At 41.3% G+C, this 60,948-nt stretch overlaps 1 protein-coding gene and 1 long non-coding RNA gene across 6 annotated transcripts; both read left to right on the forward strand.

Moving 5' to 3' along the window:
• Nucleotides 1-22,067: 22,067 nt before the first annotated feature.
• On the forward strand, nt 22,068-46,046 carry LOC121233626. The gene is made up of 4 exons (XR_005933527.1): nt 22,068-22,285; nt 37,297-37,404; nt 43,512-43,637; nt 45,118-46,046. It is a non-coding gene; the product is annotated as an uncharacterized LOC121233626 (long non-coding RNA).
• A 20-nt stretch (nt 46,047-46,066) lies between these two features.
• GHITM (growth hormone inducible transmembrane protein) lies at nt 46,067-60,162 on the forward strand. Of its 5 annotated transcripts, none has more exons than XM_030030093.2 (9): nt 46,067-46,128; nt 49,968-50,127; nt 51,742-51,841; nt 53,138-53,249; nt 54,592-54,733; nt 55,825-55,933; nt 57,129-57,317; nt 57,891-58,062; nt 58,917-60,162. In XM_030030093.2, exons 2-9 carry the CDS (start codon nt 49,999-50,001, stop codon nt 59,002-59,004), a joined length of 1,041 nt encoding a protein of 346 aa, XP_029885953.1. In that variant the 5' UTR covers nt 46,067-46,128; nt 49,968-49,998; the 3' UTR covers nt 59,005-60,162. The 5 variants fall into 5 exon arrangements, with proteins under 5 accessions (XP_029885953.1, XP_029885950.1, XP_029885951.1 ...); XM_030030090.2 differs by lacking the exon at nt 46,067-46,128 and adding an exon at nt 48,336-48,449; XM_030030091.2 differs by lacking the exon at nt 46,067-46,128 and adding an exon at nt 48,339-48,445.
• The last annotated feature ends 786 nt before the right edge of the window (nt 60,163-60,948 follow it).

Consider the following 60,948-nt stretch of genomic DNA (forward strand, 5'->3'; position numbering starts at 1 on the left):
GAAACCTCGTGTCATGATGTGCATTATGTTTTGGCTGCTAGCTTTTTTTTTTAACACCACCAAATAGAGTTGGGGTGAGGGTGAGCAGAAGAGAAGCTAATGGGTGTTTTAATCAGGCAACGAGTACAAAATTAAGTAACTTATGGAATTGATCATGAGAGAAGGAACCCTGTGTTTTTGGATCACTGGTTCAGCCCCTGCCAAGAGTAGCAGTTACCTTGGGTTATCTACTTGCTCTTTGCTTATTCCTGTGCATCTCACAGGAAGGGAGGAAGAGATTTTTCTATGTGCCTTTTTCCTCTCTCCTGGAGGCAGACTCTGTCAGGAGCCCAGGGATCTGGCTAGGGCTGGCCTTTACTCACTGCTAAGCTAGGTTGTGGATAGGATATGTTGCTCCTACACCAAAGCCTGCATGCCTGAGTCCCTTCACAGCTGGTTTTCCTCAATTCATTTACTTACTTTCTTTTACAGCAATAAAATGAGAGTTACTTTCTGTTGCTAAGACAGGAAGGTGCCTATGTAGTTGCTTAGTATAGCTGGAGGATTTGGGAGTAAGTAAGGGTGCTTCTTGTCAAATGATATTCAGCATGTCCAGAACGTTAGTGCTATCATAACACCTGTTAGAGTATTCAAGATGGAAAGTCTTGCATCAAATGAGATGAGCCTCTTTCAAAAGGCCTCTTTTTGTTTTTTAAAGCTTTCAGAAGACTCCGGAGACACCAGCCCAGAAGTCTGCCTCTTTAATAAATGAGAGGCCAAATTTTGTCTAATATTGTCTGTTTCAGGGAAGGTGCTCCCGGCAGATGCTGTTTATTGAAACAAAAGCTTGATGGGTTTTGCTAATGATGGCGTATCCTAGAAAATATTTATGTTCTGGGAATACTCTGAGTTGTGATCTTTTGGTATGAGTTTTTATTGATGGAGTCTAGTACCCCGTTATGGCAAATTTATTCTTTCTTTTGAGTTATATATATTAAACCTTTTCTCTGTCATTAGTTTTCCTGTCTTCAAAATGAGAATTAGCATTGCAGGATATTATGGTATGGGTGAAAAGATGAATTGTTACTCTTTGGAAAGGTAATTAACCTCCGAAGGCAGCTGCCAGAGAGCTGCCGTTATAACATCAGCTGTACTCTGTTTCAGTTTTAGTCTTCTGCTGTCCTCCTCCAGCTCTCTAAGGTGTGTTGTTTATCAGCACAGTTCAGGGAAAGCAGGAAGATAAATACCTTCAGCACAACACCTGCAAGAAGCAGAGTTTCAAATCTCTGGCTTTCACCAGAGTAACACCCCGTGCTTTTCTCTCTCCCCATCAGGACGCGCAGCAGGGCTGTGACCTTGGCAGTGCACCTTAGCAGGTGTTGGCAACCCCTAGTGATGCTGATTAATTGTGCTTGCTCAGTGTTGGGCAGGGGGGTCATTAATTCAAGCCTGTGTAAAGGAAATGGGAGACCCTTAGGACAGGGTCCTTAGACAGACAAGACCTGCTGGTCTATGTCAGGGAAAGACAGCTTTACAGAAGGCACTTTGAGTTTGTGGGAGAGAGAAGGGAGAAAGAGCATCTCTCTCGCTGGCAGTTCAGGTTTGAATCCTGATATGAGTGTACTGTAGCATTGATAGAGAAATATTTAGCCTGTCTACAGGCAGTTGTTTGCTAGTAAACAAGAAACATTGTTCCAAACAGAGGTGATTAATGGTGACAGAAAAATTTAGGAACTGGGTAGAAAGCTTTATTCTGCCTTGATCACAACTACCCATTATGTCAGTAGGTTCCGACTTTTCAGACTAATGGTAGGTGTACACTCATACAAGCATGCAACTGTGCACTGATCTCGCCCTCAAGGGACTGTGGATTTATCTCTAATGCTGTCAGATTTATTTACAAAAGATAGAGTACATTTACAAATGCTCCATTGTGCTTTGTTGTTTGGAACAGAGTGAAACCTGGTCCCAATGGATATGGCAAAATGGGAAGGAGGTTTTTAAGGGTTTGCCCTCCCAAATCAAGAGGCTGTTAACTGAAACCATTATTGAGTTTCTACTGGCATACATGGAAAAAGAAAAACACAGTGAGGATTTCATACACAATGCCCTGTAAAGAACGTACTTTTTGTTGCTATGCTGGCAGAGTGCTCAACTTTGTGTGATAATGATAGCAATAATAATTATTGTGGTCTTTTGCTATTGTAGTTGTTGTAATGCATGTTTGCCTATTATGATAGTTTGGGCTTCTGTCACCCTTCAGTGACCAAACTGTAGTTTAGCTAGTTTAGCTTTTCCACCAAAAAAGCTAGAAAGATGGTGTGAGATGATCGAGAGATGTCTCAAATAAGAAAGACCCTGCCATGCCTCCTGCATGTCTAACTGGCAATTAGTAAATGCTTCTGATTTTTTCCTAGATACTCCTGTATCCTAGATACTTCTTTGTGTCATTGCCTAGCTAGGCTTGTACATGCAATCTCTAACTCTGGAGAGAATGCTCTTGCTAGTTCGGGGCAGATTCTAGAAAGTTTGAGGGCTTTCCTCCCTCCTCTTATGTGTCTGTTGCAGCATGTGTATCCAGATGTGGTGCCACAGCTGTACATCCCTTTGCCTTCCTCTTCCATAATGTGGTTGGATCTTTGTGTACATGGGCATGTGAATCTCTGCAGAAAAAGCAAGACTTCTTTTACAAAAAAATTCTGCTTATATAAGAGGCACATTGTCCTCAGCAGATAGTGAACTCTCTTGAAAACTGGGTGCTTCAGTAAGATATCCAAATGCCACACTGAGGGAATTAAATTACCATTAGTATACAAACACTAGGTATGCACCCAAACAGCACTTGAAGCTTTCGGGTATGGGTAATTGCTGTTGCATGAAAGCGATTGTTTCTAAAAGTAGAATTAACTTACTCTGTTAGTGCTTTTTATTTTACTGTTTATATTGCAGTAAAACATTAAATGATGCATCTCTTGAAGTGCGACGTTCATTTGGATCCATGGGTTACAGCCTCCCACAGTCAATGGGAGTCTCTGCACTGATCTTGGCAGGCTCTGGACAGGTGTATGCAGAGACGACTGGCTTTGTCTCCAGAGCGCTGAGCAAGCTGCACCCCTCTTCTGGTATTGAGAGCTAAACTCACGCAGTCGTTCTCCTCAGGTTCTTGTTCCGCTCCAGGTAGGAAGCAGATTTCAGATGTACATCCTTACATCCCTATGCAATCCTTGCTTGGTAGTAATGCTTTGTAAACAACCTTCCTTTGCCAGAACAGTGGTTTCCTAGAGCTTTGAGAGCTTTTGCAGGGGAAGCGTTTCCTCCCAACAAACAGTATTGTATGTCCTGACAAATGACCCTAGTAAAAGAATTGTGAATTTGTGTGGGTTTGTTTCTCTTTGCTACCTCTGCTGCTTGAACTATTCTCGGGAAGGTCAACTGACCTTTATCGAGCCCTGGCTGTTGGAAAGATGGTATCCATAATGAATGTACGTCAAGCAGCCAGCGCTCTAGCATGAGTGTTTTAACATCTGACCCCATCAGTACAAATAGTGTAAGACAGAGAAGATACTTTTTTCCTAGAGGAGAGCAGCTTCCAAGTGGTGAACCAGATAGTGTGTAAAATATCACATACATGTGATCTAGCTAGGTAAACACCAGAAGAATAATGGATCCAATCCTTCATTTAGTTGAACAGAACAAGTCTTGCTGCCTGTTTTGTTTTTTCACTGTACATATGACCTGTATTGCTGTCTGGGCAGATGCAAAGGTTACTAATCTCCTGGTATTGTCTAGGCTTGTTATGATCTCACTTGCCCTAGCCTCTAAAGGAGAAGTACCTCAATTAAATCATAAATGTATGGAATAGTAAAATGAAGGCTAATATCAGGCTTCAGGCATGTAACGCATACTTTTTACTTCTTGTGAAACTGGACACACCATCATGTGCTCCATGTTGACCAGAGTTTTTAATAGCACTCGGCTTGTGATTCTTCCATATCATGATGGAAGTGTTTTCCCAGTTAAGTGCTGATGAAATATCTAAAGTAGTGTATACTTAATACATACACTCTGTGATGAGAACTGACTGAAAGGTGGCAACATGCTAGTCTGGGCCTTGAGTGAATACAGTGAGGCCTGGGGTAAATGAAGTGCTTCATCAATATGCTTGCCCTTTTTAATCCGTTACTTCTTTTTCTCAAGCCAAAGAAAATGGCCTTTATTAAGCCAAGTATAATACAAACATGCACATTGCTGCAGTAACCCTTTGTCCACCTTAGGGATTTTGCCACGTGAGCTGTCACACCAGCTAAGCACGCAGTGTGCCACAGGCAAACATCGAAGGGAAATCCCAGTTCTTTACTGTATTTGAGAGAACAAAAATGGCGACAGCCCCTCCTTGGGGCAGGGAGGAAGGCTCACGCATCAGCCCAGTGCCTTGTAATTTTTAAGTTTGTACAATATATTAAGTATGGCATTTCACTCTCTTAGTAATAGCATGGCTTTCTGCTCATTCTGAGGGGTGTTTACTGCACTCTCCTTGAGTTTTTTATGTTTGTCTCCTTGGGGAGAAACACTTGAAGTTTTGAGATGGACTAGGTTTCTGGTTTAGTACCGTCTAACATCTTTTAAAAGAATTACCTCTTTCTCTCTGAACATTGAAACTTGGATCTTATGATGTATCATTTATACAGGGAGAGAACAGGCATACCTACTTAAGTATGTCTACTTTCCCTTTTGTATAGTACATCCAAACGTACTTCTGTTTCATGCTATATTCATAACTGACCTAAAATGAACTTCAGCTTTTGCTGTTGCACATTGTTACTGAGTTTAATGGCAGAAGCAGTCATCTGCATTGATTGTTTGGGGTTAAAGCTCTTCAACTCCCCTTTCCCGCTCGCTGGTTCAGCCAGTGCTTTGCGTCTGTCCTGTGACACTGGGTGTCACATGAGTTCGCAGTTCTCAGAGATCTGGAGGGGCAAATTCAAATCACTCTGTGGAATTTTCACTTTCTTTGAAAACTAAAACATTTGCCTCCTCTGTGCAGAAGGTGGTGTTCAGTAATTTTTTTTTTTTTTTTTTTTTTTTTGAGGAAGATTAGGTCTGGAACTACAGTCTTAGGTTTTGCTCATACCCTGTTGTTACGCAGGTGTAACACTGCTAAGTGCTCCGCGCAGAAGGTAGGGATCAAGTCAGCCCATAAGCAGATGTGGTCCCTGGGAAAAGGGAAGAGGGAAACAGCAGTGCACCTGAACTGGAGACTCTGAAGAAGTGAGTTTCTTCTCATTTCCTTACCCAGGGTACTCCTCAAGAGTTTACTGAAGCCTTTGTCCTGCAAATAAAGCAAGGCTAAATGCTTTAGGCAAGAGATGGAAATAAATCACTGAGGTTTAAAACTTACTAGAGACCAGCACTTCTTTGGCTAGAGGCTGATTTTCAAATAAAGATGTTACCAGCATCACAAATATGTTACTTTTTATATGTTTTCTGCAGGGCAGCCATTTTATCAAACACAGGAGGGATGATAAAGCCAGACAAATTGTGCAGTAACAGCTGTACCTAATCAAAGAAATGGGGAATGTAGAATTCAGTGACGAAAAAAATCACAGTCAATGTGTCTGGAAAGGACCTATGGTAGTCAACTGGTGGTGTCCCTGCCCTGATGATTACATGTATATGTTATCTAGCTTACTCAGTTGCTAAAGGAGACTTCCATTTCAAAATCCTGCTCAAAATCTGTGTACTTTAGGATGGTTTGGATCCAAACCAAAGGTACCAAGTGTTATTTATGTTTTGATAGGCCAAGTTAAGGTCTAAAACTCAAACACTGCAGATTTCAAAGGCATGTTCATATCTGGGCCATTTGTTTCTTGTCTGCTTTAAGTTATTTCATTTCTGTTTGATGTGAGCAGGCTTGACCCATGCTCTGAGCCAGTTGGCAGCCGTGCTGTTGTATTAGCAGAACACCAAATTTAAGATGATATATCCAACTGAGTCTCTGCACAGCTTCTAGTGAGTTGGAAGAGCTTGCATGTGTTCACCTGAAAAGGACTAGCTGAACATACTCTGATCTCCTTTTGAACGAGTCATCTTTGCGGTATCAGAGATCTCTGTCTCTATTAAAGCACAAGCTATTGCCTGTCCTGCTGTGCAGCATCCTGGGGGCAGAGTTTTCAGGTCTAGGGAACTTAATCCTCTAGTAGATTTTCTTCTGCCTCTCAGCAGCATTGTTGGGTTTTGGTATGTTATGGCATGGTGGGGGTGAATTTATTCTGGGAGGCCTGTTAATTTTTCTTTTTGTATAGGAGTCAGACAGCTCCTCGTGTGATGGCACAATAACCCTTCTGGTAGTGATCTTATACTGACATTTGATCATTATGTGCAGGTGGACTTATTATTCTGTATAATTTTAAGGACAGCTAGGCTTCCAGATACTCCCTTTGATGAACAGAGGATACACAAGAAAAGTAACAGTGATGTGATCATTTGAAATGCTTTCTTATACTCAGAAAATTATGAGCATTTGATTCCTTGGTTCCTAATTCAGTGCTCATCCTGACTTAGAGGTTTGAACTATACTTGTAAAGGTATTACCAATTGCTAAATTATAGAAGCCTACTTTTTCTTCTGTACCTCAGATCTAGATAAATGCAAAATCAGAAGTTACTTGAACTCATTTGAGATTAAATAAAAGAAAGATGAGAGAGAAACTTGAGGAGATGGAAGTATTTCAGGGTGTTATCACATATTGCCTGAGCACTTAGATTCCAAGGTGATACATACCTAAAAATGCCAAAGACAGATGTATCTGACATTATCTCACCCTCTAAATGCTTGGTAAAATTACAAGAAAGCTGAAACAATAGAGAAAAGGGTTTTTTCTTCTTTTTATACCTCCACCTGTGACAGTTACCCTTAAGATAGCCTGTCACATCTTTTGATAAAAGGTCCATCTTCAGTTTTAAATGGGAGCTATCTATGCTGAAGCATACATTCAAAAGCACTTTCTATAAACAGTCTCTCAGGAGCCTTTAGCTCCCTGCTAATATAACAACAACAAAAATCAGCTCCTGAGTCAAGCCGTCCTTGTTGAAGGAGGCAGGTAGGAAGGCTGGCAGAGGCTGCGTTTCAGCATGCGTGGCTCTGAGCCCGGCTCCACGCTGCTTTGGCCCCTGGCAAGTCGCTTCCATTTATCCTGTGTGGGTGCAAAGGTAGATTGTTTCATTTACACACACGGGGGAGTTCATAGCCGTTCTGCACAGGCAAAAAAATACTCAAGCCAGTGAGGAGCTGGGCATGGATTCCTCTCCTTGAAAATCCGGGGCAACTCTGTGGAAGTAAATGAAGCTGCACTCCGCTCTCACAAGCAATTTTAGGGATATGTCAAATAAATTTATGTGGCTCAGAAGAAAAAGAAGCAAGAGCTTAGGCCAGCTGCTCACTGGTGTAGCATGGTGCAATGCCTTTTACTCCCAGGGAACTGTGTCCGTTTACTCCACGTGAGGATCTGTCCCCAAGTCTGCTGGGAGCAGACGGGCATCTGCTTCCTGACCTTCTGCAGCAGCAGCTACAGGACTCCGGGTGAGAGAGAAGTCTGTAATGAGCCCAAGACTGTCTTCCCCCTGCCGCCCCACCCCCTATAGAGTATAGCATAGAGTGTTGTCAAGAATACTTGTCTGCAGAAAATGCATTTTGTTCAGTGGTGAAAACCTCCTGAATTCTGCTAAAGGACGCTGCTTTTCTCTACCACACATGCACTGTGTCCAATAGAGATTGATTTTTTAAAAAAAAAAATAAATAAAAAAAAAAAATTTAAGTGACATCTTGGGTGAATTGATTAAATCATTCAACCAGGAGGGAATGAAAAAGTCTGCATCATGCTGGTTGCTTTTCTGCACTGAAGGATCTCCCCGGGTCTGCAGCACAGCAGACAGGCAATGATGGACAGAGGCATGTATGTGAGCGTGGGGGAACGAGGATCTCTGTGTGTGTGCAGGCTGCACGATATAAGGAGAAACAGTGAGTAGCAAGAACCCTCTCCTTTGGGACAGAAAGACTGTAAAACATTTTTCTGAAAGGGGACGCCTAGTGTAGACTTGGGAGGGGGGGGGGAACACCACAAAAAAAACCCAAACCCTTACAATAAAGCCTGCTGCAATGGTGAACTCAATACTGCCACCCAGAGTACCTTTTTGCATAATATATGATGCTCTGTGTGGATCTGGAGACTAGGAAGATTAAAGCAGATGATCTTTCTGCATGTAAAGCAGCCAGAGACAGCATGATGGATCATTACTGAAGAGATTTCTGGCCATGCATAATTGTGTTCTGATCTTCCTTGTTGAAGTACTATCACCGTCTCTCTGCCAGACTATACTACTTAACTCATAAGAGTCAAAAATATTCTTTACTTCTCTGTATTTTGTCCATAGCTATTTCTGGGGTCACTTGCATTGGAAGCGTGCTACTGCCAGCTATGGTAAAATGTTTAAATGGCATCAAAACATCCTACAGCAGACCAGCAAGGTGAATCAGATAATTGGCTGCATGTAGGGTCTGGAAAATAAGCGTCTGTTCAGATGTTTGAGAGGCATGTGGCTTGTTTCTCTTTAACCCTTTGTGGTTATTTCTGCATTGTCTGATGCAATGGTGAATGCTAGTGCAAAACAGTGAGGGGGGATTCTTGTGTCACGTAGTTTCCCGTCATTTCTATTTAGCACTTTATCAGACAAATATCAAAAGTATATTGTGCAGTGTATTTATGGCATAAGGGTTAAATAATCCTTAACACATAGGGTATGGCTATGTAATACAAAGGTTTTGTGAATTATACAGAAGAAGGAAAAAAATCTTGCTTACAAGTGAAAAGCAAAATCAAAATCAAAGGGGCTGTGTGATCTGGTGCAATGACAACAGCACTGGGAGTTTCAGCAGTCCTAAGATACAACTGCTGAGGCACAGGCAGGTGATCTTGGTCTGCACAGCTGAGCTGCAGATCTCCTGAGGACAGGCTTTTTGGTGGCACGGTTTGTACTGCTGGCCCCTGCATTGGTTAGAAGAGATTTGGTGCGCACTTGTCAGTGTGGATCATTACCTGCCTTTACATCTGCCAGGTGTCAGCTGCTTCGTATAGTCCATAATTTATCCCGTGCATTAAACAAGCCTTTATTGCACGTGGTACCTGTGAACACCTAGGTGCCTTTCACTTCTTAATAAATACAAGTAAGAAATGCAGAAACTTCCAGAAAATGTCCCTTTTTCCTTCTCTTCCCTCTCCCAGCTCAGTAAAGAAAAACTGGAAATTTGAGGAAAGATTTAAATCAAACTTTTATGTTCCGATATCTTTTTTTCTCAGAAATAAATAGTGAAAGAGATTTTGAAGCAACATTTAAAATGGTGGTATTACTGCTTCACTTAAGTCCTAGAAGCATTTCAACAGTCTTTATTTCAACAGTTATCATATTGGCAATTATTCTTGATATATAAAAGTACAGATACACCTGCAAACATAGTCTTCAATTTATATTCAGCATTACTGTTGGTCCTTAATATTGTGCTGTGCTAATTTAGTAGTAATGAACAAACATACACGTCATATTTGCTTTCCAAGCTTTTTCCTCTAGAAGTGTGACGGTTTATCTACATTATGACATTAATTCTCTATTTACATACTGTTACTGAGCCGTTTGGATATAACCTTCAAGAATATTGATGCTTTTTATTTTCAACATTTTAATTTCTATCCTTAAAAAGAGATGTCAACAGGCAAAAAGTGCACTTTAATGCCTTATTATGCAGCTCAGCTCCATCTCTAATACTAAGAATATTTGTCATTTATTCAAAACTAAAGAAGTCATGCCATAAATATACCTCATGGTATTTTTTTATGCGATAAATGATACAAACAATAAATTTTTCACTCTCGAAGATGTAAATATAGTTTAGTTTGGATCAGCACATAGCTAGTATAGGTATATAATTTTTTTCAATGCTTCCACTTTCTTCTTCAAGATGTCTGGAACTGTCTTGTTCCAATTTGCACAGGACTCAATACAAAATGACATGTTAATAGAAAGCAACTGGTTGCCTCTAGGCAGCAAAACATCAGCTTTTCCTGACATCAAAATATTTGCTTGTCATATGAGTCGCAGAGAAAGGAACCATTTGGCTTGGCTCTTGTTTCAGCTCCCATTTCTCTGAGCTGTTCAGCAAGGCACACAGAGTTCCTCTCTGTCCCCCAGTCGCACTGCCTTATGTTCCGAGTTGCTACAAATATCGTGGCATAGATCACTGCCGCACTGAGCGGTGGCCTAGCTGTGTGGCTTTGGCTTTGTTCATCTTGAAAGTGGGGCCCTGAAGAATAACCGTAGGCAGTTTTCACAGGACAGGTTTTCTACAGTTGCTCTGCAGATTTTACCTGTGCCAGTGCCAGACCATTGTGTGTCAGGAGGGGCCACCCTCGGGTCCTGCGCTGCAGCTGCGTGTTTCTGACGAACAGTAAGTCAGTACCTCCTTGCTGGGGAGAGCCAGCCAAGTAAGGCCAAGTAGTCAAAAGGAAATCTGCCAGCGCGACAGGGTTAGTTCTATCTGTGAAATCAAGCACTTGTGACGGTGGTTCCTTTTGAACCCAATTCTCATCCTTAAAAGGATTCTGAGATGCAGTTGCTTGTTGACTGGTCCTGTGTTCCCACTTGCAGCGCAAACCGCAAGGGCTAGCACCAGAAACGGCTCCATGGTCCATAGCCTAAAGCCCACCTGTATCCGAGTCCTGTTAAAAATACATGAATGCATGCAACTTCTCTGTAGTTGCAATCGTTTTCCTGCCTCTGGGTGACTAGTAGTGAAGAGCAGCTTCTCTTTCAGGAGTTGTGTGGTCTGCTGCTGCAGCTGAAGAAGGCTGGGGAGGGGTGGCAGCAAATCATATCAGAGCTCACAGCAGGCCCCCAAAGACATGGGGAGGCCCTGAAGTACACCAGGAGATCAGAAAGCCTAGAGAGGCATTAAGAGGCACAACAGCAATGTCTGTGTTGAGAGGGCAGGAGAAGCATGAGGAGAGAGTGTGCGTTTCCATCCCAGAGGGTTCAGGAAAGATGGGTGACTTTGTGGTTCTTTTCCCATCTCTTTCCATCCCCTGCTACGTGCATGTCCCCCCCACATTACACTAGAACAGCACGAACCTCAGTTGGAAGCAGGAACTTCAGACCTGGCGAAAAAATGGAAATGCAAACTTGTGCCATTTAGAAACATCTGCATTTCCTTCAGCCACGTAGTCTGTCTCCTTTTTCTGATGGCAGCATCCCACTGACACCTCCCTGGGCTGTTTAACTTTCTAAAAGCAGTCCTGAATGTGTATCCTGGTGGATTGCATGTGGAGAGTATCCTAAAAAGTCACAACTTACAGGTCTGTCGATGCAATATAGTGCTTAGGCAGGTTGTTGTTCCATTTCCTAGAGGTGCAGGCGGTGTCTAGTGCTAGCAACTGAAAGCTGCTCTTTGAAGGTTTAAATTTCAAAGGTCAACACAATAGCTGAGAATTGCACAGGACATCTGTGAGAGCCTGCAGACTACTGTCCAGAGCTCTTCACATACGAATGGAGGAAAAAATGTGGAGGACTCTAAACCAAGCTCAAAGCAGTGATGAAACCCTCTGCACCCCTCAGTTTGAAGTCAGAGGTTTGATCTCAGAGCGTTCTCTCTGCTAGCATGTGTTCTCTGAAGTTTTCCACTGGCAACATCTATAGCTAAATTGAGATTTCTGTCTGTTTTTTACACTGGAGGGATTTCTGGGAAAATTACTGGTTTAATGCCAGAGAATGACAATAGAGCTACATTAGAGTTTTTAGCTAAGGGTTATGGATTACCCAAATTGCTATTTCCCTCGGAAGTGATGGTGTCTACAAGAGACAGCAGTCTGCCACAGCTTTTAGATGACTGACTTCCGTGTTTAATGGAAGCCAACAATAAGACTCATCTTGTTGCAGAAGTGTTCACCTGTAATTATTATAGATAAGTCATAAGAAAGTATTTCCGGCAGCACATAAATCTTAGTCAGATGGGAATAAATTGTAGTTACCTGAAAGCCAGACTCAATTTCCAGTTTCAGTGAAACTGGAAAATTTTCAACTAAACTTCTCAGCTGAGAGATTTTCATGCCCCTAAAATGTTTCCCTTTGGGGTTTGTGGGTTTTTCTTTTTCCTCTTTTCTGTCAGCTACCTCTTAGGCATAGTCCGTTATTCTTCTAGAGATTTTTTTTTTCTAAGACAATGCGCTGAGGAATTAGTTCATGCAAGTCATCCCTTAGTAAAACCAAAAACCTTGAAAGTGATGAAATGGGTTTGTGTCATCTGTGAATGCATTGATATTTATCCCTATTATCCTTCACATTTTCAATTCAAGCAGCACATAATTTATCAGCTCTGTTGTCAAATGCTGCATGTAACTGTGTTTAGTAGAAAGCTTGGTGGGAGGGAGGGGAGAAGAATGGAAGGGGAGATAACCATTCACTTCTTCCCAGGAGAAGTGCAGAGCAGCACTTGCTTTGACTTTGGTGGCTGTCTACTCTTTTCGAGTAGTCCCACGGCACCACGTTGTAAAAGTGGAGCAGCATATCAAATCTAACAATGTAGTTCAGCAGGGGCAACGCAGGTAAATGTCTTATTGGAACAATGCAGATCATGAGACTGGAAACACGTTGAGGGATTGCCAAGCTGAACAGTTGCATGGCAACCCCACTGCTCATTGCCATCACTCTGAAAGTGAAGTCACTTGGATATAGGATGTCAGTGCACTGCAGTGGTCTCCTTCCAGTATCAATATTACTCTACTTTTGAAATGGTTTAGTCCTTTTAGCCTTCTTCAAGAGATCATGGATGTGACATGGTTAACAGATGGCATCACCTAGACAGGGGACGTCAGCTGCAAATAATGCTGGAAAAAAGCTACTGATGTGCTTTAACTCTTCTAGGAGAACACGGATTTGTCTATGTTCCCTGGCTGTACTGCATTCAACAGCCATGGAGTCACAGCAGATGACCTGACAATCAGATCCCTTAATGTGTACTTCACACAGTTGCTAATTAAGTCACACAGTTACTACGTGTCCAGGGAACACACCTATAAAGCATGGCTATGAAGGTAAGAAAATGCAAAGGGGGCAACCTGTGGCAGGATGAGGGGCTCCATTTTATTCCCCAAGTTCAAGTTATTGCGGTCTGTGTGATAGCTTGTTCTTCTGTGGCTTCTCCCTTTCTCCTTTTCTCATCATGACCTGTGGTGTGTTGACTTCTACTGACAGAACAGTCCTTTGGAAAGTTTTCTTGCCTATGTCTTTGTCAAGACACCGGGGTGGACTCTCACTCTCAGCTACTTTGCATCTCTTAGGCCTGAAAAATGGCATTGAAAACATCTAGATCTTCCTGCTAGCTGTTATCTTGCATTCTGGAGGAGCCGTAATGCAGGGACTGTGTTGTGAAGTGACAGACACCTAGGTGGGTTTCACTGCATCTGGTAAACCTGGTTAGGGGATGGCACTTCTGTAACTCTTTTTGGCCTGTTTAATTGGAACAGCACTGAAGAAGTACACTGCTGTTGGAAGGAACAAGCTCAGTGCCTGCAGTGTGGGGCAGTCTAAGTGTAATAGGGAAAGAAATCCTTTTTCTTTCCCTTTCTGTTCTTGTGATCAGGAATGGAGACCTGTGAACTGCAATAAAACTGTGTGTGTTCTCCCAAGGTGCTTAGCTCACGGGGAAAAATGAACGTTGTGACCTGGAACCTCGGCACCTTATGAACTTTCATGTTAAGCCTAGTCTTTCAGCGTGATGTGTTTAAAGGGAGGAGTTTTCTTTAGTTTGGTGTGGTCTCCCCATGGAAAGAATGCTGGTCCTTCTATACAGAGAAGTGCTGTGGTATCACTCCATTGGCAGAAACTTGTAGAGCTTTGCCGTTTTCCCCGCTGAATGTTGAGTCTGTGCTGTGAAGCTTTGTTGGCATTGCCTACTTAAATAGGATGAAACAAGGCAACTACCGAGTTGGTCATAGGTAGAGGAAGGCTGGACAAGAGAGCCCTGTCAAGGTAAATCTAGCAATAAGCACCAACTCCTACCAACAACGTAGCTCTTCCATGCCCTCTCTCACCCAGCCTGGTAGGGAAAAGCTTGTCCTGCTGTGATGAAACCATGCCCCATGCACTGACTGACTGCAAAGGAAAAGTCTTGTGCTGTAGCTCCATACTCGAGAAAGAAAAAAGGGAGATAGGACATGCTCTGCTCTGGTGTGTCAGCCGTTTGAGAGTGGTAACAGTGAGGAGTGCCTGTCTTAGGAAGAACAGGGGATGTGAGGGATTTGAGCAAAAAGGGTTGCCAGACTGGTAGTTTGATGTGAGCCCTCACTGTGCCAGAATAGCAGCTTGTCCCCTGATGATAGATTAGCAGAAATTTCTATGCCTCTCTAGCATATTAACAGCAGTTTGCCTCTGCTTTGTTACATAAATAGATTAAGCTTTAGCCGTGCTCCTATCAGACAGATTTCCTTTGTTGTCTTTTTTTTTTTTTAAATAATCATCAGACATTCTCATCAGTTTTGTCCTACAAGCAAGGCTTTGGAAAAAAAAAAAAAAAATGAAGAGCTGACTGAACAGTTGCTGTTCTTTCAGCATCTGTAGCTGTTTAATATTTTGCTTGTCTGTCTCTTCAGGTGCACAGGGGAGACAGAGTTGCTCTCTCCAGTCTGTATCAAGACAAGCAGAACTTGAGCAACTGGGGAGAGAGGACGAACTGCCGCAGTAATGCCAACATTTCTGGCTCACGTTCTTAAGCTCTGCTGTTCGTGTGTCAAAAATTGAAAGTGTAACTGGGTGAATAAACCTCAGGCCATAAAATTCATAACTGTTTGGGTTTCAGCCAGCTCTTCACTGGGGATTTTGTGGGTCCAGTTTTAATTCTTCCTTCCATTTGACATGGGAATCATGTAATTCACGCAGTCCTGGAAGCATGGAACCAGGCAGCTTGTTTTATTATTGCTATTTTATTTATTAATTTATTTAAGTGCTGTACTGACCTGTTACCCTCCTTACAGGATCAGAATTTTACAAATACTTAAAACAAACTGACATGTGAAGGAGCTTGCTATATATTGCTGGAGGCTTCATACTTACTATCTAAAAGCTAAATGGACTTACCATTTGTTAAAACAAAAAATCTTGATACTATCTGTTGCAATACGAACACCTGCTGTGGTGAGGTCAAACACAGATGACCTCACTGACAGAGCTTTCTTTAAGCAACTTTGTAAACAGTGACTGTTTCATGGACAAATTGCTTTTTCTGTTAAGTTTCTGCCTCATCTAAAGTCAGACTGCTACACTGCCACTACAGTACTTGCCTCACAAGCTGAATCCTATGTTGGATTTAGCATCTGCTATTACTTTTAGCCTAATACTTACCTCTTGGCAAACTCTTCAGGCATAGCCACTAATGGATTCAAGAGATATTTCATGCCTGAGCCAGGAACTTATTTATCTCACTTCAATGGATCCATAGACTGGAAAGATGGGGAAGGAAGCTGTAGTACAGGGTACTGACAGCAAGTCTTGCCGGTATGCACTGAGAATTATATTAAAACCATACACCTAACTATTTGTACATCTGAATCCTGTGTGAGAACTTACTCTTTAATTTGCTCAAAATATGGCTGTCCTTCTGTGGTGAAACTCTATATTAGGATGAAAATGAATCTTCCTTGTTCAGTGGTGAAATGAGTTACCTCAGCTTGGAATTTTTTATTTATTTTTTTTTGACACAGACTTGCATACCTGAATTGAGGTCATGGTGCTGCCATAGGCTTTTTTTGCGTGATGTTGCAGAAATATCTTAATATTCATGACCTACCAGTAGCATGTCATTAATGTAAGTTTTGCTCTCCCACATTCTGCTTACAGTGTGAACACATAGAAAACTGTCATTAATTGTTCAGGGCCAGCATCCTGGATTTAGCCTTGCAGAAGTTGCTGTGATACATGGTGATAAAGCATGAGAATGAGATCTGGCTGTGGTCTTCTTAAGTACAAAAGCGTTACCAGCTCTTGAAGTCTGAGCTACAAGTTATTTCCCTACGAGGTGGAAAATGCTGCCTACTTTTATTTCTCTTTGTATAGAAAGGAGTAATAAGAACAAAGGATTGAGGGTAGCAGGTGAAGTTTCTTGGAAATTTTTTTCATGTTAATCAGATGACTTCTCTGCAGCAATCAGATGTTGCTCAGTTGCTTTTTTTTATTATAGAAGTGTAGTGGTTTTTTTTTTTTTTTTAATTACAGCTGTCAGCCCCACTTCCGCTCCCCCTTCTCCCAGTAGTGGGTCGGAATTTACTGTAGTGCATCCTGATAGCCTTAGTGCCTTTTCCCTTAAGTAAGTTCTGTGGATAAACAGAGACTTTGAAAAAGATGGCAGACTCCAAAAAGGATGAAAAATCAGCCCAGTTTTCCCTAGGGAAGTATCTCTAATATTCTTGATATAGCGGCTGCGTTACTTAGTTTTACTCCTCTATTATTTTTGTGCTCTCTTACTTTCCCCTTCTCAAAAAGACACGAGGATCTCACCAGGCACAATATCAGCACATGAACCACAAAGGACCCTAAAATGCATGCCCCTACGTGTCAGGACAGCAGAGTAAAATATTGCAGCATTCTGTGAGAGTCTGGTTTGTACCACTGGATTACAAGAAAGTGTCACATATAAAATTTACTCCTATTTTCTGACCTAGAAAGGCAGATAAATAATGTAAGATTGCCATGAAAAAGAAAACTAGCTCAAGATTTATTCTTTAAAAGAAATAAATGCTATTAATTCCTTCCTCTCTTTCTAGTTTCTTCTTCTTGCCCAGCTCCCTAGCAATCACTTCTAAATTTTAAATTTGCATTTCTGCCAACTTGGCACACCATATAGAAACAAAGCTTTTCAATAATTTATGTGCTGTGCCTGCTCTGAAAGCATATTTTGGCAAGGGCTTTTCTAACTCAAACTGGTATCCACTTTCAGAGATTACTTTTTTATTACTATTTAATTTCAACACAGCCTGAGAGAAGCTGCTGTCCAAGGTCCTGGAGAGCAGCGTTACGTGGGCAACTGCTTCCTGCAAGAATTTAGAGCCCATCAAGGAGCCAAAGCAGCAGTCAAATCCTGCCTGCGAAGGGCAAAGCTTCTGTCTTTACTGTACTCCCAGTGAGGTTCAGTGCTGTTGCTCCTCAGGGACTTCTCCTGGGGATTCATGAACTTGTTACATCCCAGACCTAGCTCAGTGCTTATTGTCTCTACTGATGCAGGTTATCACTAAAGGCAGGTTTTGACACTGAGGGCTGTTAGGAGCTAGACTGAGAACATTTCATTCCGTGTGGAGGTTTTTTTAAGAGACAACAGGTTCCTACTGACTTCTGCCAAGCCAAAAACAGAGTGTGGGCCAAAACTGTTGGTAGCTGACAATTCTGTAACTACAGCATCCTTGTTTCACTTTTACAAGGGGCATATTTACAGATATAAGTCCTCGGGGGGTTCTTAATATTTTTTCTGATCTATTGAAATACAGAAGATGGACATGATACAGTTTTCTTGGGTTTAAGTAATCTGAAATTATTATGCACTTACTAGTTCTAACTGGAACGAATACAAAATGTCCCTGAATTTAGTCCACCCTTAAAAGCTTACCATACACAACATGCTTTAGGATATTCAATTACTAGATCATATATGCTAACAACAATACACTGCAACCTTCTTGGTCATGCCAAAGCAGCACTTTTAGTATTGGTCATGGGTATAAAGCTGTATGAACAAATTTTAGAAATTTATTTTAGAACATGTTTGTGTCACAAACATAAAATTAAGCTCCTCTGTGTATTGATATTTGTGCCCATGTAATTCTGTGAGTAATTTTATAGAAAGCCATGTGACAGGGTGATTACTTTTAAGGAATTTGATACTAAGAGACACAACAGACTACATTTTTTAAAGTAAAACAGAAATGAAAGTCTGTTCTTCCTTCATTTCTCATGGTTTTGTTTAAGAAAGCCAACCAAAGTTAAGAATTGCTGATGCGTGAAAAGCTGGCAGTTTAAATGCATATTTTTCATCTATTTTGGAGAAATACAAGTGAAAGAGAAACTACAAAAAGGTGGGGTTTCTTTTAGTAAAACTTACTTTAGAATTCTTTCTTATTTTGAGGGGGGTTTTTTTCAATTTTATGGATTGCTTTTTCTAGTTCGTGACACTGTGTACTAACACAAACTGATGATATGTCAAATGACGCATTTTTATTTATGAAGCATTATGGATAGATGCTAGTAAAACACTTCCCATTTTCCAAATAAATTGTTTTCTTTGTACGCTGGCAAAGCCGCTTGATATTTCATAAGATAGATTTTTCAATTTTTCAGTATTTTTATATAAAGTGATACAAGCTGCATCACAAAATCACTTCCCATAGAAAATGTAGAAAAAGTGGTGGAAAGCAGTGCAATGTTTCAACTTCAGATTAAAAGCCAGCATTTTTATCATTAGGAAAACAACAGTAAAAATGTATGACCACCACCAGTTCTTGGTATCAGGAATGACTGTGGGTCAGTTTTTTGATAGTATGTTTCTTGATGTCCTTTATCAAATTGTCCCATTTGAATATTTAGCTCTGCTCCTTTGATTTCCTTCCTCTGTTCAGCTCACATGCCTGTCAGCCCTTCCTAACATTGACACATAATGAGGAATTCTTTATAGATAACAAGATCTCTAAGTTTTGTAGCCACTGTAAGCCTGTTACATTGCATACATTTGTCGATAAACTACAACAATGTGATTTATTTCAATGCACCTAAAGCCATCTTCACAAATGGAATTTACTTACAAAACTATGTTGGTCTGTTTTGCAGAATTGTTCCTGTTGGGCACTGTTCTCATTTTCATAAGTTTGAAGAACAAAAACAAAGCTAACAAAGTAGTTGTAGCAGTCCCTCCATGTGCGACTATCCTTGGAAAATATCAGTGGTTCATTTTCTCACTGCTGTGTTCTAGCTCCTCCACGGATGTTTTGTCTTGTTGTATACCTGCCTCAAAACTCCTTTGTTTCTCCATTTTCTCACCAAATTTTTGGATGGTATTCACAATATGCTTAGTGCATTTTAAGCTGCAAGAGTGTGTCTGTAATCTGTGGGCAATAAAATGGGATAAGCTCACTGCACATTTGAAAGGTGCCTTGTGGAGCAACTCAGTATGGCTGGAACACATACAAAGTGCACATGGAAGAATGTGACAAGCGTACAGGAAACCAAATGCACCAAAAATTAATTTTGATATCTTGCTTATTTTTCCTAAGCACGCTGACGTCTATCTTTACGATAATGTTGGCCCCACTTACAATGGATTCTGTAGTTAACTGTACCATCACACAGTGAGTCTCCTGCTTATCACAGCTGTCGCATTACTGAAGTTTTTTGGCATATGAAGCCGTAACCTTGCTGTATGGAGCCAGTCACATGTCAAGCAGCTGCCGCCCCATATTCATAACCTATCTTGTATCAATCTGAAGGCCACTTGCCTAAAGGGACACTCAGAAACTACTTAAGTAGCCAGCTCTTCTTATCTAGCAAGGAGTTTTTGTTGCTTATAGCTAGCACCTTGGTACGTGTGTTTTAGGGCCTTTTTTTAAGAGGCAAAGGTCTTCCTTTCTTTTCTAACATATCTCAAGTTTGCAGCAAAATGTGTATTTCACCAGGTGTGCATACGCAGCGCACATCCAATCTTTGTATGTCTGTGTGGATGCTGTTAACGTTATACATTACCAGACATGGGCTGGAAGCAACGAGATAAAAGTTGTATTTTATGAGTGCTCCCAGAAGCACTACCCTCAGCTGCATAAGAACCTGTGGCATCTGCTGGGAGATGCGTGTTATGAAACGGTGTGAGCTATTAACTTGCGTACACCCATTACTCTGTTTTCCTTCTTTTGTCAGCTGACCACGGCATGCTAGACAGTCTCTTCCTCATCTAGAGGAGGGTGTCAAAACCCTGCCTTCTTCTGAATCAGGGCATCAAGTAAGTAGTATCTGTTGTGAAAGGACAGGAAACAGACGGAGGGGTCCCAGGGGTTACAACTGCGCGTGTGTACGCGTGCATGAGGATGCATATGCATAAGAGAGCCTGTACAGCAACACCTGGTATGTGTCCGTATGTGTGACAGAGAGGGAGAAATAGGTTGATTGTACGCTGCAGGCCTCCTGTTGGCTTCCTGCAGTATTAGGAAGAATTGTACCTATTCAATCAAGCATATAACTCTAATTAATATTGAGGAAGGGCATCCTGCCTAATTAGGGTTTCCCTGCTGACCCTGCAGGATGTTACTTATGCTCCTCATCAAATCTGCATTCGTTTACTCTACAAAATATCACTCATGAAAAACCTTTTTTTTTCTTTTCCTGATGCTTCAGCTGCCTTCCCTTCTTTTCCCAATACCGCTTTTTCTTGCCTCTTACCATAAGTGCAGTGCCAGCCAACATCTATTCCTTCCGATCTTCTAAAGAAACCATTAGTCCAAACTGGACACACTTAGTATGTACATCCTCATTTTTACAGCAGACACGAACAAGATTCAGATTAGAGAGGAGGAAATGCTTTCTGACAGTGAGGACGCTGAGAGAGACTTCTCTCACCGGGTCTGAAGGGCATTAAGAACAGTTTGGATTAATTTTCACCAAAACGCTATAGGGTGTAGTTGAGCCTGTTTTGGGGCAGGAATGTAACCTAGTGATCTTTCAAGATCCTTTGCATCATCATTATTCTTCAGTTCTAGCACTGTAAATACTGCAGGTTCAACTCACTGCCCACCACTGTCTCCAGTTAGGACTTTTGGGGGAGGTGGGGGGAGTAAATATAAAAGGAATTAATATAGCTGGTGAATTTTGTAGTGACACCTGTTGGTACCTCCAGGCAGCAGATAAGGAGCAGCTACACCTCAGCTTGAGAACCTACCTCTGCTTCTCTGAGAGCCCTTCAGTGATGAGGGTCCTCCATGTCTGAGCTTTTCATGACTCCTATTAAGGAGCTGTTTCACTAGTGGCTTTGCAGTGGGAGTGCCAGGGAGCAGACTGAGGGCACACAGCTCTCGTACCATCTCATCTGCTCTTCAGGTAAAGGTTTGAGGCCCCTAGTGTTCCTCCCATGCCCCTCAAATAATTAAGGATTTCAAGTGTGCTAAGTTGTGTTAATTACAAACCAGTCTTCCTGCTGCAGGAATCTCTTCAGGACAGGTAGTAATTTCAGGCTCTAGCCCTTTAGACTGCTTGCTGTATATGCTGTGTGCAGAACTCCACTCAGAGCAGCTGAATGTTATCATACAATAAGAAAGTGTGATACATTCCCCATGTCAAATTGCAACTCAGATAATTAAATTCTTTCCACCCACATACCCCTTCCCCTTTCAACTGAGAGGGGTATCCTGCAATTACTTTTCTAAAGATTTATGTAGAGTTAAAGGGGAACTATTAAATGTTTCTTGCAGTCCATTCCTCAGCTGGTTACAGCTAAGCAGTGCGAGCCATCTGTATCACTTCATTTGAATGGCAAAGTGCTTTGAGATCTTTTGGAGATGAAAAGCATTTCATACCAAATCACACCCTCAAAGCGTTTCATTAACTTCTTCTAAAATAATGTCTGCTCTTAATCTTAGTGAAAGAACTTGGAGATCTCTATTATATGCTATATGCAGGTAATAAAAGGTAAGCCTGGGCCATCAAGGCCAGCAACTGATCAAAACTTGTACAATGCCTGTGTCTCTCCAGGTTCACATTTTTGCTTTTGTTTGTTTCTGGATAACTTTTAATTGAATTAGGAGGTTTTTCCTGAGTTTCTTCCAACCCATTTCAAAAGCCACTGCTGTTACGAATGAGCAGAAAACCCTTTTGGCACTTACTTTTCTCTCTGTTTCACCTTTTTCTTTTTTTTTTTATTTAAATGGGCCCAAGTATTTACAAAGGGAGTAGCAGTCAAAATTAAACCTCACATCCAAAGGAATTACAAGAGAGGGATTACAAGCATGTAGTTAAGGGAAGTATATAAGCAGATTTGATTTAGTGGAGAGCAGTCAGCTGGGATGCCAGCAGCTTTGCCCCTGCAGACTGCATCAGTTGGCACCGCAGGGGACAGTGGTGATGGCAGGGACAGGCTGCTGACCTGCCTGTGCCTGCAGTCCCTCTGTGCCACTGGCTGCTCTGTGCTTTGATGTCTGCTTAAAACTCTGCTCAACGCTTCAGTGTTTCCTCGGCTGGTGAGTCTCAGGGTAAGTGCCGGAGAGTTTCTAGAGTTGAATCGATAGTTGCTATTGCTGCTTTCTGCCAAGGCTTTAACCTTTTTTTAAGCAGTTTTGCACAAACGTTAATGGGTCTCTGCAAATTGATGTCTGTATTAAATTGGCACTGGAATTTGTGCCCTGGAGTTTGTTCAGACACTAAATGCAGCTGAAGGGAAACTGAGTTTTATTCTAAAATGTTAAGTATCCAGAGTTTCCTCTCTTCTTCAGCAGGTGTCACAGCAAGTCATACCTCCTAAATGACACTGTTAGTTTGAGTTAGAGGCGTTTAGTGTTATGACTCAGCCATTACAAGCTGTATCTTGATAATTCCTATCTCATCTTCCCTTCCATTCTGAGGCCAGCTGATGGATGCAGCGATGGGGCAGAATGAAATGCTGAAAGCAGCTCTCAGCATGCCGTGAGCTCTACAGGAACTAGCCTTTTATCTGCCAGGATTGCAAGCTAAACTAATAGGTCAGTTACATGTTCACTGTAGTGTACACACACTTCACATATATAAACTTGTTATGTTCGGTATCCCAGTCTTTATGGTATTTGTGAGAATAGGCTCAAGTTACTGAACAAGGTGGCTAATATGATGCTTTCCTTTGAGCATTCTTCATACAAAAGGTTTGTTGTTTAATAAGCACTTACACCTTAAGTCTTGAATAGCATTTCAAGCCTTTCTTGCCATGTCATCTGATTATAGCTCTGTTTCCTTCACAGCCAGAATATGCAAATACCCATGACATGTCTTTACAATGAAATGAGAAATTACTAGAATTTTATTGCTGGTTTTCTCCTCTGCTCCCTCCCAGACAAAATCCACCCTCAAATCATTTCTCTCATCTGGTTGGTATCAGCTGGGCTGACAAAGTGAAACCATCGAGATCAGAAATAATTATGAAAGCTTAAGGGAAATCTGAAATGTGCGTGTTCTCTGGAAGAAAGACAAAGCACATTTTCCAGATCACTGACACAATTGAGCATATTCCATATAGGTTTTGTTAAAAGATATATTTAAGAAAAAGAACCCTTCATCTTGTCAATTTGATGGGAGGAATCGGAAGGATTCAAGTCTGAAAGTGGGGCACAAGACAGGGGTGTGGATTATTAAAATGCAGAACAATTTAAAAGACTTTGCAGGATGGAAAAAAAAAATGTGACAGGCTTGATCCTCTGTTGCCCTCTGGCTTCTGAAGGTACTCGTGGTCGTGTGGGCAGTGTCACAACAGAGTACTGAGAGAACAGTCTCTGCTGGGCAAAGTGGACTGGGGTAAATGTTTCCGAGGGTGGAGCACAGGGAGACGTGGGTCTTCTAGCCTCAGGGTGGAGGTGGAAGGACCTGCTTCTGCTTCCATGGACCTCTGAGACTTGTTCAGTACTGCCTCCTTGCACACTGGGGTCTTTCTGGTGGGAAGCTGCCAGCTCACGGCTTCTCCCACCTTCCCTAGCAAGACAAAGGGGGAGGCACAGGATAATACTGCGAGTAGAGCTGCTGGGAAAGTAGGGACTCCATTGCCCCGCATTGTGCCAGCAGGGAGTGGAGTTGCTGAAGATGGAGCCAGCATGTTGGCCATCACCCTTGGGACTTCTTGGGCTACAGGTTCGGGACCCATCTTGCAGATAGCTTTCCTCAGTAATTGGCACACACCTTCTCTACAAGGTGTGCTGTATCACGCTGGGAGAGGGGGCTGGAGAGCCAGGGTGACTTTCAGATGCCTGATTTCTGACTGCTGAGGGGACCCCCTGAATGAGCCAGAGGTGTGGGGTCAGCTCAGACTTCTCCTGTTTGCCAGGCTGGGCCTGAGCTGAGTAGCACCTCTGTCCCATGTCTTTTGTGAATGTCTGCATGTGTACCTGCATGGAGAGGGCACTAGTCTTGCAGCAGAACACTAACAGGTTTGAGTGTTTGCTGAGTGTGTCCACGTCACTGGCTGGGTGATGAGCAAGTGTTGCTTTCATCTCTTCCAAGGACACAGGAGACTTTTGAGTTTGTGAAAACACAGGATCATAAAACCATCAGTGTAAAACAGGACAGTTTAATTTTCTGAAACGCAACTAGATAGGTGGAGAAATTAAATTATGGTCCATTTATTCTCTCACCACCTAAGTCCCAGTATTTTAAAATATCTCTAGGTGACATAAAAGTGGGTCTAGACTTTCAGTAAAATATTGATACAATTTTTCACTTAGTGCTGTTTAAAGATTTCCACATCAACAGGTTGGGTTGGTTTTTTTGTAGTGTATGCAGACTAAAACTAGAGCTTGGATTTGTTATCTAAGACTTATTCCAACTGAAGAGGATTTGGCAGTAGTATGTGTTTGAACTTACTTGGGTTTCAAATATTTTTTTTTTTTTACTTTGCACTTCTCTGAGGTTAAGCTGCCAAATGGCATAGTCTGGGCTCTTTCATTGGTTCTGGAAAGACAGTAAAAAGTTTCCCCTGAACACGGTTAGAGGTTTGATCTCTTCCCCCAGATTTTCATTTGCTGAATTCCACTTGTACAGAAGGCAGGAGCTTTACCACACTTGGCAGACAACAGTATTTCCATTAACAGCTCAAAATAAGCAGTTATCTGATAACACTGATAAATGACTGCCTTCTGAGAAGGGAGTGTGTATTATTTAAGAGGCACTACCTGAACTGAATTATAAGGTGGGTAAGAACACCCCTCCTTTCGTGTGAGCGGAACAGAAAGGCACGCTGCATCTCAAGCTTGCTGTATGGGATTTACGCTGCAAAGGACTCACCTTCACTATAGTGTGTTACAATAATCACAAGAATATTTCCATGCTTCTCGCAAACTGTTGTAAGCGGTATGCATGGGAAGGGGAAAAGGATGCACATTAGTAATCTTTCTATCACGTGTTTATTATTTTGTATATTTAGAATTATGATTTTTTTAGAAGCTCATTAAGGAAGGCTGTTGCAAGAGAAACTGCAAGCAGAACCGCATTTTGGTAATTTCTCAAAGCAATCACCGTACCAATCCCAGGCTAAGTTTAGCTTTGGTGGGATGTTGGCACAGAGTCACATCTGAGTCCAAATACAGGTTTGGAACTTCCCCAAAGTTCAGAGACAGTTATATCTGAAATTTGCTTTTCATCACTCCTCACTATTTACATTGGAGCTATACTGCCAAGAGACCATGGCTAGTAGAGAGGCAGGATGGACCATTGGTCTGACTCCATGTGGCAGTTGCTAGATCTGAGCATAAAGAGCACTAACATTTAAGATTAACTCTGAAATTTGTCCTCTCCTGCTGATAGCAGACGTTGACTAAACCCCAAATTCTAGAGTCTGGTGAAATTCAGATCTACACCTCAATTGTGTGATGAGACAGGCTATGCAATCAGGTTTAGACTGCTTTTACATTTATGGCACATTCTAGATAAGTATTTTTTACAGAATCACAACTTGGCAACCAGTGCTATCTGACAGTCTGTATAAGAATGGGATTCAAAGCTTTTTCATTATTTATATGTTTACAAGAGCAGTTATTCTTCTTTACTAAGATAAAAGGTTCTATATTGCTTCTGGCTTCACTTCTACAGACATTGTGACCCAGCAGGTTAGTAAAACACTCGGGGGGAAGGTGGGGTCATTTAATTTCATGGTGGCACATTACATAGTTTTCTGTCTCTGAGGTCACTGGGGACGATGTATAAAAATGGCATCTGTCAGAACATCAGGCACTCTTTCTCCCACTCTAATGCCTCACTTGTATTGTGGGGTTTTTTTCTGGCTTTGCTAAGAATTAGTCATCCAGTTGAGAAAGTTCATTTAAAAGCTCAGACCTTTCCAGCAGAGTATTCAGCCTCTCAGATGCACAAAATCCTGCTTCTCTTCTGTCATTAAATATCTTGTAGTATTATCAGCCAGAGTAGGATGATGGTCCTTGTGGTCTGGACAAAACCCAGATCAGACATCCAAAACTCCTCAAGGAATTCAAACAGTTAATGGGCTTTCTTTTTTGTATTTCGCCCTACAGAGAGTTTTGTTATCAGCAGAGACAAGCATAATTCTTGTGCAGTACTCGTCCCCGATTCTGAGAGGGCTTACGCATGTGATTAGATTTCAGTGGAGCAGCTTGTGTATAAATTTAAGCAAGAATTTTTTACAGGACTGGAACTATTGTGAATAAGATGCACAGTACCCCTGGGATCTTTCGATGAAAGGTGTTGTTATCTGTATCACTCATATCAGATACATTGCTTTTACATGAATGCTGTGGTTGTAGTCAATTCATTTTCTAATGTTTGAGAAAAAAAGATGCAAACCCTGGATGGCCTGAAAACAGGATCAGCGTATCACAGGCACTGCATGTAGATTCTTCCCTAGCACAGCTGGCTGACAGGTATTTCATGGAGTTAAAGGTTATACGTTTTTTGCGTGTCAGGCTACAGTTTGCACGTAGATCAGATATCTTTGACGTTTGTATTCACACACACCACTTAAAAGTTCTTCCCGCTGACTGTTACAGAGCTCAGAATTAGCTGGCTAGGTAAAATCACACGACCTGATTTTTTCTTTTGTGCTGCCCACCACTGCTGGCTATTATTAGATTCCGACAGAATTGTCCAAATGTTGATAAGCAGTGACTGATTTCTCACCAAAGCAGGAACACTGTGAAGTGGATAGTCTTGAACAATGTAGTCTAAATAAAAAAGCATCTACTGCTTTCCTTGGGAGGTAGTACAAAAATAACGATTTGTTTTCTCTCTGTGCGTTACAGAGATGGAAGGGGAAGCTGTTTGCAGCTCTTTTCTCACCGGAACATTCAAACTCATCATCCTTCTGAGAGCTGAAGACTGAGTCCAGTCCTGGGATAGCTCATCTGCCTCAACGCGTGATCCCTGTTATATTCTGAATCAAGCTCATCAAGGTGGGCTTAAGCTTCTTAACATTCCTTGAAAAGCATCACAGAGTTTTTTCCTTTATGGTAGTTGTATTAGAAATGTGCCATTTCTTCAGACAAAGGCTGAAGTCCTGAGTCTGCTCAGGATTGCATGGTTTGCATTTGATTTCAGTTGAATCAAGATTTCACTCAAATTGGTCTACATGTGTGGTCTCTTTGTACACCATTTTCCCTGCAAATTAACTGAAGTACCCACTACCTGGATGATGTAAAGTGTGTCATCTTTCTGGAGCATGTGTTGCATTTTGTATAGATTTGTCTGGTTTCCTCCTCATTTGTACTCAGATACCACCTAGCCGCCTTCATACTCAGTAGTTTTATATAGGTCTAAAGAGAAGCTGCATTTAGCATGAGCTAGAAAGAGCAGTGGCTGGGTGCCACCGATTTCTAGGTGATGAGGAACTCGGCTAGAGGCTGAGGGCTGTATGCATCTCTCAAGAGCTAGTGGTCTATGCTCTCGCATAGTCAAGGGGTAAAAGTAGCTATTTCTACAGTGTAAACCATCTGTGCTTGTTCAATTTCTACCTTAGGAGGAGATAAATCTAGAAACGTTTATTTCCCTCCTTGACTGAAAAGGGAGCCTAGCCAGAGTTCAGATGCAGGTGTTTGTTTTGTAGACCTGTAATTTGGATAGACAAATCCCAACTCGTGTGCTGGGCAGGAATAAAGCCCCTTCTATCAATCAGTGTCAGCTTTGAAAATGCTCTTCAATTTTTCCCCTCTTGCATTCATGCTAGTGTATCATGATGTCTCAATATTGGGCTGTAGTGGCAAATAGGATAAGCAGCGCAAAATCTCATAACCCTACAAACTTGAACAATTTTATGGACAGAACATCTGTATAATTGTATTAAAAATAGTTACTACTATACATGTTAATGACCTAGTTTTTCTTAATTTACCCTCTAGTGTAACTGTATATATAACTGAAACAGTAAACACTAGGAATTTTATCTGTAGTTTTAGTACAGGATATGTCAGAGTTTGGTGCTATGAACTCAGAGCACTTATCATACAGCTCAATAAAAGCCAGTAAAATATCTTTCGGATCTAAGTTACAAAAAAAAACCAAAACAACTGTATCTTTGTAGTGCAATGAGCTCTGCCTGTAAAAGTGTGTTGGGATAGTTTTGATTGCAACAATGAGATTAAAAAAAAACATTCTGAAGTAAAAATCAACTTCCTACTCCGACACACTGTATTTTAAGGGTCAAAAGTGAACTGCGAGAGCAACAGAAGTCTGCCTTTGTGCTGCACTGCAATCAGTACATGTCCTCATTAGAAGGAAAAGTGATCCACCTGAAGTAGGATGTCAACTTAACAACTTTTCTCTTTCCTACATGCTCTTCTTTGAACAGAGAAGAGTAGGGGTTTTTTTTTATTGTCAAAGTCCCTCGGGATCATAGTTTATGAGAAACTTCATGCAAGTTTAAAACCTATTTGAGTCTTTTCTTGCTGCTGATACTTACACAAGGCAGGTTTCTTCAATTATTTAATCTCTACTTTCTAGCAGAAATGACTGGCTTCATTTTTTCTTCAGCTGTTTGGTTTTGTTGCCCCACTAAAACCCTGGTATTGCAGGGCTTTGGTTTTTTTTTTCCTGAGGGTCACACTAAGGATAGCTCAGCAATTTGAAAAAACAACATACTTAACAGCTCACCTTCCCCCTCAGACACTGAATGAATAAAAGCATGAATATAAAGACACTTAATTCATGCCAGACACACACTACATACCTCATAAAGCTAACAGCCATGATAGGGTGAAGGGGAAGGGTCTCAAGAAATGAAGGTTCTTTTAATATTCTTGTTGCAGAACATCACAAAATAATAATAGGGACCAGTAAAGAAACTGTCTCATTTTTATCAGGAAAATGAAAACTGAGTTCATTGTACAGTCACATGACTCCCATTGAGGGCTTAATAAAGACTCCCTTTACTGTTGGATCTTGGAATAAATAAGCAGATGGTGGTGATTTGGGGACCAAATTGTTGGTTTTTACATGCAAAATGTCTTTGGATAGCAGGAGGAAAGGTTGAACAGCTTTAAATTAAACAATAAAAGCATGCTGTATTTAAAAAAGAAAAAAAAAAGACGGAGGCAAGAGCAACAACACTATCAGTATGAAAAGCCTCGAATCTTGAAGCTCTGGCAATGTTTTAAAACCAAGTAAGATAACACATAGTTAAGATTACTCAAACACAGTAAATTGGAAAATTGGTGGAGTCTTCCTGATTTATAGCAATAGAGTTTTGCTCCTATGATTTTATTTTCAATTTAAGACTTCAAATACATGAATCTTTAAAAAAATATATTAAGGTCTAGCCATAAGCCTAGTTTTATACTTTTAATATTTACTTTTAGCCTACTTTTCAATCAAGCTGATGAAGCCTACCTTGATTTACACCTGCCCTGGTTTCAGCTGGGATAGAGTTAATTTTCTTTCTAGTAGCTGTTATAGTGTTACGTTTTGGATTCAGTATAAGAATGTTGGTAACAACTGAAAACATCAGTGTGTTGCTAAGTAGCGTTTATACTAAGTCAAGGATTTCTCAGCTTCTCATGCCCAGCCAGCAAGAAGGCTGGAAGGGCACAAGAAGTTGGGAGGGGACACAGCCAGGGCAGCTGACCCAAACTGGCCAAAGGGGTATTCCAGACCATGTGATGTCATGCCCAATATATAAACTGGGGGGAGTTGGGCTGGGGGGGGGGGCGGATCGCTGCTCGGGAACTAACAGGGCATCGGTCGGTGAGTGGTGAGCAATTGCGTTGTTCATCACTTGGTTTGTATATTCCATTTTTTTATTATTATGTCATTTTTTTAATTATTATTATTATAATTATGATTCTCTTCCTTTCTGTCCTATTAAACTGTCTTTATCTAAACTTATGAGTTTTACTCCCCCCCCCCCCGCCCCGATTCTCTCCCCCATCCCACTGCGGGGAGGGGGCGGGAGTGAGTGAGTGGGTGGCTGCGTGGTGCTTAGTTACTGGCTGGAGTTAAACCATGACAACACCCTCAGAAGGATTTGTGCCATAAGATCACTAGTGCTTTGTGTTGTAATACGATCCCTTTTTAACCCCCTCTCCCTTATAACACCTAAAAGCATGCACGTACAATTGGAAAAGCTCATGACAGTGATGCTCACCTGATTGACTTCAGTCCTGAGCAGCAGTGACTGCACAAGAAGGGCTTCGTGCCAATGAAAAATCATGTTAGATTTAAGCCTTTTGCTTCTCTGGATTAATAGTATCTAGTGTAGATGCCTCCTAGATGTTTTTACTTCCAGATACTGCGTTTTCTAGAAGCATTCAATATGCAGTATTTGAGAGAAGCGTAGGCAATAGCACATGGAGCATTTGCCCTGGAGCTCTAGCTAGTCTCCTTGTCACAAGTGTAAACCCAACAGCTGTGCCATGACCCCCTGTCAGTGCCTCTGTCAAACCATTTCAAGAAGGAGTTGGACTTTCCCCTCTCTGTGTGATGCCAAAAGCAGACTTGTTCTCCTGGTTCCAGGAGGCTCCGATCCGGAGCCTTTCCAGGGCAACTGCCAGGCTTTCTTACAGGCTCTGCAGTCAACAAAACTATTATATATAAATGGTCCTGGTGGGAACCGCCCACAGCAATGCACATCGGTGTCTGGCCCCTGCTGCTCTGGGGTCACTCAGCCCAGCCTACCTGTTATATCCTAATAGCAGCTACTCATCTCAGCGCTGCTCTTGTATCTTCTCAGACTCATAATACTAAACTTCAATGTGTTGAGTTTAGGTACAATTAAGACCATCAAGAAGGTCACTTTGTAAACTAAATCCAGAAATGTGCCCATGTTAGCTTCATTTCTAGCCTCACGTACAGCCTGTTTGAATTTGTCTGTTGGAGTATACCTCTGTGTGTATTACGTGAATACTGAAGGCTGAGCAGGACTGAGCTCATGGCCCCGTTCAGTTGCCCTGGCAGGACAAACTGACCCTCCAAGAGGGACGAGATAGGGGGAAGACAGCTGCCTGGACTGCCTGACATCCGTCTGCAGTCTGTGGCTAAATACCACATGTTGTAGAGGAAGGCTGCTTGTAGCAGCTTATGTTCTCGGACAGAGGATAAAACTACTTTGCCTGACAAAAAAGTCCTCCCAAGCGTGAGCCTTGTGACCTCTTGAGAAGGGACGGTGTTCCCCACAGCTGCTGTTTTCATTTGGGTAGTTAAAATTCCAAATGAAAGTAAACTACCGGAGGGGAGCAGAAAAGCTGGAGTTTGTCCAGGTAAATATTGGCATGTAATAATTGCAAGTGAGCTTGTGTTTCCGTCTCTGGGAACGGTTCACGAATTTCATGTGCAGGCTTTGCCTTACCCACAGCTTAAATGCAGCTGTCTCCAGGGAAATATGGAGGTTATTTAATAGTGCCCAGCAATGACACAAAACAACTTAGGGCAGGAAGAGAAGAGCACCATATTAAATTAAAACTGCACAAAGCAAAATTTAGGGAGACAGAATGTAATTACCTAACTTGGATTGTGGCCAAGGCACTTTATTATTTAAAAAAAAAAAAAAAAAAAAGGAAAAAATGCCGTAAGAGCCATCAAAATCACAAAGAGATGAGACCTTGCTTTCAGCCTCTCTTCTGAAAGATGGCACCTCAAGTAGCACAGTGCCCATTAGCACTATGCCAGGGTATTGATTCAGTACCTACTAAGAAGGAAGAAGGCCACCTACTGAAGAATATGCATAATTAAAGCTAAAAAATGAGCTGCTTTCATTGTGAAATATAGAGTTCTCATAGCAGTCTTTCCCCAGGAATACACCATTGAAAAAATATAGTTTGCACTTCACCTCCAAGGAATTTTGCAAAGGTCAACTACTAGAGCCAGTTGAATCCATTATTTAGTGAATTGACCATTTTGTAGCTGAATATTTCATTGGGTTTGTTTTTACAATCAACTATTTCTGTTCATGCTAAAAGGAAGTATCACTAAATCCCCATTTTTACTGTGGTAGACAGTGAGACAGAGGCAGCCAAAGGAAGCAGATATAACCAGCTGTCCTTGATTTTTAGCAGCTTCTAATTCCTTTGGGTTCCTTTGGTAACTCCCACCCTTGGGTGAGTTTCCAAGTGTTACTCTATAAGACTGTAATAGAAATCAAGACCCTTGTTGCTGCCCCCCAAAAATTTCAGCAGCTTTCTGCAGAATTACTCTATATTACACCATGAGGTCCTGAAGATACAGCATCAAGTACTTAGAAGGTTCCTTGGGCAAACGGGAATAGGGAAAGAGAGTCGAAGGCAGAGGTGCTCTGGTGGGAGCATGGTTTTTGCATCCCCTGTGCAAACTAGAGACATGCAGACTGGAAATGACCCATATGTTTTTCATCATTATGATTTTAGCCACAGAACCAGATTCAACCTGCATGTAGTCTTCTGCCCTTTACAGAATGGGTGTCTTCCTAAAGGAAAATCCTGAGATTTCACCTTGATCACAAGTTCCATAGTTGATGCAGAAATCATTTGAGACCTTAGGGCCTGTGCTGTGCACAAGTTCTTTCCAGGCTAAAATTCAGTAAACCTGTGTAAGATGGTTACCCAAATATGCTTTTGACCTTTGCCAGTTGTCGAGGTTTAAGCCCAGCCGGTAACAAAGCACCACGAAGCCACTCGCTCACTCCTCCCACCGGCCACGGTGGGATGAGGAGAAAATATAAAGGTAGGCTCATGGGTCAAGACAAGGACAGGGAGGAATCACTCCCCGCTTATGGTCACGGGCAAAAGACGGACTCAACTTGGGGGAAAAAACAAAATCAATTTAATTTACTACCAATCAAATCAAAACAAGGATACTGAGAAGTAAAACCAAACCTTAAAACACCTTCCCCCCACCCCTCCCTCCTTCCTGGCTCAACTCCGTTCCCGATTCCTCTACCTCCTCGCCCCCAGCAGTGCAGCGGGACGGGGAATGGGCGTTGGGGTCAGCGCATCACGCGTTGTCTCTGCCGCTCCTTCCTCCTCAGGGGGAGAACTCCTCGCTCGTCCCCTGCTCTGGCGTGGGGTCCCTCCCACGGGAGACAGTCCTTCACAAACTTCTCCAGCGTGGGTCCCTCCCACAGGCTGCAGTCCTTCAGTCACAGACTGCTCCAGCGCGGGCTTTCCCATGGAGTCCCGGCCATCTTGGGGGGGCATCCCCCTGCTCCGGCGGGGGCTCCTCCCCGGGCTGCAGGTGTCAACTGCTCCCCCCCGTGGGCTGGGGGGGACAGCCTGCCGTCTGGTGTCACCACGGGCTGCAGGGGCATCCCCTCCTGCCCTGCTCCTCCTCCCCTCCTTCTGCGCTGACCTCGCTATCTGCACAGGGGTTCCTCTCACGTTCCAATCCCACTGCTCGCTGCAGGCTCCCTTCTTAAATACGTTATCCCGGAGGTGATACCACCGTCACCGATGGGCTCGGCCTTGGCCAGCGGCGGGTCTGACTTGGAGCCGGGGAAGCTTCTAGCAGCTTCTCACAGGAGCCACCCCTGCAGCCTCTCCCCCGCTACCAAAACCCCACCACACAAACCCGTAACACCAGTCTATTGTGGTGTTTTGCTGAAAGGATAGATCAAGGTTTTAGGAAAACAGATTTGTTTTATAGAACAGATGCAGAAGGTATAGATAGCTTATGTAGAAGTTGCGTGTTGGCATTTAGTTCATGTTCAAAAACACGGGCACTGTATCTCAATTTTTTGTGTGTTTATTTTTTACTAGGATATCTCAACTATCCTGGGTGCATACTGAATGATTTGTAAGATCTAAATTGCAGAGCAGAGTTTGCCTTTTACAAATAAATAGTATTAAGCACTTGTAAAATTATCTAGTTACGTTACATCTTCGTGGGCAGCAGCTTCTACTGCTTTTCTATATAATATGTCCTTCAGACACTGTGCATTCACCAATATGATTTTACGGGTATCTCTAGTAAGTTGGAACATTTTAGATTAATAAATTACATAGCAGCATTATTATGTGGAGTTTTCGTTTGCTCCACAGTTACGGCTGAGACTTACTTTCCATCATAAACCCAATAAATATAGCCCCCTCTATATAATCAAAAAAGCTCTTTCTGCTTCAAGTTATGTGTAAGTGGTCTCTGACCAGTTAAAACTTTTTTGCCATATTGTAATGATTTCTGGCAAAGTGGTTTTCAACAGGTAGGACTCAAAAATCATTTATGTTTTCAAATGCTCTTCCAATGTTTTTTTCCTTGTATCTTAATCTAAAACGGAGTTCTAAAAACTTCTGTGGGGCTAACTTAGAGGTTTATTTTGGAACAACTCTGAAAGAAGATAAGGCCATCAAATGACTCTGAGAACTCTGCACTGTTGTTGCTGAAGGAAGGCTGGCATTCCAGCCTGTCCTTTGAGGAGTGCTAAGAAAGATGTAAATAATGACTACAGCTGAAAATACACAGAAGACATTTTCCAGACTCCTGTTTCTGAGGGTGTGCATCTGCCAGGCTGTGCTATTAAACACTGTCTCTTCCTTATCACTCCTCACCACCAAGGCAAAATTTTTACACCCAGTAGACTTGAAGAAGGGTAAAAAGTCATAGGACTTGGGACAGGAGAATAAGGGTCTCTGTCTCCCCTGGGCCTTATTTTATATGCAGAAGTCTGCAGTGAGTTGAAAGAACTTCAGAATATAACAAATACAGCCAGCATATACCTACAATGTCTGAGGAGAAAATTCTGCAATTAAAAGTGGTTTTTTTCACACACAGATTTGCATGGGTCCTGCATAAGCAGACACCATTAAGAACTCTTCTTTGAACAACCAGTGCAACTTTTCAATATTTATGATTTATCATGGATTAAAGGTTTTTCTCTCTGCAAGACAATGATTTCTTGACTTTTAGTAGCTCTCATTTTGATCAGTGCTGAGTACTTTTTGGAGTCCTTACCTATGGTCTCTCTATGAAAAGAAACATAAACTTTTAATCGATCTTGCTCAACATACACATAGTCTTCCTTTATTAATGAGTAAAAAACACTAAAATGCCTTTCTCTTAATCATATAGTAATTTCACTAATTCCAGCCTTCTTAGTGATCGTACTACAAACCACAAGATGTACTTTCAATTTCTTATTAGACAAACAGCATACTGCATGTAGTCTTCATTAAGATCCCATATGCCACCAATTATGCAAGCATCATTAAAAAATGAGTGAATACATCTACATTTGTAACTCTCCTTGGCCAATATCACGCAATTACAGCATGTGTATAGAAAGAAAAATAACGATCTGATGCTGTAGCATCACCATCAGTACTGGAGACATGCATATGCTAAGTGAGTCAAGATCTATTTTGCATGTTGTCATTGCTCCATTTGGAGCTTGGATGTGCAGGGAGGGGTGTTCTGACAACCAAAGACAAAAAGGAAGCATTGGTTCATGGCTCTGAGTTGGGATAACTTAGCTGGCTTGTCATCCACAGTGGGGACCCATCCCAGTCCTCCAGGGTGCCTCTACTATGGAGCTATTCTGCCATGCCTTAAGAGGATGTGGTAAGCTCCACAGCTATCAGCCTTTTTCATCCTGCATTAGCACATGAAAGGTTGCTAGCCCCAAATGATCCTTGTCATTGTTTCAGCACAAAGCTGTTGTACAGCAGGTTCTATCAAAGACATCCAGAAGGGACCAAGCTTTGAACCATTGCTATCCATTCATGCTGGTATGCAGGGTGGCTGCAACATGGCCCCTGAACTACTGAAGCAATACTTTTATAAAGCTCCTATATGAAAAGGTGGTGACAAAAAATGATCTAAAATTGGTATATTGGGATTGCTGTAGAGGATTTTTCACATTTAAGTTTTTTTTTTTTAATCAAGTTCTTTCACAAAAGTACTTAATGCAAAAATACCACATTTTATCAAACAGCTACATCATGGAAAAGAAGAGAAATGAGGGTACAGCTATTTTCTTACTTATTAATGATTGGGTTGGTTTTAAATGTAACTTTAGCAATTAATTTTGTGATTCATCTCAAAACTAAAAGATTTTTTCCAATATATCTAACTATGCCACAGAAATACTTTGAAATTTTTAACTTTTAAATTAGAGATCATCTAGCCTCAATATCCTTTTTTCTTAGTATGTTTGGGTCTGAAATATCTTTGAACAAAAGTGAAAAACCCAGGTTGAAGCACGAGAATGAAGGCAAGAAGTGTTTTCTATTGACCACCTTTCAGAAGAGATCAGACAGATCACCTCCCAGCTTCTTGATGAAACATGCCAAAGCCTAACCCTTGGGGAACACCCTTCCATCAGAAAGGGTGTTACAGTACCATCTCTTCACTATTTACTTATCCTTACCATTCTCATCACTACCCCAGGATTACCAAGGTTACTCCCTACCCAAAAAATAACCCTGATTCATCTAAAATCCTCACTCCCATAAAGAGGAAAACACTAGCTGTTATCTGAGGCTTGGGATTTTGCTATTACTATTGATTTAATACATCACATTTTCAGATACTGTGGTGACAAGAAAAAAACAACAAAGCAGCTAGATACTAGGTAGTATCCAGACCAGTATTTTATCTGTTTTTTTTCAGTCTGTTGCGAGAGTGATACAGCAAGATAACAGTACTGACTTCAGCTCAACCTGCTGTAATGGGGTGGAGGATTAGAGCCGGTAGCCTTCTCAAGAAAGTCCTATCAGCTGTAGTAAGTACTCCAATATTCACCACGAGAAGAAATCCCTCCTAATCTACTTTCTGATATTTTGTTTCTTTTTATAATCAGCAAAAATGTAAAGGGCTTCAGTCGTCTTATTTTCCCAAAATGAATGATTCTAAAGAAAACATCCATTTACTGCTTACTCTTTAACTGGATGCTATTCCCAAGTGCTGTGTAATCATTAAGTGAGCTTTAATTTAACAAGTGTGCTGCTCTTAGCACATTTTTACTTATGTAGTAGTAAATTAACTATAACAGATTATAACTGTTCTCCATCATTTAGCAATAAGTGACACTTCCCATAAATATCTTTAAAACTAAACCAAAGTGTTTTTATGGCACTTGCTCACCACTCATTCTCATTTATGATCACAGGTGAAACAGTATCCATTTCAAAGAAAAGAAGATTATTTTTCATGCTGAGATTCAAAATTGCAGTTCATTTGCTTTCTGGCTACTGGGAAGGAAACTGCACCACCTGAGGTATGTCTCACCTGGCCACCTCTGGTATATGAGCAATGCTTTGATAACGGGGATAGGAACACTTCAGTGGCCTAAGTGAATTTGCTGGATCAATGAAGCATCGCTGCATTTTCAAAGTGATTTCTTACAGTGTTTCATAGTTTCACGCATTTATATCACAGATTTTGCTTTGGTAGTAATCAGCAGCTGGCTTCTGAATGACTACAATGCGAAGGGCTAAATCCCAGAAATACAGTAACCAAACCTGGTATTTAGAGGAGCTCTCACCCTTTTTATCTGCAGCCTGATGAGTTCTTATGTTAACCCAGGCCTCTATGCTTGCGTCTAAAGGAGAGAAACTCCTTCTGAAAGACTGTCCTTACGTGACACTTCTTTTCTCCATCTGCTGTCTATATAGATAGGGAATGACCATGATTAATTAGAATAGCTGCTAAAGTAATTTCTCAAGAACAATGATGATATTTAACTTGAATATTGTTTTCTCCAGGGCTTTACCGTGATCCTTTAAGATTGTGCACTTCAAAGGAAAAAAAATGGATCTGGCACTTACATTTATGCTAGGCTGACATTGTTGGTTTGCTGCCAAAGAGGCAGATCACAGAGGCAACAGCTGAGGGATCTCAGCCATTGAACCTTGGTGCTAGCCTTACAAGAAATCACTTCAATGGTGACATGGAATATCTCTGTCCATTTTGTCCTTAAAATTGGAGAAATGCCATTCCAAGTTAAGTTAAATCAGAGCTTTCTCATATAAGCCTATGACTCTTCAGAATCAAATTGATGCCATCAGCTTGTTTCAGCCATCAGCCTGAAGCAGTCTTACAGAATGAAAATTGTTGTTATAAAAAGCCTGATCTGGCCTCACCCTCTTATTGCCCACAGCATATCACAGACCTCTTCATATAGCCTATCCTTCCTCTGAAGTTTTCTATAGTGTTGGTTTGGGCTTTTTTTTTAACGGCAAAAATAAACGTGACATGAAAAATAACTGTTATTCTCCTGTACTCAGCAAAAAGAACTTGTGCTTGCGTTTTCATAGTTAAATTTGCATTTGAAAACTGTTTAACCATAATGGCCCCTTGTCAGTATTCTCACTCAGAAATGTTCTTCTGATTTCTTGGCATCTCCTTCCCTCCCAGTTCATGGGGATTTTGGTCTCTAGCAGAAACCAGCAGAGAACAAACTCGCTAAAAGAGGCTAGTGGAATTTGAGTTGCATAGGGGTGTTAAATTAATTATGTGTAAAGTGTCCACTCCTTTTTTTCTAATAAGTCCATATGTTCTCTTAAATATACAGAATGATGGCATTAGATAGGTAATAATCCTTGATTTCTCTCAGTAGTCTTAACTGAACTGTGAGGTAGAATTCTCCTCTGGAAGCAAACTGCCTATTTTAGCTTGGCGAAAGGAAATACATTCATCCAGTCAGGCAACTGCAGGAGCAGGACAGAACAGGAATTTGACCAGAATTTTCAGCTACTGTTTTCTAACATGTAGAAACTTCTCCTTTATACACATCATCAAAACAATGTCTCTAGTTTGGAATTTGGGAATTTTTTTGAGGGAGTTTTGGAAGTGGCCCACTGTCACTAGAAAATACAATAACTATTGCTGTATTTCTGTCTGGGTGATTTGTATGTACAACAGTTCTACTGTGTCCACTCTTCTTCTTGAGGATTTATTTTTGTCAATCTATGTTATTTAGATTTTTATTATTTCAGTTCTTATCCTACTCTGAAAACTGAAATATTTGTAGTGCGTCTTATTTTTTCAAATTTAAACACTTTTGATCTGTAAACAGTGCTCCTTAGAGTCTGTAGAGAAAGGCATATGTGAGCGAGTCTAATACAAGTTATTTATTCCTGCATATCCATAATCTAATCTTGTTCTCAGTTCAGGTGATGTCCCTGTTTATTGTCTTGCCCCAATGTATTAAGCTATGATGAGACTTTCAGTGTGGAGACCTCAAGGAAAGGGGTATTGGTCAACAGAGGCTTGATCTATGTGTATTATGTTATGTGACTGTGCTTAAAGTTAAAAAAGGGCAAGTTCTTTAAGACAGCATAATGCCCATGTTATGGGCAAACTTCCCTCGCTAGTGGTGCTTGTTTTACAATATTTTGAGAACTTGTGTTTCCTTCTCAGTCTTTTCATTGATAGCCAGATGTCAGGGGAGTGCTGGAAGCAGATAGCCAAGAGTAGTTACAGGTATCCTGGTGATAGCCTGTGTTATGACTCTGATTGTAAAAATATTTGAAATTTTCATCAGATATGTAACATTAAAAGCCGGATAAATTATGAAAAGAAAAATGGAAAGTGGCTGACTTGTTTAACACCTTAACTAAAAGGACAAAAAAGTAAGTGCCTCAAAAAAGCCTAAAAAGCAAATCTGTTTGTTGTTTTTTCATCAAATATTAACTAGATCCTGAGGGGTTTTCATTCTCCAGATGAAAATATTGGGCTTGCTTATCAGACTGCAGAGGCTTACATTGAAGTGATAGTCTTGTATGCAATCATCATGGAATGGTATACATCAGAGACACTGAAACTGGTGAACTGATTGAAGCCTTACATCTGGCTGTGATCCTAGAAGCCCTGGTAGCATGTGTTCAACCCTTCACACTGTGTTTCCGCAGCACTTCATTGAGAACAGGGCCTTTAACTGTAAACTCACTTTGCCAGGGTCTTTGATTCCTTGTCTGCACCATGTGGCTGCTATCAGTTTACAAATAAAGAAAAATTAAAAGTGGTTTATGAACTGTTATTATTATAACCGAGTTCTGCTATTAGCTAGGTCTAAATGTTTTCATATATTCCACACCCCTGTTGCCCTCTGAGATTTTTAACTGTTGTTTTCTTGTACATTAATAATTTCCTTGTGTAATTGTTCCCAAGAGAATGAGCTGAAAGAATTATGAATTAATTTGCATCTTTTAATGTACTAATAAACTTCCCAAGAAGAAAATTTCACTCCATCCAGGTGGAAACCAATCACTTTAAATCAAAGCTTACTGAATTTCAAAGAGGGTTGGTTTTTTTTCCAAGACATTGCAGAAAAACAGTGCCCAGCATGTTAAGAGTAATTAGAGGGCATAAACAGCAATTTTAGAAAAAGCCCCAGGTCATTTTTTGCTGCAGTAGAGTTCACAGGCATTTAGGAAAATGAGTATTTGTTGTATTTAAACAAAATGAATAGCAATTTCTTGGAGGTTGAGAGGTCTCATGCTGTAAATGTAGATTTCACCCTTTAATCGAAAAATACTTCTAAACTCTTCTAGCTTTTTTTTTATCATCTGATGTAAATAAGTAATTCAAGCTATAGACCCTAAAACATTGATCAGGAAAAAGAAATACCCTTTTATGTACAATTTATTCAAACAGAATCTTCAGTGAACAAAATGTTCTACCTTATGTATTCATTTATAACCGCACAATGTCAGGTCCTTGTTCACCAAAGAACTCATCTTCATGTATCTCTGAGCAGTTGAGTAACAAAAGCACTACTCCTGAGTAACTAACGCAACGGTTCTGAGCATGTGCGTTCAGTTAAATACGTTAGGGCGCTGTTCCAAGTAGTATCATCGTTACTTACAAGCTTAAGCGATTTACTGAGCTGGGGATTTGACATCCGAATTTATATACCTTCATGTATTTTAACCTTGGTTAAATTTAAGACTAGAAATGAATGCTTTAGCCCTCATTTTCCAAATGACATGTAAAATACATGATTAACAGAAAATATAAGACTTGATATCAAACTTCTGATTTTTGAAGTTTATTTTAGTAGTTGATAAAGTTTAGCATTAACATTTGGCAGGGCAAAAAGGTTTGTTTAAATGGCTACAGCCTGTCTAGGCCAGAATGAATCCCACAATATGTTTTGAAAGAAAATGCTCTTTAGTATCAAAATCCCTGTTTAATGTCTGAAAAAAATAAGCGGACTTTTTGTTAAGAAAATAAAGGGAGGGATTGCAACTGCCCTTAACCAAGAGTTGATTACATTGCGCAGCTGGTATGGGAGAGGGAACAGAAGGGGGAAGGGACTGATGAAGGTCAGGGAGAAAGCAAGGATAAAACATAGCAGGCTTGGAAGCAGACCGAGAAGTGTTAGAATTGTGACCAAGGGGGAAGCCTGGGTGAATGTCAGGAGCAGCGAGAAAAGGCCTGGGCACTTGCAGTGACCAGGGAAAGACCCAGAGTAAGAAAGAGGAAACAGCTGTGCTAGGTCAAACAAGGGGGTACTGCTAAGAATGCTGTAGTGAAGGTAGCTGTGCCTCTTCCCTAAGCAAACAGATGCAGATTAGAGACAGGAGTTCATCAGGATTATTGGTACGGCCATAGGGAATCCAACCTACAAAAAAAGTTGAATACATTCTGGGTGACGTTTCCTCTCAGAAAATATAAAATATAAAAGTAATTTCTACAAAATAGGGCCTAAACTGAATGATCAAAAAAATGGATGCAGGAATTTCTCAGTAGAAGATCTGGCCATTTAGAGGGTTTTTTTCCCCCTTTAGGGCTTTGAAAAGCAAAAGCTTCTTTATCTCTACAGCTTGATACAACACTCCTTTCTTCAGTATGCCCAAGAAGGAAAACACTGTATTGACTGAAAAAAAACCCAACAAGAACCTGTTCCCCCCATAAAACTACTCTATGACATGCATGTTTCCATAAATTTTACCAGGACTTTTTTCTTAGCAAGTCTGAAGTTTGCAGAGTACTCGCAGAGCAAACTTGTATGTGTACTCACAGCATTGTTTTTCACAAAAAGTACTGACAACAGGCAGAGCACCTCTAGGAGTATGAAAATACACGTTTAAAACAAAGCTGCTATTTTTGTTCTTTGAGATGTATTATTTTGTTTTCCAGGCTGTTTCAGAGGTTGCAAACAAATATATTGTTTGTTTTCTATTCTTAAATTATTTTTTTACACAATGTATATATAAATTCATTTTAAAAATGTCTACAGTAACTATAGAAGGCTGACTATTTTTGCTGTTCTCAAAACACCATTTTTTACACACACAAAAATCCAGCCATCTCTTAAACAACCCAGAAGACATTACTTTACACCAGAAGTGCCTGCCACAATGCATTCATTTTATTTTAGCAATATAGATAAAACGTGAAATTCCTTATAGATGATGCTTGTTATGACAGTGCGTAGGGAATTTCCTCACAAACACACACAAGCTTTTTCTCCAATTCCAGATACAGTATTACTACATTGAAGTTACTTTTGCTTAATGTAAATATACATGCAAGTCCTGAAAATACACAAGCTGCAGTCCACATTTCAGTACAATGCTTTTTAAAACTAACGAGGTGCAAACTTTGTCACAGGAATGAGTGAAGACACTAACCTCAGTGTCAGCACAGTTCAGTACCACTGTAATGACGCAACTGTCTGTTTGAAATGTTTTGACATCTGGCTGAATAAATCAAGACCCCAAAAATTCTCACACCTGTAGAAAATATTGACACTGCTTCACTTTTGGCACATCCCAACCTGCTCTCGCCGCTCAGATTCCTGCATGGAAGGAGCTATATCCAAATACTTTATTCATCCATGGTAAAGTAATATGCTGTTTAATGGCATTTTTTTTTTGCCAGGCTTTGAGAAAGACATCAGTACTGTCTCCCCAAATCCCTCCACACTGCACTGTTTTATGATATCTAATCTAAAATAAGAACATGATGCTTAATGAGTATGCGTTCATCACATGAATAGCAGGAACAGTCCAAAAGTCCCCTGTAATCTGCTGGGAGAGATGTCTGGAGTGCTAGAGAGTCAGCACAGCCAGAAAACCTTCAAAATATTTTTCTTCAGCTCTAATTTGAAAAACTTCAATAGCAAAGTTTACCCTAAGGAGAAATTGTGCTAACCACAGATTTATTTATTTTCTGCCGATGAACACAGCCATGTGAACAACTGACAGAGATGTCTTTTTCTGTAGGAGGATGCCAGTGCTGCAGAGTTAAAAGCTTAAGCTTCAAAATTGACACTCACCCTATTTATTAACACAATAATGGGCTTGTTGCGGCTCATGCGGCTTTCCAGGATTGCACTGGGCTAAACATAAAGAGTTTTTTACTGTCCCATTTCAGGTGGCTGGCAAGGCAGAACGCATGGCTGAAAATATGTCACATGGTATCTCCTGGAAAATGACTGCATTGCTCGTGATCCTCGCTGTCATGGCAAGACAACAAAATCCCTTAAGAAACCATTTATCTGTAAGAACAGACTGACTTTATTGTTTGAAATTACATGACGTTTCTCATATGAGACTTGAGGGGAGCTTGGGGTAGTCTCTCTGGGAGTCAGGCAGTCAGATCAGCTTTCCCCCTTGGGCACAGCAGCCAGAGACCACCATCCCTTATGCCCTGGCAGCAGCCATTTATGGGAATTTTCACTCCTGGGAACTAGCAAGGCTGGGAACCTGGCAAAGGGCTGCTCCCTCACTGGGCTCCTGCCTGGCAGAGAGGCAGGGCTTGGAGCCTGCCCCACTGTCTTCCATGCCAACTTCACATATCCCTTCGGGATACTCACGTTGCTTCACAGTGGTGTTTTCTCATATTGCAAAATTTCTAATTAGACATTAACCCTTTAATATTAAACTGTACTTGATCCTGCCTAGAGAACTGTAAGACTTCCAGCAAATGCAAAACATGTTATAGGTGAAAACATGGCCTATTGAAATTAAAATTGTAGGAAATTTTGATGTCAGTACAAGTTTTCCTGTTTACAGTTTTGATTTCTGAGGGATTGTTCACCTATTTTCAAAAAACAGTATCTTTGTGTTTCTTCTTTTTTAGTATTTTTGTTTCTTTGGAAATACCATCTTTTTTTACATACCGCCTGGATAAAATGTTTACTGTTTTCCAAACACCTCTTATTGGTGCGTATCAGTCCTGAAAAACCAAAAGTGCTTCAGATCCTTCAGGAATCATTATGTTAGTACTTCACAGACTCATAGAATAGCTGAGGTTGGCAGGGACCTCTGGAGATCATCTAGGCCAATCCCCCTTCGTAAGCAGGTGGCTCAGGACTGTGTCCAGTCAGCTTTTGAAAATCTCCACAGATGGAGACTCCACAATGCTCAGAGCAACCTGTTCCACTGTTCTTATGTTTAAACAAAATGTCTCGTACTTCAATTTGTGTCCATTGCCTCTTGTCCTTTCACTGGAAATCACTGAGCAGAGTCCGGTCTGGTTCCTTCTCCTTTACTCCCCATCATCAGGTATTCATACACATTGATAAGATCCCCTAAGCCCTCTCTTCTCCAAATTGAACAGTCCCACCTCTGTCTCAGCCTGTCCTCATGTGAAAGATGCTCCAGTCTCTTAACCACCTCTGTGGCCCTTTGCTGGACTCTCTCCAGTATGCCTGTATCATTCTTGTACTGGAGAGTACTGGACACAGTACTCCAGGTGTGGCCTCACCAGCGCCGAGCAGAGGGAAAGGATCACCTCCCTTGACTCAGTAGCAATGCTGTGCCTAACGCAACCTGTGATACTGCTGGCCGCAAGGGCACATTGGAGGTTCACGTTCAACTTGTGTTCACCAGGATGCGCAGGGCCTTTTCTGCCAATCTACTTTCCAGCTGGGTGGCCCCAGCCTGTGCTGGTGGATGGGGCTGTTCCTCCCCAGGTGCAGGGCTTTGCACTCCCTTTTGTTGAATTGCATGACATTCCTGTTTGCTCAATTCTCCAGCCAATCGATGTCCCTCTGTGTGGCAGCACAACCATCTGGTGTATCACCCACCCCCTCCCAGTTTTGCAAACCTGAGGGCGCTCTCTGTCCCATCATCCAGGTCATTAACGAAGATGCTAAACAGCACTGGACCCAGATCCAGGTGTTGGACGCACAGTGCATTTGAACACAATCCCACGAAGGAAGAGCGCATCAGAGTTAAAAAGCAAATTTTTATGTGTGCATTTGGCTGCCATCTCACCAATGAGCCTCGCTGCCATGCTGTTGTCCATGCTTTTGTCAGCATGAGCTTGAACTACTGCAAAAGCACAGCCAGCTGCTTTGAAGCTCTGCAGTAATACCAGGTGGCACAGTGACTGAAGCTATCGCCTTCCTGTCTGAGAGAAACGGTCATGTCACAGCAGCGCCAACAGAGAGGATCCAACCTGTTGGTTTTAACTCAAAAACTCTTAGATGCTTTGGGACTTGCTTACATAAGAGCCCACTGTTTTCCCACTCATGCACCAATTTCACTAGTTAGAGCATTTACATGTGTTGACCATCTAGTAGAAAAGGAGTATCTGCTAGCAGGCAAGTTTCTGTGAAAAAGCCTCAACAGCTGAATTTGCTTTCAGTGTGGGCGCTGTGTGGATTTGGGTTGCTTCTGGCAAAACTATCTATTTAAGAAACAATTTGGGACAGAGCTGGATTGAGGATCTTACTTGAAAGTCCCAGGAGATTTTTTAACATGATTACATGCTGTAGTAAAAAGAGATAAGTTTGATTCCTTGCATAAATTATGACTATTAATAACTGAATTATAAATTTAAATATTATTATAATGAATCCTTTAGTACCTAACAATTATAGAGTGTTACAAACTCTGAAATAAACACTAGAAGTCTCTAAATAAACAACATATTTGTGGCCTGAAACTGGCATTTTTTTCTTCCGTTGTAGGAGACCTCAGGGCAATAGACTTCAAAGCTCTGGATTTCCATTTACTCCAAAGGAAAGCAAACAAGCGCCAGAATAAGTAAGAATCAGACCTTGAATCCCATTAGATTTGGCCCCCTCTGATGGAATTTCCACCCTTCTGTCATGCATTCTTCTGCTTCATTCTTCTAATTCAAATTCTTCAAGATCCTATGTGCTGGCGCACTTTTAGACCTCCCCCCACATCTGATCTTTCTTATCTGACTTTCATTTTGTGAACTAGCAGTTCACTATATTTCCTTTCTTATAGTTGAAACAAGGAGGCTCCAAGATATAGAAAGGCTAATCTCACAGTCCTCAAAAGTATATCTGTAACTCTCATTCTATTTCTGTACGTAATTCTATATTCAACACCTTTTTTTCTTTTTTTTTTTTTTGTTATATTTGTCTTTGATCCTGCTCAAGGCTCTCAGTCTGTTTTAGTTGGCTGTGAAGAGCCATGCCCATATGTAGCGTTAAGGCTGAAAGAAACTACAGAGCTGTAGCTAGAGTGGGGCTGGAAAGGGGCTGCCAAAGCAAACATAGGGCTGCCAAAAGAGTTCTCCTCTGAAGAATACTGTGTTTCTCAGCAGTGCCTGGCTCACAGCTCGAACCTAGGGTTAGGATTAGCACTAGCACTGAGAGAACAAGAAAGCCTGATGTGCAGCTGGGATGAGGCTGGCAAAGGGCTGGCAAAGAAGAAATAGGCCACCAAAAGAATTCTTCTCCCAGTAATATTAAGGCTCTGGACTAAGCCATGTAACGAGCCTTTGGCTCAGCCTAGACTTAGGGTTAGGGCTGGTGGAAAGGAAAAGCCCGAGTTCCAGTTGGAGTTGAGCTGCCAAAGGAAACAAAAGGGCTGCAAAAAGGATGTCCCCCTGAGGAATTGACAGTCCCGGGAAGTGCTGCTGTGTCTTTCCTAGGGCTCAGTTTAGGGTTAGGGTTAAACTTGGAAAAAAGCTCAGAGCTCCACTTGGAGTGAGGCTGGAAAGAAGCTGCCAATAGAGAATTAGTTTAGCCAAAAGGGGAATGTTTAGCCCCTGGAAGGGCTGGAGTGCCTTCTCAGGGCAAGGCTAGGATTAGGGTTGGAAGCATCCATTCCTGTCACTTATGTACACAATACTGTATTTTGTGCTTATCTGGCACATCAGTACCCGCCTTAAAGGAGGTAATATCCACATGGAAGAGAGGTATAACTCCAAGGAGAAGTTAACAAAGGTGGAAATTCACCTCGCAGTTCAGACTAGACTGCTCTGCCACAAAGGGAATGAAAGGGAAAGGTCTTGAACTTTCTGACACCCTGAGAAGGACAAGGCTTAAATTCACGTGCAGTAAATGGCAAGGGTGACAAAAAGGCCACAAGCAGGGCCAAGGCACGGAGACGCAGGCCACGGACCCTGTCAGCAGTCTGGCACGCCTTCGACCACCACAGTCGAGCCACTGTCGCTGCAGCCCCCGCAGCCCGCTTGGGCGCAGGCTGCCAAACCTGTCCTCCCTGCCATTTTAAACCCTGCGTCAGCAAGCAGAGCGACTGACAAAATGGAGGGGGAGAGCGCAGAGAAGAAGATGGATTGTTATACTCCATGGAGGTGAAGTTAACTTCGGGAGGCCGCGCTCGGGCATTTTCACACAGCTCGTGCCACCTGCTGGCAAGCGGGAGCAGCCGCCTCGCAGGCCGGGAGGCACGCAGGGCCCGCGGCCCGGGCCGGCCGCGCCGCCTCCGGGCAGGCGAGGCAGCGCTCCCTGACCGGCAGGGGCGGTCCGGGAGCCGGGCACCTCGCTCCCTACGTGAGTGCACCGCGGGCGCCGCGGTTAAAATCGCCAGGGGAGCTGCGACTCGGAGACGGCCATCCGCAGAGGCCGGGCCGGCCGGCTGCAGCTCGCCCGGCGGGGGGCGGCCGCTCCCCCCGCCCCGCCGCGGGTCGTGCGACCCGGCCGGCCCCCGAAATGGCGCTGCCAGGGGCTGCGCGGCGGCGGGTGAAATGGCTGCTGGGCGGCGCCGTCCGCCCTGCGGCGAGGAGGGCGGCTCACCTCCGCCTCCCGGCGGGAGCGGCAGCTGCACCGCCGGCAGCGCCTGAGCTACGGTCTGCGACGCGCAGACCCGCGTAAGGTAGAGCCCGGCTCGAGCGGGCTTCCAGAAGCTTCCCTGCCCTTATTAAAGATGGCTCCCGCGCCCATCGCGGAGAGCGCGGAGCGTCGCTTCACCCGGCCTCCTCGAGCCAATGGCGCTTGCGTGCCCCGGAGTCACGTGGGGTGAGCGAGCCAGTCACCGGGAGCGCCCGGAGCAGCCTGACGTCACTTCTGCTCCTGCGGCGTCGTTCCGTAGCTGCGCGTGCGGTGCTGGAGCGGGGCCGGGCGGGCAGGAGGAGGCCAGGCAGGTGCCCGGGGGCGGCCGGGGGGCGGCGGGCGCCGTGCTGGGGCGGGGGGGGGGGCCCCGACCGGCAACAGGGCCCGGGCCGAAAGCGAGTCAGGGCCCGCGGCCCGGCCCGGCCCAGGCCAGAGCTGGGCGCCTCCCTGCCCTGCCCTGCCCTGCCCTGGCCCGGCCCGGCCCGGCCCAGGCCAGAGCTGGGCGCTTCCCTGCCCCCTCAGGGGCCCTTGTCGCCCTGCCCGGGCTGGAATGGGTTTTCTCATGCTTCGGTGCAGCAGGAACTTCGCACTGTTTCCATGCTGCTGGGTTTGCCAGTTAATATGCTGGAATGTTGATGGTGGCTTGTTTTCTTTTTAACGCTCTGCTGCCGTTCATCCTTCTTCTTAGTCTAACGCTTGAAGTTGTCTTGCTTCAAATACCAGTTTGGGGAAAAAAAAAAAAAATTAAAGTCGCTGTAAATTCCTGCAAACTGCATTATCCCAGTGGAAGAGTGGGGTTTAGTGGCGGAAACAGGATGTGTCTCTGAAAGTACTTCCACTTAAAAAAAGCGAGATTTAATAACTGAGCTTCACAGCAAAGTGATTTTTTTTCTAGCAGCAGGGTTATTTTCTCACTTTCACCTCCTTGTGGTTAATGCTAGCTGTCCGATGCTCTGGGTGCTCGTTTCTCATGCATGTTTAAAGTTACCTTTATTTAAAATGCTCTTAAATTATATTGGACACTGTGCATGTAAGCTATGAACAGTTGTTTGAAAAAACGTATTGATAGTTGGGGTGTCTTGTGATATCAGAGGCTGTATATAGTCATAATTAAAGTATGTGTAACTACAAGGACTTGGGGGTTTTTATGTGTAACACGTGCACTATTTGTGGAAGTAAGCTAGCGGTTTTAATACTACCTATAGAATACACAGGCTCGTGCCTGCTTATGCTGTCGATTTGCCCATGAGTGACATCATTGTTCTCTAGTCAAAGCTGCACAAGATGACCTGAACTTGTGTTCTGGGCTGTGACCTTGACTGAATGCCGTGTCTATAAAGCTAATTAATTCTTCAAAGGATAGCTTAAAATGTCTCTAAAACTTTTTCCACCATGTATGTTATGTTATTTACTCATTTGGCTTTATACTTAGCTGACACTTATGGAAATTTGGAGCATCTTTTTGAACACCTATTTGGAGGGTAGAGTACTCCTGCAGTGTTATGTCTCAAAATGAAAGTTAGTTGCCAGAGCAGCTCAAACCTGAGTACATGAAGGGTCTTGATGTAATTTATATGTATGAAAAGTGGTTTGTCCTGTTTTCCGGTAAGTTGGGAGAGGGAAGTCTCTGATGGAGGTGGGAGACAAATATAGATAGAACAGAGTTAAACTGTGTATTCAAGACGGTTCTGGCTCTTACTACAGTACTCTAGTGATAACACCATTTCTATTACAGGTTGTAGTATAATTGAGAATAAGTAGTAAGGGTACCTTGTTGTCTGAAAACCACCTAACAAAATAGTAAAACATATTTTCTCGTGCACTTGCAGGAACACAGTGTATTAAATTATCTAAGCAACCATGCTGGCTGCAAGGCTAGTATGCCTGCGGGCATTATCATGCCAGGCTATCCGCCCCACCATTACTCAGGCTTCTCCAGCTGTGAGGAACTCCAATATAAAAGCATACAGGCTGTGGCAGCCTAATCAGGTAAGATAATTCTCTTTCTAATGGTTCTGACTGCTGATATTTTTAAGGGTTGAGTGTTTTGCCAAAAGAATCACTTTGCATGGAGTATCTGTTTTGAATTATCGCGAGCCTTCTGCTTGTTTGAGGTACCTGCTCTTAATTTTCTGAAGGAAGAGTGTTACTCAATCAAAAAACAGGGTTTTTTAAGAGCAATTGAAATAATATCTTCTGTTCCAATGACTATTTCCTCATTGAAATTACTGGAAAAAAGAACTTAAAGGAGGGAGCTGGTGATGGATAAGCCTTACTGTGTAAGGTGGGAGGAGCAGAAATTCTTGTCTGACCTCCTCCTAGCTCCCTGTTTCCGAGTACGAGTCTTAAATATAATATTAAGCTAAAAATTTTCTTTTCAAAGGCTTTAGTCCCAATATGTGTTTAGAGCTGTAGCCCAGGTTATCATGGGTCTTACTATCAAGTGTAAAAACTGGACTGTCTTTATTCTAAGACACTGTTTATTCTTCATTGAGAGAAGATGTTTCATTTTTGCTTTCTGCGCAGGTAACACAACTGTTAGGAGGCATTGCTCTTTTGTCATCATCTTGGTGAAAGTGCCAATGGCAAATTCTTCACCTCCTTTGTGTTTTCCTCTTAAGCATAGAAAACTGTTTTAAGCATCCTAACTTTGTAGGTGTGTTGGGGTTTTTTCGTGTGTGTGTGTTTTCTTGTTTTGTGTGGTTTGTTGGGGGTTTTTTTGTGGTGGTTTTATATCTGTGAGGAGAGCTGCATAATTACAGTGTTGGGCCTAGATTTTGTTAGATGCAAAACACAACAAAACTGAAGCACTATGGTAAACTTCCTGAATTTTATTGCTCTAATGGCTGATGATAGCAATGCTTGTAGATTTCAGCTTTTAGTGTTAAACAAACAGCTTTGAGTGAGCCCTTGGTTGCTCAGGTGCCTGTATAATAATTTAGAAATTCCTTGAAAAAAATGGTAAGGAAACTTGAGAAGTTGTTTCTGAACTTATATACAAGTTTATTCTGTGTTGCTCTTGCAGCTTACTAAGACTTTGAGCAGCATGATATATTTATTTGGAGCTTGACAGCCTTAAAAATCTTAAGTTTATAGGCCTTCATTCAAGGTTTGTTCTCTAAATCAAGGCTAGAGTTGAAAGCAAAGAACTTGTGCTGCTTTTCCAAATTTAGTGTCTGTAAAGTATAAGTATTGTGCAAGAATATTTTTTTACATAGAAGTGTTTACATAAAGAGTATTTTTACATAGAAAGCAAAATAATTTTTTTACAAAATAAAGAGTGTGTTTGTACATTTAAAAACAAAAAGTCTTACGGCCTTGTTTAGTACAGTGGGACTAGAGTAGAAGTGCAAACTGAAAACTTCAGCTTCTGAAATTCACTGAATTGGTTCTGTACTTCTAGAACATGTGGATGTTGCTCACAAAGCTTTCTAAACTTTAATGTTCAGTTGTTTTCCTTAAGCACAGCTGCTTCATGTGTTTGGGAGGTGAGCACAGATAAATAAGAGACTATGTAGCAATTTTACGTGTAGCAAGTAAATTGTTGAGAAATGTCTTCTATTTTATTTCATTGAATCTTTACGTTATTTCTGAATCTAACAGTGTTATGCCACCAGAGTAAGAACGGGTGTAAGGCGTGGAAAAATTGGCCAGGAAATTAAAGAAGCCGCATTTGAGCCATCTGCAGAAACGGCACTTAAAGGTAGAGTAGCTCTGCTTTAAATAGTGAGAATCTTTGAAGCTTAACTTAAGACTTCCTTGAATGAATTGGTTTCCTTCAAACCATTAAAGAGACTGAGAATGTTGTTTCATGTGTAAGTTTGCTTAGTGATGTCCCTCAAACAACTGGAGACAGTTTCTGTGCTTGTCTTTCCTTGTAAAGTTTAAAGCTGCAAATATGTTACAGTATAGCGAAATCTCCTGTTGTGTCTACTTCAAGCTGCTGTTGAGAACTGTGGAGTCAAAAATGGTTGTCTCTTAATGGAGACTTGGTTGTAGATATTAAAAAATATACTAACACTTGCATTGCTATATCTACTTTGCTTACTGTTTAAAGGAAGGATTTTTCTACAGCATGTACAGTTTGCAAAAATAAGTTTCTGGTGCTACGGTTAGGTAAGGCATTCGCTTACTGTGCCTGCTAGTACATCCAGTGTGGCTTGTAATTTCAGTGGATTACAAAGGGATTTTTTAGATAGCAGTGTTCAGTAGAACAGGCTTGTAAATGTGCTATAATAGCATTGAATTGACAGATGGAATACATGTAGATTAGCTAGATAGTGTCTTGGCTATAACACATTAGGAAAAAGTATAGCCTTAAAGAGACTTATACAACTGAAGGTATTTGATCTCACCTGCTCTTACTTTAGTTATAACAATATCTTATGATTGATATTTATATTTGTAGCAGTAATCTGATATGTAGCACACAGGCAGTATGTCTAAAAATCAGACAGTAGAAACATAGTAAATCGTATGTTGTTGCCCATGAGCTTTGGAAATGCCTTTTTGAACTGATTTGGATCTAATTGCTACCAAAGAGCTCTTGAAGGAGCAAGCATTAAGGGCAGATGAATGAGACGAAAGGACACTGGCTAGTTTTTCTCCTGGTTTATAGCAAGTTGGATGGTGAAATGGTACACTAAACCAGCTGACAGGTAAACTCTTCTGTTGGAGAACCTGTTAACTAGTTTTGTGTTGGAATTACTGTCACTGTAATGAAGGTCAGTAAACATAGCATGTTACTAGCTGGTCTCTTATTTCTTACTCTGTTTTATGAAGCTATATTGTATTGGTAGGCTGAATCTAGAGTTTTTCCACATGTAGCTTATTGAGAACTGGTAACGCAGTGACTTGAAGTTCAGTGGAGCTTTAAGAAAGAAGCCTAACATGGATCAGCTAGTGCAAATACAACGACACTCATGTGAGGATGTTATTAACTATCCAAGAAAAAGCATTCGTGAGAGTGTGGATTGTTTATTTTTTTTTCTTTATATAGCTGATCGCCTGGGGAAATTTATTGTTGCTGGAGGGGCTGCTGTTGGCCTGGGGGCCCTCTGTTACTATGGAATGGGCATGTCCAGTGAGATTGGAGCTATTGAAAGAGCTGTGTAAGTAAGATAGCTTACTGTTTTAAGTAAAGAGTGTATTAAGCGAATCTCCCTCCTCTTTATAGCCAACTCTTCTTTAGTGGGTATCACCCAGTGTACACACAGTTGTGGGGTTTTTTAAGCTTTGAACAGAAAGCTCTTGCCTCAGTGCAAGATGTTAAAGCGTATAACTGAAAGCAAAATTTAAATTACCCAAGCTTAAATGGATATTGACTTAAGTGAGTTCCTTTGTTTTGAAAATTCGAAATTCTTTTGTGAAGAGTATATAAATATGTCTTACAAGGTGTGGCACAGATAATTTATGAAGTGTAGTCTTCTGTAAAACGTATTGTTAAGGGTACTTTGCCTGGTGTTCCTGTGAGACCGTTCATTAAACTTTAACACGGTGTGTTGGAAAGAGAGTCTGCTTTGAACACGCTACTTATCTGGGCATAAGTCCTGCTCTAATAAATATGCTTTGCTTAAAAGTTTGATGTATTGCTTTTTGGCCAACAAAAACCTGGCTGTGATGGCAGAACCATATAGTTACTTAGACTTAAAAGGTGGTTAGTGATAAGCATGGGCTTGGGAGAAGAAATGAGTGCTGGAGATGTTTTGCTTTACTTACTCTGCATTTATATTTGGAAATGATGATCCACATTCACATTGGATGCTTGCTAGTTGTATCTATGAGAAGCTTTTCATTGGTACAGCTATCTGTAATTTTTTTTTTTCTCCATGAGCCTTGAAGTAATGGGTCAAAATTGTAAAATGGGAGAAAATGTGTGCACTATGTTTAAGTTCGGTGTTAGCTGGGAAAGCTTCCTGTCTGTAGTATGACCAAATCATACTGCAGAAACTCTCATTCACATCCAGGTCTGTTGCTGCTGTTAGAGCTCTCAAAATGACATTCGTGTCTTGTGATGTAAGATAATCATGTGCACTGTGACTCAGCAATTTGTGAGCTGCTCAGCAGGCTACTTACTGCCCAGTACACATTCTGTAGACATTTTTCCTTAAACCAGTTTGTTAGATATACACCATTCCCTTTTTTCCATAGTTGAAAAGCATTCATTATTCTGTTTCCCATGTATACTTCCTCCTTAGAATTGAACTATAATTAGCATTATTTTAATTTGCAGTGTTTCTAGAGAGTTATGTTACATTAGACCAGCAAGATTTGAAAGTTCATCTCCCTGTTGTAAGGTAAACTCATGGCAGAAGTTGCTAGACCATACCATTGTTATGAAACCTCCCTTATATCCATAGCTATGAATATATTTAACAGCTTGATTGTGTTTTTAGTTGGTCTTCATTCTGATACTGGTAATTGCACAGCTATGTATGACTGCTTCTTTTTCAGTATTTGGCCACAATATGTGAAAGACAGAATTCACTCTACTTACATGTACTTTGCGGGAAGCATTGGCTTGACGGCACTGTCTGCTGTAGCAGTAAGCAGATCTCCAGCACTCATGAGCCTTATGACAAGAGGCTCCTGGCTGGTAAGCTTCTGTTAAAAAAAATAAAAACATTTACTGAGAAAAGACCCCAGATGAGATGGTTGATATAAAAATGTGAAATATAGACTACTTGGTGAAAAGTAAGGCAAAACTTCACTTACACTAGTGTCCTTATCCATACAGACTACGTAAGTATCCTAATGATGTTTTGTGATTTAAGATTTGGTGATTCTAATTACATGCTGACATGTATGTTCTATACTTCTTTGGTAGTTTGTCAAAGATAAACTACATGAGCAAAAAAATGCTATGCTATCCTTACCAGCTATATGCAAGTAAGAACCTGATACAAATAGCCATCTGAGGCTAATGACACTATTTCTAATGCTTTCTAAAAATGGAAACTGAGGTCCCTATGTGTTCTTACTCCTCCCTGTGCTCTTCTGTATAGCTCTTTGAGAGCAGTTTCCTGTTTGCCAAGGCTGAAATGATACTGGTAGGCAAAACATCCAGGCAAACTGCTAACAAAAGGTGTCTGCTTAGTACATATTCAGTATGTTAAGTGGAGTGGAATGATAATAGTTAAATGCCAACACCTACATAATTTTAGGGAGATTAATTTAATAATGCATCCTTGGTGATAAACCAGAGTTGTACATTTCTGACCAGTTTGCTAGCTGCTGGGTGATTCTGCTTGGAATTATCAGTAAGAAGAGGCAATGAGATTTTAAAAAACATTGGTAGCGAAAGCCAGTGAACTGAGTATTGGCTTTGGGTGGAAAAATGTACAGGAAAAAAGTAAGGCTGACATTTCAGGTACCTTAATGAGGATTAGAGTAAGGGGCGGAACCATGTGTTTTCCTTCTCTTACCTTACACAGCTAAGAGATTGTTGCCATTTTACCGCTAAACTTCGATTCCTAGAAGACTGAGTGAAAGTAAAATGATCTCAATTTGCAAGCTAGGATCTGCAAAGATTTGACTGTAACCTTACAAGAGTAAAATTGACAAACGCTCCAGTTAGGGCTTAGGTTGCTCTTTTCAGAATTACACTGTTGACTTTTAGAGTAGGGGGTTAGAACAGAGACCGTATGTCCTAATGCTAACTTGAGCTCTGTAATGCTGTTTTTACAGGCAATAGGTGCAACTTTTGCAGCTATGATTGGTGCTGGCATGTTGGTCAGATCCATATCCTATGAAAATAGTCCAGCAGCTAAACATTTGGCTTGGATGATGCATTCAGGTATGTGGTTTTAGTGTTCATTATAGAGATGTCGGTGCTTCGGTGTGACCAGATTCTCACCTTAACAAAACTTTCACTTTAAGGTAAATTTTTACGTACTCCTGTAGGAGAGCTCGTATTTTTCAGAGACCAGTGAGAACTCCTGAATGTCAGGAAGATTTCTCAAGTACTCTTTTAACACAACTCTTAATATTTCTCATAATCTTCTAAAAGTCTTGCTCAAGTTAAACTTGAGATATATATATGCCACATTGGATAAAACTGATTGGTTTCATAGCTGCTTTGGATTCGTGACTGCTTTCTGCCACTATGACTTGTGTAAGCACTATTGCCTATGCTTAACCCTTCTGCAGCTGTACAGGGTAGGAAAGTGTTTGAAAACTTGACTAGAAAAAATGAGATTTTAGTATTAAACTGCAGCTTCTTGGATGCATGTTCCCATCGGGTATGTAAGCTGTGGGTACAGATCAGTTTCTCACTGATACCTACTTCAAATAACAATGGCTATCACTTTTCAAAACTGTTTTGGCAGAAACAATTTATGGTTCAGGAAAAACATGTAGATGTTAGGCATGGAAGTCGTATTTGCCTCTCAAGAGCTAACATTTCCACCAAGAAGAAATTGTGCTTATTTTAGTGATTGTTATTAAGTTAAACAACCTAATGTGATATTAATGGGCTAGATAGAGGTTTCATACAAGACTCTACCAAAAAGTTTAACTTACTTGCCTAACTAGTTATGTAGCAGAAATCTGTCCTGCTTTTCATTGTTGAGTGCTCTTATGGCTATTATGTAGTTGATTAGTCCATGCTAAGTATCTCTTACCAGCTCTGTTTTGAACAGATCAATGTGTTTGACTTTTGTTAGTCTTCCAAAGACCAGCTCCCTGAAGTATTCTCCAGAGCTAGATAAAGTAGGTCATGGAATTTAAGGTTGCCAATTTATTGTGCTCTGTGCTGGTTTTGGCTGGGATAGAGTTAATTTTCATCATAGTATTTAGTTGCCAGCTGGGGTTAAACCACTACAGCTCCCTTCTAGATAGGTGCACAATCAAGTGTATTGGTATTTTGTCACATAAGTAGATCAGTTTGAGCCATGTTATTTGACTGGAGGAAAAAAAAAATTTTGGCAGGTGGTGTTTTTACCAGAACTGTTCCAAATCTTACAGGTGGTGTTTTGTTTTCCTTTGGCTAGGTGTCATGGGTGCAGTGGTGGCTCCTCTAGCCTTCTTGGGTGGTCCTTTGCTGATCAGAGCTGCTTGGTATACCGCTGGAATCGTTGGAGGGCTCTCGACTGTGGCCATGTGTGCTCCAAGTGAAAAATTTCTGAACATGGGAGGACCACTTGGAATAGGCTTAGGCTTTGTTCTCGCCTCTTCAATTGGTAAAATACTGTTTTAATACTGTCAGACAAAGTAGGTTATAAACTTAAGCTGCTAAGATGCAGCTTGCGTTTAATTGCAGGCTTGTCTGTCCAGTTAAGATTTGCCTTAAAAAGCCCTTGCAACTCTAGCACAGCAGAAAATACTCTTAAACTTGTTCTTGAAAACAAACATGAATTTCCAGTACTGGCAAGTGTTAATTGGACAAATGGCCAATAGTGGTGGCTTGTATTTTTAGTTAGTGACTAGGGAAGACAATAAACATCTTAGTTCTCAATCCGCTTGTTCTTCTCCCTTACATGTTTCTAGGCATTGTTGTAGTCCTAGGGACAGAAGTACTTTCACATGAAGAAAAGTACACATGATTCCCTAGAGTGTTCAAAATTACTGGATCAGATTGTATATGTGACATCTTCAGCTTGTGTATTAAAGCTCTTGGTATCAAAAATGCACCACAAGTTGAGAATTGAATACTCACTGAAAAACATGTGCTACAGTAACTGAAATTTGACCCAACTCAGAGTAGGAGATGCACATAGTAGCTTTTTTTAACACTATTGTACATTCCTCTCCAGGATCCATGTTCTTGCCTCCTACTTCTGCTTTTGGTGCTGGCTTATATTCAGTAGCCGTTTATGGTGGATTGGTACTCTTCGGCATGTTCCTTCTCTATGATACGCAGCATGTTATCAAGCGTGCAGAAACTATTCCATATTATGGAGTAACAAAATATGATCCAATCAATGCGTAAGTATTCTGTGTTAACACAGCTGATCTCGGTGTCTGTGTAATAATTTACTTCAAGCTATATTGAAGTATGCTTTAAAAACAGCCAGACCTTTTGTTTACTGTTCAAAAGTGTATTGCTGTTAAATGTGAAGAATCACAGGGTTTAAAAATACAATGTGAAAATAGCTAGTGGAGCTAAAACTGAAATTATCTGCCTGAAATGAGAGAAACAGGATTGCACGTGTGGTGTCACGTGCTTCCAGCAGTACTTTCTAAAAAGTATTTTTGTTTTCTAAAGCATTGGTGGGAGAATTTATAGCTGCTTTCTGAAAATACCTGTCAGTATCAGCTGAGACAAAAAATGTTAACTCTTTCATAGTCACTTAATATTCACTAGTCTTTATCACTAAATAAAAAAGCTTCAACAGTGTGGTAGATAGGGAAAGAAGGATTAACTGACTCTCAGTAAAGACCAAGTCTGATTAACAAGTAACTTGCTTGTAAATGTTGTCTGTGATCTTAAGTAAATTGTTTACCTTCTTGATTCTGGTTTCTTACAGTTAAAATAGAATAATACTGACCACCTCTAAAATTCTTGGAGATAAACAGATAAAAGTACAGCATAAAAGCAGAGGGCTACTGTATGAGAACAGCATACTGTCTGTTATGACTTCTGTAAATAGTTCCTGCTGGCAGAGATGGTGTCACAAAAATACAGGGGTTTTTTGACATACCAAGCACTGAGGACAGTCATAGTTGGGTTTTGTTACAAGTGCTTCATGAAGGCTTTTAAAAATGAAGTATAATAGTGTGAAATGCCAAATAAGACTCTTTCTGTTCAACAGTACTAACTTCGATTTCCTGTTTCCTAGGTGCATGGGTATCTACACAGATACACTGAACATCTTCATTCGGGTGGCCACTATGCTGGCAGGTGGTGGAGGTGGCAGGAGAAAGTAAACCTAGACTCCTGTTTGCAGCTGTCTGACAGTCTAACTAGTGCACATTTGAAGTAAAAATTCATGGTTACAAGAAGTTTTGCTGCAAGTCAGAAGTTTAAAGGATATCAGCATATTGTTTCAGTGCAATGTGATTCAGATTTCATAGTTTTTCTTCAAATGCTTTCCAGCTCTGTGTTTAAAATAGCGTTAACTGCTTCTGATTGTATATTATTTGAGGAAAGTAAATTATTTTTAATATATGGGTAAAATAGTCTATCTGCTTTTGAATGGGTTTGACAGCATTTCAGCTCTTTCTTTTTTTACTGTTACTTCATAGTAGAGGAAGTAATTTCTAAACTGGTATCCCATATGCAGATAGGGACACAAGCTACTTCATGAAATGCTGTTGAGATGCATCAGTTTTCAGTTAAGGTTGCATAAATGATATTTTAGTGACACGTTAAGAAGAACTGAACAAATCGGATATGGCACTAAATGCAGTAATGACTTCTACCTGGACAGAAATTTCAGAAAGATTTAAGCAATTGTCAGAAATGCATTGGATTTGACAGGTGAGGTGACCAAAAAGTATAAAGGGGACAAGATGAGGAAACTATGCAGCATTTGTTCCGTATGAACTTCAGTCTCTTTCTGGAGTGCACATGAAAACTCCTTGCTTCAGTGTTGACTGGATGTAATAGCTAGGTTCTTTCAATACTAGGCTTATCAAACTGTTGAATAGCTATAGACATGTGTCTGTCTTCCAGTGACTAAGTTTCAGTATTGCAGATGAAGCCCCGTTCTTCAGAAGAGCTCCTAGTGCTCACCTCTTAAAAGCTTGTACAGTTGGCACAGAAAGAAGGAATTGAGGATGGCCTGCTGTAAACCTAAGTATCATAAATTTACCATACTGTTGTATGCTTTAGTCTGTTTCTAACTGTTCTCCAGATTGGTATGTTTTAGCTTGGTCTAAAAGAAATGTTCACTATCAGTGAAATTGATTTAACATTAAGAAATTTGTACTTCCCAAACTCTATTGTTATATGTTGGAATAAAAGGTGAGTTCTTGGGCACAAGGAAGTTTTGAGCTAATGTCAACAACTCAAACTTTCAATTTCTGGTAAATATGCTATGTTTATGTATTGACTTATGGAACAATAAAATTCTAGCCTCACAAGTTGACTACTCTCATTTTCCCTGTGTTAACAGAAATATTTTTTTGGCTACAGTTTCCTTTGTAAGAGAGTGTGTATTCCTCTGTAAAAAAAAAAACCTGCAAAGATGCTAGCCAGTGAAACTGGAAATAATCTTTTTGGGGGTGTTTCCCAGATGGAAGATCCTTATCTACACTTGCTTCAAGTGGTTCTGTTAGTGTAACGTGTTGGCTACTGACTACAGCCAGTGCTGCTTTTATGTCTGTCGTGCTGTGGTATTTTTAGTCTCTTCAATCATAGGGAAGAAACTGGATTGTGAAGAGCCTTGTTGCAACTCCTTTGTGCCTAATGATTATACAGCACAGTCTAGTTCCTGGCACTATTACAGCTGAAGGAAAATCTAGTACGTAGATGGAAGATGTCTCTGGGTCATGTCAAGTGTAAGTAGCCTGTTTAGAGGGGTTTAACTTTCTAAGCAATTTCATATGCTTAATCAATTTCTGCATACTGCTGTAGCTGAACACAGCAGTGTGCTTGCCCTCAAATTCTGAAATCTACAGGGAGCTGTCTTGCAACAAAATTCTAGTATTTGTGCCTATAATAAAGGAATTTTGCCCAACTTTTCTTTTTGTCTAGATTCTGAGGACAAAGTTTTAGAGGTTGGCTATGAACCAAGAGAGGGATCCTGGATTGCTTGAAACAGTAAGGTGTAGAACACAACACCCTGCAGGAAGCTTTAATAACCTTTTAAGAAAAAACAGGCAAAATAGTGCCTGAGGAAGCATGAGCATTCATTTGTGCTCAGTCTT

This window comes from Aquila chrysaetos, chromosome 11 (assembly GCF_900496995.4).
Source record: "Aquila chrysaetos chrysaetos chromosome 11, bAquChr1.4, whole genome shotgun sequence".
NCBI classification, from domain to species: domain Eukaryota; kingdom Metazoa; phylum Chordata; class Aves; order Accipitriformes; family Accipitridae; genus Aquila; species Aquila chrysaetos.

Coding starts and splice junctions, on each gene's coding strand:
- GHITM (XM_030030093.2), top strand. CDS start 49,999: ATGCTGGCTGCAAGGCTAGTATGCCTGCGGGCATTATCATGCCAGGCT. Junction 53,250..54,591: donor GGAGCTATTGAAAGAGCTGT/GTAAGTAAGATA, acceptor CTTCTTTTTCAG/TATTTGGCCACAATATGTGA. Junction 58,063..58,916: donor AAATATGATCCAATCAATGC/GTAAGTATTCTG, acceptor CCTGTTTCCTAG/GTGCATGGGTATCTACACAG.